Consider the following 72,089-nt stretch of genomic DNA (forward strand, 5'->3'; position numbering starts at 1 on the left):
ATACAGTTTGCGTAATCGATAAAAATATTATGCTGGACAAAAGACCGAAGCTTTAGTTCATAATTATACATTGTTGTAATTTATTTTATATCTAAGCATTTTAAATAAGATTTTTATAACCAAACAACAGATGCTGTATTATGTTAAAAATGAAGAATAAGAATTATAATTTAGAAATATATTATGATGCGTTATAATAATCTTAACATATATTTAGGCCCTTCCTTAAGCATTGCTCCTGTGATACTGATACCCTACGCAAGCAGCAGCTCCAGGAACAGTGGACGTGTTGTTATTCCATAAGATATTTAAACGTTCTTATACATACATACAAACACTGGGGATACGTAACAAGGTAATGACAAAGTGCCGAGTACGTAGGGATGTTATTTTTAAAATTAAACCCTAGTAGAAATTGCCGTCTTTTTAGGATAGGAATGTAAAGGTCAGATCGCAGTCGCCTGTTATGTAGGCTATACGCTGTCAGCCCTATGCCTTAGGGTGAGTGAGTACATAGTATCATAGGTACGTGGTAGTGGGTTATGACCGTTTCTTTCGGTACCCATACGTAACTTGATCTTTTGCCTGTAAGGCTGCTAACGTTTATATAGTTGAGATAGTTAAATAAGGTATAATTCCAAAATGGCGAGCTAAATTTTTAAACATATTTGGTTATATAAGCTTTGTCACCAAGAAGATTTTTAATTTATTTATAAGTCCTAAAATATGCTTAAAATAAACAAGACAATATGTCCTCATAAATTGTACACACATATACATAGTACATAAATATTTTAATCGAACGACAAAAAAATTAAGCACACGAAAACAGCAAATTATTATACTATATGAAGCTGGATCATCACGTTCCATTCATTCATTCAGAAGAGCGAAAATTCCATTGAGAATATTGAACTTTCACAGGTGTTGCAATCACGAACTAAGGTTTTCGTATATATTTATTTATAAAGCTTGCCACGCACAACAGACCAATTATGACTCTAAGTGCGGAACCGACTCCACCAAACTATAACCTATAAACGCTTGCCAACGCTCGGCACACTTATATATTGGTACAAGAAAAATAAAATATGTTATGAATATTACAACAGATGATAAAAAAATAACAAAACAATAATATAATTTATATAAAATTTAAACGAAAATCTATTTGAAAGTAAAAATCCAGCTATATAGACAGAATGCTCAATCTGGACATCCATGAGTTTTGGTCGAAAGGCGTTCGCCGGAAAGTTGGGGCAAATTGAATAATGGGATTCCTGGGATATCTGCAGGGTACAAGAAATGTATTTATGTAAAAAGGTTGCGGCAATCAAATTGACTGTTAAATATCTAAAGAAAACACTTTTTTACCGGATTGAAGCTATGTATTATTATAAACTTATAATAATTTTACATAATTTTAAATTTCTCTCGACGTTTCGCGTGCTATACAGCGTGCGTGGCCACGGTGACTGAAGACAAAAGATGTTGAATGTCAAAAAGTATTACAGCTGTAGAGAAAATGTATTAGTTTATTTACATAGCTTTAATCCGGTAAAAAAGTGTTTCTTTAAATGTGTAAAAGCTATATTAACAAAAGACAATACTATGTTAAATATCTTAAATGCAAACGATCAATTAATTTTCTTATCCAATGACAACATCTTAAAGTGCGCTAGCCTGTTAGTTATATCCAAATTCCCAGGTTAAACGAAACCCTTAATCCCCAAGCGTGATGTGTATCTGGCGGACACATCATTGCCACCGCGTAACCTTAAGCAAGTTCAAAAAACGATTGATTAAGATTTCGAAATCATATCAATATAGTTGTCAAACATACTGTCAAATGCTGTTCCGAATTCCTGCTGCTGTACGTTTCAAATTTTTGTTGCATCTGTATAGCTTGTCAATTTTAGATACTCCCTTAATGGGAATTATCTAAAAATAAAGCAAGACTGGGAACGATTTCACAGTAGGCAGTCAATAGGGTCAATCTGCTCACGCATGTAAACTTGAACGCTTCAACCTGTGTCTACTGAGAAGAAGGCATTGTAAGGGTGCTTTGTGCTGTTAAAATTTATTAGTCTGTACATTATGAATGGCGATTTTATATAAAGTGTATATAAGACTGTTCTCTTAACTTTAATTATTCATAAATAAGTGGCCCTACAACCTTTTTAGGTCTGGTCCTCAGGTTTATGTATCTGTTGTATGATGTGTCAATCGGCCTAATGTGCCAAACATACGCCGTCGACTTTTTGGGTCTAAGGCAAGCCGGTTTCCTCACGATGTTTTCTTTCACCTTTCGAGCTAATGTTAAATGCGCAGCCGGGAATCGAACCTACGACCTCAGGGATGAGAGTCGCACGCTAATTCCACTAGGCCAAGACTGCTCGATGATATTTAAATATATAAATAAATAATTTGTAATGAAAGCCTAGATAGACCCAAAAAAACTGATTGTCAGGAGTTGCCAAGTTATTCTTTGTTGTAGATTTTATATTCTGAAATAAATAAAAATTCCGTTTTTAATATTGAGTTGTTTAATTTTTTTTCTGGTACGTTAGTCACATTACGTCATTGGGGTAATTTATAATACCATCTATTATTTAGCTAATACAATGGCTGTTGATTATAGAGAGACTTGACCAAAATATCTATTGTTTAAAGGGTACTGCCGTGGTGTAATAGTACTGTCTTGAAACGTCATCATCAGCATCAATGCCCCTTATGGGCCTTATCCTCCGCAAGTATATTTCGCCAACACCATTGGCGACCAACCAACACTAATGCGAGCCTAATGACAACCCACTGAACTCCATCGCTTATTCATACCATGTCTTCCAATAAACGTGTCCTCATCTGTAATCAGATTTCGTTTATTTAATTTGTATGAAAATCCGTACCATAACCTCGTTCGTCACATTTTAATTGGAGATATCAAAAGCGTTTAAAAATATAAGTAACAATTTTTGTAGCCCATGAAAACTGCGTTCGGTCTTGCCATTCCAATACGTTTCAGTTTATCATGGAGGATCAGGAGGTAATGGTAGGAAAATGCGATTCAATTTAGGAATCCGAGCGTTCTACTGAATTTTCTCTTGCCACCTTTTGAGTTCAGTTATATGTAAAATCAAAATGTGTAAATAAGAGATGTGTCCTAATAAATAGTTCGTTAAAGTAACCTTTAATAAGCAAACCGGAGTAATTAAGCAAACCTCCTCCTATGACACTATTAAGATTGTGTAGAACCATTTGCCCACAATTTTCCGCTCGGGCTGCGTTCAAACGCTTTCCTCCGCATCCTACGTTCGTTCTAATGACCTGAATATTTTAGTTTTAGCGGTCCCTTGAACCTTCTTAACGCATTCCATGAACAAATCGAATCCACCCTTCGTACGCATGTATTCCTGGTATATTTAATTTTCAAATATTGTCATGTGTATGTAATTTTTATACAAGTATTTAAAATGTGTGTAATTCCCTTAAATTTAGATTAGGTCGATAATATAAAACTTGTGAGGTGACTAAACCATATAAATTCTTTTTTTGTTGAATAAGTTTATTTTTAATCATGTCAAATGTCAGATAAGTAGCCAACTGTCAAGTCAAATGTAAAATGAAAAGTATCAAGTGTCAAAAGCTTCGTCCTACGTCGCCATCGTAATAGAATCTTCAATGTCGATAATAGAACACGGGAACGCCGGGATATAGCCAGGCATCACTAACGCAGTAAAGTATTTAAGTGTACGTGATAAGTTTTTGTTATATCCATCTAATCAAATTTTTATTTTATTATAAATAAAAATGAAATTAGTCTTATGGTAAGCTGGAGAACCCTCCTAGTAACGGTATGTCTGTAAGGCTATACATTCCTATAGTGCTCAGGTAACCATTACTTGACACGCATTAGCCCTGCACAATATCAACCACTATACCATTAAAGTGTACATGAAATCTAAAAAAAAATTATACAATTTTGTTCATATAAAAACAATTATGGGCGTTTTCACTTATCGAGAAGACCCAGCGAATAACTTCCGGTTAATTTTAATGGCTGAGTTTTGCTTGACATTACGCCAATTGACTCATCATTTGAGTAGAAATATGTGAAAGGCCAAGAGGGAGTTTGTCTTGTATAGCAGGTGGTTTCGTAAGCTACGGCTAAACTGGTTATAACAAGTTAGGGAGGAGGGTGGGGCTAACTGGATTCCTCCAACTTTCCACGCCAGATAATGATCTTCGCTACGTGGGTGCTGCATCACCAAACGGGCGTTCGAAACGCTATATTATTCGTTTACGAACTAGGAACATGTAGATATGATACATACGATAATGGTCTTTGCTTATGAATTACACACATGATATAAGAAAACTATATGCAAGACGTGTTTCAGAGGAGGCAGAAAAGAATTATAAATGAAGTTTAAGACAAAATGTTTCCGCCCCAAGTCTTTTAGTAATGGGAATTCATACGTGTTTAGTACAACGTGTATTACCAATAATAATATAAGGAAATGAGAATATAATAAGAATAACATTATAATGATTCTTTCTTACTACGAGTTGTTTGGTAAGGTTAAGTTTTTATACTTTTTTAATACAACAAACGGTAAGTAATAGTGCCACCCATATACACTTATATTGCCACAGCACGAAAGTTTGTTGCCTTTGGCTAGTTTGGCCTTTAAGAATTAGTACGCTATTTTCTTAAAGGTCCTTTAGTCGAATTGGTTGTCAGTTACACTCGGCCTTTACATCTTGTTTTATTGTATATAATATTTATAATGAAATAATATGAACTATGAAAAACTAAGAATACAAAAGTCTTTGCCGTACAATTGTTTGTCATTAGTTTAATTGTAAATTTGTTCTTCGAATTAACACATGCTTTAATGTTACGTATACAACTTGACAGATTAGAGATTGTATAGTTTTCGTTGATTTTTTTTATGTTAGATTGATAGGACAACCAATAAACAACGCAATAATTTTATTTACCAATTTCTAAAAACTGGCAATGTTAAAAGTACTACGATAATTTCGAAAATTTACATAAGGGTGATTTGGAGAAGGGTGGCTGGGTGCTTCCCCCTGTAATTGGACGAAGACTGTCTTCATAGCATTTCTATGACATTCGTTGACGATAATGCGATTGCGAGGCGAGATAATCAAGTAAAGCATTATGTCGCAAAATGTCGCTTTGAATGTGATATGAAACTCCTTTTCCAACTAGCTAGTGGCTGGTATTTTTTTTAATGTAAAGATTATGTATTCTCTACGGTCTTAGTGTTCATTGATTTATCATTATATAAATAATAAATATAAATAAATATATATATTAATATATATATCTATTAATGTAATATATATACATATATATTAATATATATGTATTTTTTAAATTACAAATTTTGTGTTGGATTATAACGAATGTAGTAGTTACAAATTTAAAACGTTCTGGACGAGATTATAAGATTAGAAAAATACCGTTACTTTTTCGTTATCGATAAAATCATAAAAAGAGTAAATTTAATTAAAACAAGCGAAAAGTTAGGTAAAAATAAATTTTGAAGTGCTTTTATGACTTAATAAAAAGTATGACACTTTTAGCGCCATCTCTTATCGAGGAGTTGCAACATAATTTAAAGGTTTCAAAGTTTAATAAAAAACGAATGACGAAAATCACTTAATAATCAACTGAGTTTTTTTAACCAAGTGAGATTTATATTGCTCCAAATAATAACTATTATTATATTTATGAATTTATAGCTATGAATGAATAAAAACTGATACCCAAACAAAATCATTATTTCTCGCTTCATTTAAATACTTTAACAATATTTAAAAAATATTGAATAATAGTTATTAATATATTATAGACAAATATGTGTTATGCTACTCGACAAAAGATGGCGCGATATAAATTATATTACGATACAAACTTAAAAGTTAAAGTTACTTAAAATCCATGATTGTGATTTATAGAAATATTTTTTTGCACTTGCTTGTAAATAAATGAAAATATCATACTATCATTGGTTCTATGGGACTAATTAATTGTATTAAAAAAAAGTAACGCATCCCCCTCACATGCGATATATCGCAATACAACGTGTTTTGCAGATTATTTTCATGATAAGCAAGTAGGTAAATGGCTTCCATACTGCAAATGTTTACACCGACAATCGAACTCCAAAGGCTTCTCCTGCTTATAAACGTTCAACTCACTGTTTCTGACTTAATTTTTAAACTGGATATAATTAAATAAATCCAAAATTTAACAAGGAAAGTGGTTGCATCAAAACATTACAATAAGAAAAATATAACGTTAAGTTAAGACACAGTTACAGTTAGGAACTGCAAAGAACGTGTTGGTGAAGCGGTATCTAATCATTTATACGGTTCTAGGACTCCGTGTAAAAGAAGAAAGAAGAAAAAGGACTTCGTGTATATATATCCCGAAATCAATTCCACACATATGTATGTATGCATATATATATATATATATATATATATATATATATGTGTTTCAAATTTATACAGTTTGTTTACTTACTCGCCTACGACTTTAAAACTGTACTTATTCGCTATTGAATAATGAAACCAATCTCATGTTGCAAATGAAAGAATAAGCAACTCTTTAATCGTTAAGGCTTAGATGTGAATGAGGACGTAAGTTTTTTGCTTTACTATAATGAACAAGAAATTCATGTCTGATTTATTTTTCTTCAGTATGAAATGTTGTGTTTCGGCAAGAGCTGTGTGTGCTATACAAATATATTTATGCGATATCAAATTTTACCTGCTGTTTCAGATAGTATATGTTGTATAGGAGTTGTAGTACTAATAATAAAGTCGTTATAAAGAAACTAAGTTAGCTTTTAAAATGGCAAAATATAACTTTTGATTAAAAAAATTATAAACATACTAACTATAAGAAATTTAATTAATTACATAATTTGTAAAATTAATGAATTATTTAAGTTTATATTTTTGTATGTAACAAAAATTACGTGAGAAATAATTGTTTGATGAAAACTAGTGATTTTGTAATTATACATTTATTCAGTACCCATTGAACTATTGGCAAATGTGTAATTTTATATAATATTATAAAGAAATTAACAAATCTCTGTATAAAAAAGAAAGTCGAGTTAGTTATTTGTAACTGAATCCGGCTGACCGGTTGAACCTTTGAATGAAAATTGGTAGGGAAGTAGCCTAGAACCAGGAGACGGACATAATATTTTTTTTTTCCTGTTTACGTAGGATGTGACCTAAAACGTCGTATAACAAACACGAAGCACGAAAAATTTATCAGTCAAAACATCAGTCTAGCCGTTCATTTGTTAAAGTCGTATAACAAAACGCAACTGACAGATAAACATAATGTTATCTATGGTTAAGTACGTATGATTAAATTTGACAATAAAAAGTTTTAAAATTGATCGATTGATGTGTTTGTTTCGAGTTTCTATTCCATATTATATCCATACCGATATTATTATGAATAGTGCCAAGACGATTGAACCTTTCCAGACAATTTTAAGTTTGAAATTTTGTATTTCAGATGTGTGTATAGGACGTCTGTCAGGTCCGCTAGTTTAACATAGAATACTTACGGCATTATCACAAATCAATTTTTTTAATGAACATGCTTAATGTAAAATATTATCTGGACTCTTATTGAAAAGTAAAATAAATAAGCTTATGATATTTACCTCTTTCAATCTCTATTATAAATATATGTTATATGAGTTTTAGTGTACCTAGCCAGCAAATTAAGCGACACAAGTGGAACTGGATAGGCCATACAGTCCATCATATCTCCCAAGTAAACCTGGCGTCGTTGCAGATGAGGCGGAGAGAGCCGGAGCGAGGTGAAATCGAGGTGAACGCGATGGAGACTCTATGGACGCCCATATAGAGATTTCTTAATATTGAAATTTCTCAATATCCCGAAACTGTGGTGCGGGACCTTGTTTTATAGACATATTTTGTACAAATATATAACAAATTTCCTATATATTTGTATATATTACTATTTCTATTCTATATTCATAGGCGAGTGGGGGCTCGTCGTCTCGCCTCCGCTACGCTCTTGTTGTAGTGAGTGTCGCATTTCATAATTTTTTTGCAGAAATTTTCCAGTTGCGTTCTGAAGTTCCTAAACATTTCAGGTAAATTCTCTGTTGTTAGTGAGTACCTTTAAATTGATTTATTGCAGCTTTCACCTGGAGGCTCCAAATGCAGGACATAATGTAATGAGATGCGTAACTGACTTGTTTGTAGGTCGGACGTACATGACGGATCTGATTTCAAGCTAAATCTAGGAGTTATAGGACACTAAGTCAGTCACAGTGTTTACACATTTACTTATTTTTAAGTGAATTTATATGTAATCCACATTTCATTCCAACAGTCCAGTCCAGTTCTAGTCTTCTACAGTCCGTTACACAAGGCATTTTCTTTGGGACCTAGCGAACTGTAGAATCGACTCCTGGTAGGAGTCTTCCTTGAGAGATACGACTTCCAACTATTCAAAGTTAAAGCGTACTTCTCTCTCAAAGGCCGGAAATGCACCCACTAATTATGCGTCCCGTAGGCTCGTTTGCCCCCTTATTATATATATAGTTTTCTTAATATATATAGTTATAATACTATTATATATTAAGAAAACACATTATTATAAACTTATAAATATTTACATAATTTGCAATTTAAATTTTTCCGACGTTTCGCGTGCTTTACAGCGTGGTCACGGTGACTATTATATATATTTATAGCAGTGATGGCTTAGTGGCTTCAGCCTGCACTCTCATCCCTGAGGTCGTAGGATCGATCTACAGTTGTGCACCAATGGACTTCCTATGTGCGCATTTAACATTCGCTCGAACGGTGAAGGAAAAACATCGCGATGAAAAAGGCTTGCCTTAGACCCAACACCACCCACATGTCACTTAGATTGAGAACTATATAATATCATGAAACATATACAGAAATATGAGGTCCAGACCTAAAAAGGTTGAAGCGCCAGAGTTTTATTGAATTATATACCAGATATTTTCCGTATTTATTATAAATCTTTATTTTCTTACATATCTATATAGTATATTTGTGTTACGTAAATATATATGCAAAATACATATGTAACGTAAACCGAAGAAAATAGTTTAATTATTTTTCTCATTGTTGTTATAAATTGATAACTGTCCACTGTGTTCAGGTCGAAGCATAGTTTAATCAGGGATTTTTTTGTAAATTATTTTCGTTGTTCTATGACTTTTTGATGACGATGGATATATCGTAAACCAAAAATCTATTTCTTTGATTATATTTATAGGGAAACCTTGAAACGTAGAGATTTTTGGCCACTTCCTTCATTTCTTAGTCCAAATTACGCACAGATAATGGTGTACAAAATTTAAAAAGCACTGCTAGAAACTAATAAAGTAGTGGCAATTTGGTAAGATATATATGACATAGGATTTTATGACCTTCATATAGTATTAAAAATTAATAGTATACTTAAAAAATATTTTTGACGTGAAACTTCTTTATTGACGTTGGAAAAAATTTACCGTCATGTTTTTCCATTACCCGCCATCTTTATTCATCCAACAGTTGATTCGAAGCCATTACAATGATAGTAATAATACTATTATAATAATATATGTAAAATAATTATAAGTTTATATATAATACACAACTTCAATCCGGTGAAAAAGTGTTTTCTTTCAATAATACTATTACAATTAATGAAATTCTGTAATAATCTTAGTAGTAATAAGGTAAAATTAAATAATTGTTTTATTTGTCTATGATAATAAAAGCCTTTTGTAAAACTTTATCTCACGGTCAGTCACCGTGACCACGCACGCTGAAAAGTACGCGAAACGTCGGAAAAAAATTAAAATTTAGAATTATGTAAATAACTATAAGTTTTAATAATATTACATAGCTTTAATCCGTTCAAAAAGTGTTTTTCATAAACTTAATCTAATTTAACTTTATTTAACCAATTTCTGTAAAGTTGCATATTGTTATAGATCATTTTTCGAAAATTAAGGTTATAAAGAAGTTTCTCATATTATGTGTGTACACTAGTAAAAGTAACAGTTCTATTGTATTATTAATGTAGGAACATATTTATATAACACAGAGTATTAAAAAACTTAAAAGATTCATGATAGTATTAAAACTAGACGATTTATACGATATTTTTCTTTTACCAAAAATATAAATAATGCAACAATTTATTTCCATCCAATTAAGTTTTATTTTATAACTTAATTTAAAAGTGACAATTGATATAAGAAATCATTTTTAGATCTAAGCCTAATTCTAATTTTGAATTATCTTAAAAACGCATGTCTGAATTAAGTTGAAATTATAATCGGTCTTCATTTGCCGTCGGTAACATGGCTGCCAGTGATCACCCTACTCACCCTTGCAAATCTAACCCCCTACATAGATCGCTTTTTTGCGAGAGAGGGACTTCCATTGCCAAATGCTTTCGTTCTAAAATATTTTCTACGCATCATCCCAATTAAGCAAAACACTATTCTAATGTGATGAAAATAAAGTTGATTTGAGTATGCAATAATAGGTCGACATGCGACCGTATGCTTTTGTTGCTATTACATGAAAAGTGTGAAAAAGTGAAAGAGACGGATAGAGAGCGCCGTCTCGGGCGGGGCCGAAGTTTTCGTGAGTCGTTCAGTGCTTAGTCGTTGTACTCTTCGCACGGGTGAATTTTTCCTGCGTGCAAAAGAGACAGAAATGTTTTTCGCGTTTTCTTTTTTTATTTTGGTCTTTATCTTTCGGGAGAAATGGTAGAAAATGGTGCGTTTTGAACGGGAATGAGTTGGGAAGCGTTGCGTAGCGTGTAATTAGGGTTGTCAATTGTTTTAAACATAGAATGTTCATGAAACATAGAATAGTAATTATACCAAAGGAATTATTCGTGATTTTTCTCAAAACAACAAGTGTTTCAGGAAATAAAGATGAAACATTAGTGAAATTAAAATTTTGTCACTCATTAAATAGCGAGTTTTTTTTTTCACATTATTCGCATTTGATAATCGAATTACGTAATCGTACTCTTAAAATCATTTTACTGGCTAACATATGCATACTTGTTAATTCAACTTAGTTGTCAGCCCTGTTTAATGTTAGGGGGTTGTTTGAGCATATAGCATAATATAGATAATGAATAGAGTAGAATGTTTAATCACGGTTTTTGGAGTACTTAGTATTGGGCGCGGAAATATGAGATAATTATGGCCAAAAATGATTTTCGATTTTGATGAAAATTATATTGCAAAAGTTTTTAATGACACACTGATAGGTTTGCTAATGATTTCGGTACAGTTGTTCCATGTAAACGGTTCATTTGATATTCTCACTGTATTTTAAATTGCGCTTAAAATTATTCGATGTAAAATTATGCGACGTAAAGGTATGTTATGTATTATCAGTTTGATATTCTGAAAAATAAAATTGCCTTTTTTTTGCCGCTTTACGCTATGTGTAAATCGGTAGTCTAAATTTAGCCCTCCATTTTAATCACGTTCATAAGTATAAGCTACCAATAACATGAATTTTGCTAAAGGCACACTGATATACAACAACACAGAGAAAGTAAACTATAAAACACAGAACATGTATGCAGTAAAAATAACAAGCATGAATTTTTTTTTTAAATTTAATGATAAATTTAAAGACAAAATAATAATTTAATGATATAAATAAATGAACATATTGGTGCCAGAATTGGAACCTCACGCTTGAAGACTTTGAAAATAGGATCGGATGTCCTTGAAGTGTCATTTATAACAGATTAAAAACTCGGAGCGAATCATCGACTGCTCCACAGCACTTTATACTCAGCTTGTCTCAGTGCATTAGAGATGTTGAGACTCATAATTGTCTTTACCTGGTCAGACTAATGGGTAGGCGAACGACCCTGACTTCTCCTGCCATCACTCCTCCTTACCATTGACTACTTGTCGTGACCTTTCCGAGTATTTTACAACAGGAAAAGTTCCAATATTTTTTATGGAAGTCTTTTGAAGAAAAAAATTAAAACTCTCTGCCACGAACTATTTAATTATCAAATAAAACCTCGAAACAAGATGTATCGTACAAAAAAATAAGTTTGTTTGTTTAATTATTTGTATGTTTAAGCTTATTAAAATTCAGAAGGAATTTAAAAAGATTAACCCTCCAGCCCCGAGTCAACCGTGAGAATGAAGGGTTAGGGGTCAACTCGACCTGTTCACCAAAACCGAGTGATCTAAGAAGAGGTCAAGACTTATGACCCTAAAGATTAGCCAGCGGTGACCCCTTTGTGTACTTATTTGCATGAAGCTAATGCAAAGTTTCGACTCATCTTGATTTGAATAGGAATTTGGGATAAATTTTTAACTTTATTCTCTTCTATTACGTTATTCTTGTTACATTAGAAATTAGGTAATCAATTTATATTTTGTATCTTTTGTGCTCTGAAATGAAACAATGTTTAGGTACGTGTATCTTTGATTTTTCTATAGAACAGGGCTCACATGAGTTTAAGTTATAGTCACTCTCAATGCCGAAGGTCTCGCGAGTGCGTTGCCGGCCTTTGAAAAATATTTTTAAATTTACTTTTTGAGCTCGCGAGTTCGTTGCCGACCTTTTAAAATATATTTAAATTAATTACTTTTTTAAGTTTATAATTTTCATAAATAGTGTTAGCGAAAGCCTAAATATATAATCTAGCTAATTAATTTTTTTTGTTGTATATGTATCTTTCTAAAACCTTATAACATTTACAATTAAATTTCAAGTTTGAAAGTATTATTATAAATTCCCGTAATATTATTGTATAGTGGACAGTTGAGTCAGCCTCTTGTAATAATCTTTCCCATTTGGCCGCAAAAGTGTATCAAATCCAGTTACTTTAGAATTCGCTCTATGCAAATGAAGATCCATGAGAAAATAACGGACATCTGCAATTATAATTCAAGCCAAATGACCCTTTCCCGACCTCACCTGCTGGTTGAATTGTTAATTTCAAGTAATTTCTCAAGACACACATTTGCATGAGAAAGGATTTGCGCCGCGACATCGCGAACGCAGTTTTGGAGCAGTTAATATTATAAATAGTTGATTTGTTTTGTGTTTTTAAGCAGTTTGGGAAGCATTTTGTGATAGGGATTTTTAGAAACGTTATTATTACTAAGCCTTTATTTGTGATATCCAGTGTAATATATATAATTATTGTTACGTAACCTAAACAAATCTTATATATCCGTTGTGCGGGTTTTGGTGATCAGCGTGTCCTGTGACAGATAGGCCTCTTCCAGCTTCATTATTTTCTTCCCATCTCTTGTTCGGTCTTCCTCTTTTTCAGTTTTCGTCCATTTCAACCTGTTATTCCATTTCAATTGCTTTACTTTGGTCGTTAATCTGCCACCATGCTTCTTTCCCTGTCTCTTTGGCATGTTCTCAATTTTAAGAAATGCTATAAGATAATTTAAATGGAATATACTTTTCGTTCTGTTAGGATTGGAGTTGTTAATATGTGAATAATATGTATTTAATAAAAACTTATTCAATTTCTTTGAATGTGACGATTTTTGGGTCGGTTTGTCTTTATGAACTGAAGAAATATATTCTTCATATTTCAATATATATTATCGAGGTACTATGTAAAAATACTGTTTACTATTAATTATATACGAATCTTATATGTTAAAACGTTACGTTAACGTAGACGTTGCGCCTACTGAATGCTATCGAAATACTATCTACATACATCTTACGACAGAGTGAATTCACAGTAGCAATATTGTGTAAATTATCTGTTTAATATTATATTTTATTTCTTCTTGACATTATTGTATTGGCATATTTGGATAATATATGTATTGCAGAAGATCCAAATATGTCATATAACTATCAGCATGTCGTAAGTTTTTTATAAGTTTTATTCATGACAGAAATGTTGACAGCGTGTGAGCAAGAAGGCTTATCACCTACTTGCGTATTAGATTGACAAATGATCATACCGATACAGAAATCCTAACCTAAAAGGCTTAACAAGGTTGTAGCACCACTGTTTTTTTTTCATAACAAAAATATGGCTGTTACGAAATTCATCCAACTCTAGTCCTGTAGAAAAGCTCCTATGTTGTGAGTAATCAAATCACAATCACTCAGTGGTACATAGTGTATGTACACCTTATCAAACAAAGGTCGTGTAAGGTCTTGAGTACCTATGCGTGAATGTATGATTATGAGAATGGGCGTGTGCGTACTCTGTATTTGAGTGTGGCTGAGGTTTGTGCTAAGCGAACTCTGTCAGCACAATAACGATTTCAGAAATTAATAATACATAAACATTACACGACATTCATATTAGATATCTAACATAGATAGAAAGACCAAGCGGGCTAATGGTTTAAAACAGTCACGTTCTTTGAATTCCGATGCAATAATGTGTTTTTCTTTATATATATTTACTTACGAGGAAAACGCATCGTGAAGAAACCGTCATAGACAATACAAAGCGTACCCTCGTGAGTTGTATGCTGAGATATTTCGGGATACTCGTTTACGAAGATCTGGCTTGGATATGGTGTGGTATGGTGACTATGACAAATATTCATAAGTATCTAATTGTCCTTATAACATATGTGATGTTTGAGAGCAAAAATAAAATAAAAAACATGCACATTCTGAAATGTATACACAATCTTCAAGCTATATTTACTTAAGAAATATCAATTTCGTGTCAATTTGCGTAAATACAAATATTTCCATTGTGATTTTCGTTGTATTCTACACATTTCAGTTACAAATTTATACCATTTAATGTCACAATTATTGGATAATTGAAAACGACAAAACGATTAGTTAGCGTTCAACTCCTTCCCACACCGAACGGTCTAACTGACGGCCACTAATTTATTAGATAATTCACTTTTCAATTCAATTGCGTACTGACAAAGTTGATATGTATTTTCATATATATTATTAGGTGTGTAATATGTTATTGGGTCCTTCTTAAGTGCCTCGCGTGGTTTGCTATTAGAATCCATTTTAAATTTAACAATTATTTGTTGTCCAATATTTTTAATTATAAGTATATAGATGTTTTATTTATTTATTTAAGTTTTGTTACATCATATATAATACTATATCTACGGTATATATAACTATCTTTTCTAAAATATATGTTAATTTTGGTAAACAGAAATTTTACAAAATACAATGAAAGTTCTAGGATATTTTTGAACAAAAAAGGCGTTCAAGAATGTTTTCTTTAAAAATGGATAAGCCCACTACCGACTCAAATCGGCCCAAAACTACATACTAATAATTAATTAGTAAGTAAAAGTGTCCACGGTGTGTGCCAAATTGCATGGACAGCGTGATATTGCCTCGTCTGGATGTTATGTCTAGTCTTAGCTGAACCTGAAAACTTCAACCTTCACAAAGAAACGTATGCGTAAGTCGACACATTCGTAACCTATGATCTCCATTCAATATTCGATTTGGAAAAAAGAACCTGTAGTCCCGTGACCTTGCTTTTCTCGGTTCGTTTTTTGTTCAGCACGCAGGCGCGGTAAGGTCCGGATCAATGCCGAAAAACGGGGGTTTTGTCCCCCGTGGCGTCCCTCGCCGCAAAGTAAGCGCCTCGCGGCATCTGAAGGGTTAAGCTCGGTTGCTAGGAAACGCCTTCGTTTTTCGGCAACGGTCGATAATCCCTTGCGTTATAATTTTCTTTAGGCATAGGTGGGTCTATGGGAGCTTCTTTGGATATCATTTTTAGGTATATTATAACGGGATAGGACATAATGGTCGCAATTGCCGTCGGGTTTAAAATTAGCTTTGAAATTATGAAAATAAATATGTCCCTCAATCATCACGGGATTCATTAATCAGGTAATGTGCGTCAAACTACGACGTCACTACAAACAGTAATTATTAATATATTCCTTAAAAAGTGACGAATTCAAAATAAAACCGTTTTATAACTGACTTAATACGTTTTTATTTAATTATCAATTTTGTGTTATATGGAATTGATAGATTTTTCAAATATTAAAGACCTACCACAATTAGTTCGATTCACAATTTTCTACTACACATTCACAAAAGATGTGTGGTAAGTTATGTGGACGGCAAAATACTCAAAATGTCACCAATCAGTCCATATAAGTGAAGAAAACAACTATTTGTATGTTCATATCTCTTTGACCATTCCAATCCAGCCATATCTTAAAAGCCTGACAATGAGAGCGTAAAAAAGTTCCTGCGCGTTGTCTACCATTTCTATAAAAAAAAAAATACGCATGTTCATAATATGTTAAGTAAATTCCAGGTAATAATCTATACCAAGAGTCAACTTAAAACTCTAATTTAGTCATTACTATTAACACTACACAATGAAACGTTGCATGCTAGTGTGTTTCATTTTAAGCCTCTGGAATCTGGTCAAAGGGCACAGTAAGAAAGTTGTGTGAGAACATCAACAGCTACTGAATTATGCAGTGTATTTATTAATATGATCATGAGACAGATACAGAAATCTGAGGCCCAGACCTATGAAGCATTTTTTGTGGTTTCGTTGAACCAGTGGCGCTACAATATTTTTAGGTGTGGGCCTTACATCTGTTTCATCATTTGTCAATTTAATAGCCAACTAGATTAGCCTCAAAGGCAAGACGGCATGACCTCACGATGTTTTCCTTAACCCTTCGAGCGAATGTTATAAGCGCACATAGACATGTGTGACAAGTCTAATGGGGATTGAAACTACTACTGCTTAGTACTACACTAGGCGTAGCGCATATTTATTAATTTTTAGCTAAATAGATAACCTATATTTAAGGGTGGATATGATTGTTTATACGTTGTTGATGAAACTTCAAAGACAGGGAAAGGCGTTCTTGACCTAGTCTAAATACAAATAGCTATTGCGTAGGATGCCATTGGCGATAGTGAGAGTGCTATTTCAACCACGATAGACATAGCTAGCTTGAAACAGGGCCGGGCTTGCAAGCACCAAGAATTTTTGTATAACATTATTAATAATAATCCCGTAGCGTCAAAGAAGTCAGGTCTCAGATGCTTTTTGGTTAATAACATATACTATACTATAAAAAAATTGATGACCGCTGTAATCGTTGTAATACTAAAAAAAACATTCAGTACGAGGTAGCTTAGGTTTTTAAACGAAGTTCAAAGTTACATTTTTATTTATATACAGAAATAATAAAATAAAAAGCAAGGCAACTGATGGCTTTATAGATTTATTTCCAGCGATCAGCAGGAACTACTGTGAGAAAATACATGGAAGGAATAAATTACATTAGCTATTATTATTATTTAGGTGAGCGCAGGAATTGAAAACGACATATGACATCGTATTACTTGGACAAAATTAATGGAACAAAGCAAAGTTATTAAAAAATATATAAACAGTAAAAGTGACAATAATAAAAAAGATAATTGAAAAAAAAGGGTAAATTACGATAATTTCGGATCAGTGAGTACTAAAGGGATTTGGACAGTAGACATTTCAAGGATATTTAGCTACAAATTAAATTTGATGTTTTGAAAAATTTGTTCAAAAGCGAGATATCACTTAGATGTTTTACCTTATATTAGTCATAAAATGTTTTAAAAAGTAAATTTAAATCGTTAATTGCAAAGAAAGTCGTACATTCAGATTGATCAATTCTGAATGCGTAACAATTCGCACAATCCATATAAATATAGGCATGCCAATGTCAAATTATCATGCAGTCATAATAAGAACAGTAATTTATAATTGTTGTCAAAACTTATGGTATAAATACTTCCCAGCGCTATAAAGACTTTCCTTTTAAAAAACTTAACACCTTCCTCTTGAATGAACTACAGCAGTGATCTATTACTTCCAGGAAGGTGATTATTACACTTAAAGGAATATGTAATGGTAGTAAATTATACGAGTATATTTTTGACTTTAAAAACTCACCTACTATTAAAGATATGAATTAATAGAAATTCTAAAATGTAAATCCGGCGCTGTGTTCGTTTGTGAGGTTGTGTTAGCTAGGTAATAGAATGATTAGGGTAGGTGAATGGCCTATGTATTAGAGGTCGAATGTGACAAACAATATTGGAGCTAAATAGCGCGCATTCATAAGTATTTAGGTTAATATAATATGCGTCCTTCGTATACGGATTTGTTAATCAACATTATAGACGACGCAGGTTTAATGGAGATACTAGGGATTCTGAAGAGCAGTATTGGCCTAGTGGCACCAGCATGTAACTCTTATTCGGGGCTGTAGCTTTGAACCCCGGCTGTGCAAATTTGACATTCGTTCGTACGTTATAAGGCGACGGCCTGTGTCAGGCACTGAAGGCGGATCAACAAAAAAAAACAAAAGACATCAGAAAACTGATACAGAGGTGTGAGACCGTAATTGTTTGTAGGGGCATTGGATTTTTAATTAGGCTTAGTTGTTCTTGGTAGTCTAGTTAGTATACATATCAAAAATGATTGAAGAAATCTAATGAAACATGCACAAAAAAATATATTATTTCAAAAATATAATATTAAATTCAGTAAAAAAAAATAACAAAAGATAATTAATTCAATACATGGACCGCAGAGGCCACATGTTGGTAGGGACCTTCAGGAAGAGAAATTTAGATATACCACAAGCATAGCATAGCATCTTCCCTAGTCGCGTTCTTCAATACTGAAGGTCGTGCTGGTGTTGTGAAGCTAAATAGAGAACTATTTAACCCTGTCTTCCTCCCTGTCCATGTCCATGTGTTTGTATTTATTATTTAGTTCTAGAGTTCCGTAAACCCAGCGAGGTCCAAGACACAAACAATGCTTACCCAGATTAAGTATTTAATAACAAAACTAATACTCATGTCATTGATATTATCATTATAATAGTAATATATCCTTTACAATACATTACTAGCATAAATAGTTTATGTTTTCACAAAAATACATAAACTATCCTTACAGTACTAAACTGTAAACATCATAAACTCACTCCGCAAACATATTACTATTACTAGTAATGTAAAGCTTTATTAGAAAATGTATTACTAAACAACATTTATACAAGTACTACATTTTATCTAACTAACTTATTACTTAAAAGTTAGCCGAGATATTATAAATTTCACTTGATAAATTGAATAATCGAAAACTAGCTTCGTATATTGTACGGCCCTAGAATATCAATCTTGTGCAAATTGCATACTGCGGTATGAACAGCAAATTGTTACCTAGTAACGATTCAGACAACACAAAGCAACAGGTGTCCTACCAAGAAGCTATAGTCTAAGAGGATTGCCGCCGGATTGAATTGTGATGGGAACAATGGGAAGACGTAATGGATACCTAACGATTTAACTGGTAGCAATTAGTTCGCTGTTGGAGTTTCGGTTAGAAGATTGGTTTGGACTTGGATTTCATCATAATACTTTTGGGTTCTTACGATGACCGGATAATGTCAAAATTGGTTTATTTTTTGTAGCTCTATTATTTAATAAAATCAGTCAAGGTAATAAGTTAATTAAAAACAGAGTTTACATAAATTCCCCTTTCATAGTAGCGTTCTTCAATACTGAAGGACGTGCTGATGTTGTGTAGCTTCCACTATTAAGCCTGTCTAAGGCCGACCTTAAAATGGTACGTCGAGCGAGGAGGTCAGACTTGGTGTGTGTAGTCTTCTACTCTGCCGGTCACCACAAGCTTCTTCGAGTTATCAGGTCCCTTGCGTGCAATGAAGTTCAGGATCACTTGTTACCTCACTGAAGGAAGGTTGTCATTTGTAGTAAAATATAGTTTTATTTTTGCGTTTCCATGTTAATAAAAAGTGTTTAAGTGCTCAAATTTTTTTTTTAGTCTTACGATTTAACTATTAGTATTATTTATTATATACAGACGACGACCAATCTTATGTATTATCGCCTATAGAAACTCAGAAGTATTCATAACGAAACAACACTGACGAGTATTGTAAGTGTACCTTTTGTAATGGTCACGTCAATGCCAAAAACATGAAGTTATTGCCTTTTGATAATTCTTAAATACATTTCGTTAAAGGTTGTATTATTCCTGAAATAACTACATGTGAACTTTGATGATTAAACCAACCTGTGTGATTCCCCTATCAATCAAAGATAATGTACACTATAGTAATTATCGATCACGGCGCCTAAACATGGTATGTGACCGCAAACTAGGTAACGGGGAAAGTGACCAATATGTTGACGTCACTATTAACGTACGAGCATGAGACGTCATTCGTAGCGTCGGCAAATTAAGTAATAGAATTTAGCATTTAAAAAAAAGAAATAGGTTTTGGTATTTTTTTGTTAAATGAAAGTATATTAGTTTATTTATTATATTAAGGCTCTGGTGATAATAATAAAATGTTTCCGAGCGTATCTGTAGCGCTAAATATCATACGCACCTTTACATTCATATCCTCACTTACCTACACCCAAGAGAACACACAGATTTATTCAGTTAAACGTATTAAAAAAAATATTGATTTTTTCGTTAGTGTTTGATTATTCTTATATATTCCATTGTTGGCTATATCTTCAGTATAATCGTTTTTTGTTATATAAAATTTACGTATAATGTAACGTGAGTTTCTTTAAGTTATTTTATATAACCTGCACCGCCAGACAGATATAGATTTTCTATTATTTTTTGTTATGCATTGCTGATGATATAATGAATCTGGAAATGGAAAGTCGAGGAGGAGGCTAAGGCCCACTAGGGGTTCATACGACAAGACACAAAATAATAAAAATAACAAAGTAGTAACTGTGTTTTTTTAAGTAAAGACAAGTGCCTTTATTTAAAAAAACACAGTGGCGCCGTCCGTACAACCTTTTAAGGTCAGAGCTTCAGATTTCTGTATATGTTTCATGATCATTTGTCAATCTAATAAGTAGGTGTTCAGCATTTTGTACCTGACACACTTCACCGTCAACTTTTTTGGGTCTAAGGCAAGCCGGTTTCGGCACGATGTTTTCCTTCAACGTACAAGTGAGTCTTAAATACACACAAAAAAGAAAGTCCATTGGTCCACATCGATAACTTGATAACGTCAGGCAATCGTCAGTCATGCAAAGAAGATACAGACGGAGGAGTGTGTCTAACCCATGCTCACTAGTTAGGTGACAAATTAAATACAAAACAATTGGGTATATTTTTTGTTTATTTGCTAACACTACATTCTAACCTAGTCTAATACATATTGAAAATACCTAGGCAACCTAATCAGGTATTACAGTATCAAAACCTGTTACTTGCCCAAGCGATAGTTTAGGAATTAGATATACATTGCTGTTGTGATTGAATTTTCTTGACCACAGCAGGTAGTACATGTAATGTAGCACGCAATGAATCAGTATCAACCTATATTTACATAACGTTAGTAGTTTGTTTAGATACATAACAAAATTACGTGGTCCATTGAGCAGTTTTCCCATTAACTAAACATGATATTGATGGTACATGATATTGATTGATGTCTAGGTGTGCCTTTCGTTAAATAGGGTATTAGGATGTATTAATTTGAAAATAGAACTTGTATATTTTTGGTATTAGAAGAGTAATTTAAAGGCCGGGAACGCAATTGCGAGTTTTCTAGCAATGTGAGTGTGTATGGGCGGCGGTATCACTTATTATCAGATGAGCTTTCTGCCCGTTTGCCTCTTGTATTATAAAAAACTAAGTAAGTGAGCTCATAATGTTAGTCAATGTCATATGACAGATGATCTACAGTGAAGCTCCATCACGTTCGGTCTTGATCTTCGCATTTCTCCTCGCTCCAAGTCTTTGCCTCACTGTACGGTGCCAGGTTTGCTTGGGACGGTCACGATTCCGCTTTCCTTGTGAGTTGCACTCAAATGCTCTTAGTGATATGATTGGAATCTAATCAGACTGTATGGCTTAATAGTAGTAGAACTGCCACTTGCGTCGCTTGGTTTTCGGGCCAATCGGGGTTTCTCGGCAGCGCTCTCAGAGTTGCTCGCTGGACATCTTCTAGTTCCAGTAGATATCCAGATTGCGGTGGAGAAAGCGTTGGACGAAGACTTGGAGCCTGTGCTAGATGCCATTAGAGTCCACAGATTTCCACAATGAGATACGTATTCCTCTTTTCGTTTCTCTTATTAACATCGCATCTCTATAAAGTTTTTGTACTGCCCTTAAAAGTAATTTGGTTTAAATCGATACTTAAACCCGCTTGTAAAATTAATCTGTATTGAGATAATACGAAGTACTGTAATGTGTGATATTCGTTTAAATAAATAACAATTAATATACCTTTAAAAATGCTTTTTAATGTTTTAACAGTTAAAAATCCTTTATAAAAACATACTGTGTTAGTTACTATGTCAATTTTTACATAAACGTAACCACGGCAACCGACACAACCAACGCCTATGTTTTTTTAAGCCTGTATGAATTTAAAAGCCCTAATTCTATCCATCCATCCAGAATCCAGTCACTCCACTGTATGAGTAACCGGGTATAATAACACACCGTGTTTGTTCCGGCACCGTCACTATAGAACTATAGCACTATAGAATTCTTTACAGATACGTAACTATGGCAACCAACACAACGTACGACAATGTTTCATACGGTTGTATATTTTAAAACTTAATTCTGTAGATATCGCTATATATATAGCTTCCAGTGTCCCTAATACAATTTCCTGAAGCATCATCAATCACTCGGTGGGGAGTTAAGTCGACACATGTAAATTTCAGACACATTATGCGTAGCTCGACGGGTGCGTGAAAAGGGATCTTTGCGTAACGAAGTTATATTTAATATGACTAGCATCCGTCAGCGTGTCTGCTTGTTACGAGTAAAAGCGCTCCTGTTCATCACTTATAGATATTATTCTCTGTCGTATTCTTCATTGCTGAAAGATGTGAAAGATCCTGTTACTCGCTAGTGATATCTCTCCACTTTGTGGTCTGTAGCTTCCGTTAGCGCAGCTTCACCAGCGGGTTGGAAATCTGCTCCTTGGCCTTTTGCCAACGACAGCTTGTCCAGATTATCTGTTAGAATGTCTCACCAAAGTTAGAAAGAACTGTTCTGTAGCATATTGGTAAAAGTCTCGTATGAACTCGGAGTTGATCGAAGATTGATTGGTTTCTTCTAGCGGTCCATGGTATGCATCCTACACCAACACCACATATCGATCATAGTTTGAGACTTTCTTGCCAGACGCGTGTAACTACTCACGGCATTTTTGACCACTATTTGTAGAAATTTCTATTAAATTGGCTACTACAAAGACATAGCAACTGTCCGCCATCTTGAAACAGTAAAAACACATATCAGGAGTAAACATATATCTATATAGTCGAATATATATTCCTCCGTAAACAGTAATTTAATATAATCGATAAACCGAAACTGACACGAGGGGGAAAGGGTTGGAAAGGAAAGATATTTCACTCGGAAGAGGCCATTAAGTGTAGGTAAAAAGCGGGCCAGAATAAACGGCTGCCATCAATTAGTGAGTGGGTAAACAAAACGGGTTTGGGGCAAATAATCGCCACATTTTGCTTGTTTACTAGTAATTAAGCTTCAGATGTAATAGGCTTTTTTTTCAAAACAGCTGTGTTTATAAACCTAGCCTAAACTCGTTAGTTTTTTAACTAGGTCACAATTTAAAAAATACAGTTGAAATCCTTTACGCTTATAACGAATAACTCGCGAAAGAAACGTCTGGGAAGGCACGGCAAAGGAAGGTGATAATAATAATATAGTTTTGTTACATAATACAAATACAATATACTACACCAGAGACTAAACGTTTGTAATAGAATACAGAAAATATAATGACTTGACATTCCAGATTTTTCTATCATGCTATCGCCATCTTTCCCGGAAGAAAGTTGTCAAAAAACGCAACGAAATACTATTGCACAGTGCGATCTCGGATACCTATAAAACTATCTACGCATGTGTAGATGATTTTGAAAAATTTAAATTTCGAATGCCGAACAAAAAGTTCACACAAAATGTACGTAGGTCCCCCAATCATGCTCAATTTACCAACATTTTGTACGTGGAATTTTTCGCGCGCCATTTACCAGGCCTACATCATCTAGTGTTTTTCGTGACTGCGGGAAAAATATATACAAATCATATAAATTAATATTAATGAGTAGTGGGTGTATCCAAACAGAGTGATTTGCATTCTAACGGTTTAGTGGGATTTTAATTACACTCACTAAACTAAGAAATCTAGTTCTTTGGGGCGTTATTTGTAGGTATTTTAGTCATACTATTATTTTCACCTCCCACTGCTAGTTATAAAACGGCTTTAACATGTAAATGTTAAAAGAACATTTGATCTGTATTAATTAAACTGTCCATCATTAATTCGTAGTTTTTTTTTTACTTTCTTGTCCTGCACGGTTTGTGCGTCAGCCATAATTCGTAGTTATTATAAAAACATATTTTGTGTTCCATTTCAAATACTTTACGAGAACATTCTATTTAATTTATAGAACACGCAAATTCGAAATTCGAATAACTTTCGATTTGCGTTGCAAAATATATGAACAGGTGTATTCTTTGTTAAAATTATTTTATACAACACAAATAACGACTGTGTTCGATTTAGTTTATATACAGGTTCAATTAACAAGCAATATGCTATTTCATTAATATAAAAATATTTAGTATGCAGGTATTTATTTATTCAAATTTTGATTGATTTACATTTTAAACGGACAGATAAATACGGTTATTATAAATTCTATTCGTACATTTTGGAGTGAAGCAAAATTTTACGGAAATCTAATTTGTGTTATGGAATTCGGAATTTTATCAAACGCTGGTTTATCAAATAAGTGATTTTTAACTTAATAGCAGATACATTTCAGCGTCTATACTATGTATGAAAGAGAAAGAGTAGACCGCTGGTCTTTGTGAGAAAGTAAAAATATTTTTCCGTATTTATAATTTAAGATTCATTTGTTTTGTCATCGAGTGTATAATGTGGATTTTGGGTGTAACTTGGTTAGCGAGACGCCGAGCGATACATGTAATAAATTTATATCCAGGTAAACCTCTTTGTACCCAGGTTTGTACCCTGGCTGAGTTTAAAGGAGCCGCTTGCTATGAAGTTATCTAGTATATATTTATACATATTTCTTAATGTATATAAATTGTAGAATTATCGGTGTAGGTTTTTATTGTGTAATTTTATAGTATTAGTAATTAATGTGTAGATAGAATAATTATGTGGGAAAAAAAAATATTTCATAGATGTGAAAAGTGATGCTTCTTAGTGGATTTAGCGGTCATCTTTCAAAACTAAGGTCTTGGACTTGGACAGAAACACCTTTATTTACAAAAAAATAGCTCTTATTGTAAAGGAAAACATCGTAAAAGCTTGCTTTTGATCTATAAAATTGACGACGTGTATGTAATTGATTGAATAGATACAGAATTCTGGGATTAAGATCAGGGTATCATTACTGATTTTAACCTTTTAACATTTTAAAAGTGATGTTTTACTGTGCGTACTATATAGTATATACAACCGAACGAAAACCACATTAAATATTACAAGTTTCGTACGAAAAACAACTTTGTAAAAATCACGGCAAAAAGTCAGTAATCTAGAGCATTTTTCAGAGTTCTTTCCTAACCATTAACCGCGCAAGATTCCAGCAGATAAGGGACGCTTAATGGCGGCCGTTTAATATCCAGAATAGCGTCGTTACGCCTAAAATTAAAAATGATCGTGATGCAGCGATTTCTTTTTTGTTTAGAAGGGTTGGAGGTGAATTTTGTTGAAAGAATATTTCGTAGGGCCGTCCTTTATAAGCTCGCATGGGGGAGGGTTATTATATTACGTGGGGTGCTAAAGTATAATGAGACCCTTTTGAAATTTTCCTTCAAATTCGTATTTTCATTACGGAATAATAGAAGAATTTTGTATATGTAGGTACCTAATCCAGATTTTTCTTTGTTAGCGTTTAATTTAGCGGGACTTTTAAAGGGAAACAGCCTTTTTATCGACAATGTACCATTATAATTATAATAACGTGTGGCATATAGTAGAATTCTCTTTGTAAATTTATTTTTGTTCAATGTCCTCGTCCTCTTCTTGCTACGGTCCGGACATTCTTCTCTCGCTTCATCCACTTTCATGATCTTCGTCGGTTATGGATGCTTTTAACTGATCCCTTCTCTAGTATATCTGGATTTGGTCCATTCATGTACGACAAGGCTTACCCAACCCGATTTCACCATCCACGATTGTCTTGTCTATATCATACTTGTTAACCGCTTCTCATTCATCAGTTCTACATGGCCTAACCTCTTTCGTATCCTGGTCATTACGTTCTTTTAATCCACACTTTCCATGTATCTTACTATTACTTATCTTATCACCCAATGTTACACGTATACTTCTTAACGCTATCATTTCCACGGCAATTATTCTAGTGTCTTTTTGCCTCTGCGACACGGAAAATTCACTCCGATAATATGAGATGAGTTGGCCCTAGTATATTTTGAATCCTTACAGCCAAGGTTCGACTTTCAAATATGACGTTCCTATGTACATTTCTTTTGCGCTTTAGACCTGTGTTAGTTTACGTAAAATCAATCGTCAAAACATCTGTCAAACAGCACACATGTTCCGCCTAGAATAGTGGCTGCTTGGTCTGACGAAGTTTGTCTAAGATTGGTTAGATATATAGTATGTACTCGAATGTTTCGTATATATTTACAGGGAAAATAAACTCGTCATCATGAGCGTCAACTACGGTAGGTCGTTGTCCTATGGTGTTGTATAGTCAAAAGCTATATGAAGAAAACCTTTTATGGTATTTTTTTATTTATGTAACTACTTTAATAAAATGGGTTTTATAACTAATATTTTTTTGCGTGAATGCCTCAAATATCTATTGAATGTTCTGTTATTACGTTGTCATCGTGAGAAAACATTTTTCAACTTATTGTGCCTTAGTTCATAGATTTTTTTTAATAAAACATGGGGCAAACTGGCAGTAGGCTCACCTGATGATAAGTGATTCCGCCGCCCATGGACACTCTCAACGCCAGAGGGCTCGCAAGTGAGTTGCCGGGCCTTTCAAGTATTGGTACGCTCTTTTCTTGAAGGACCCTAAGTCGTATTTGTTCAGAAATACTTCAGTGGGCAACTAGTTCCATCCAGACATAGCGGTCTAGTCGGAGTCTATCACAAACTTTATTTAGACCAAATCTGTACCAAAAATACTATTCAGGACTAAAAATTACTCACCATTGGACGGTTTTCATAGAACATTTTTTAAGCGAGCTGCCTAATCTTTTAAATGGGATGCAAAGCGGACAATTTAGGGCGTCGCACTGCCGACGGGTAATTAGTATTTTAATCAAAATTAATAGCCGATTACGAAAACGAATTTAAGAAACCTCAGTTTATTTTATAATGACTGTATGTGTTTATTTGGGAGGTTCATATAAAGACTTACAAAGAAGATTTCAGAGAAGTGACTTAGATCTGCCACACTGTCGAATAACGGAATCAATAGGCCCAATTAGTGGTCAAACAAGGCGCTATCGTTTTCTTATTAACCCGTTAAAACACAAGCGGCATGAGGCCGCGCAAACGATGCCAAAAGGCCGAAATCCTCACGCGTGAAAGTGCCGTGTCTCTTTTACTTTTTTCCGTTGGCGATCGACGAACCGCCTTTCGATTTCATTACGAACATCCGAGGCTTTTTATTTTTAAATCACGCCGTGCTCCACGCGGATCGGTGTGCTTTTTTATTATTTTCCCCACAGGCTTGTTCCTGTTTTTTATGCAAGCGTCCCACAAACAATGCCACCGCGGCCACCGAATTAACTCCCAACTTTTCGCCTTTTCGCGCCAATAAAAATATTTTAATTCGCCACCGGCGAGTTAATTATTAATTAATATTTTTCGACGCCCGCAATATAATAGCGCCGCTTACACGTGTTTCGATGTGATTGTTTTTTCGCGATTCGTTTTCATGAATGGAATGATGACGTAATAGGATAATGTCAGTGTCGGAATTTTACGTTTTTATTGGGTAGCGTTGTTGATTTTTTTTGTACGAGTGCTCGTCGGTCAATGGGACGAATGCATTGAGCTTTAATTTTCAATGTCATTATCACTTTCACAATGAGTGCTCATGATTTTAAATATTTATTTACACATTGCTATTTTTGCTACACTTTTGATCAAAAGTTTATATCGCCTTTTCGAAGGGTGTTTCTTGACCTGAATGCCTTGAACCGGTTGGGTCGTTGGCACGCGTGTTGCGTGTTAGAGGGGTAGGTGAATAATTGAAATAAATAGATAATGCAGAAATACGTTACTTCGGGCTTAGAAACTTGCGAAGAATAAACGAGAAACGAGCGCTAAAACTCGTAAGGGGATTTGCATGTAAAAGACCTGTTTTTGAATATTATTTTTCTGTTCAGTTCTTAATAATAAAGATGAAGTTTATTTCAAATCTTTAGATATATTGAAGTTTAGATTGGTTATATAGGACATTGTTTTGTTACTTAATATCCTAAGTTGGAATAAGTGGTACCTTTTGTGCCATAATATACATTTTTTTAAAGTTCCTTCAGTACCATTGAACGGAATCCCTTCACAGGGCTTTCTCTAGCTTTATCCAAATATCTTTACAGCTTTCTTTCTGCATTCGCTTCCTGCTAACGCTACTATGTCTGACACACGCTGTAGACTTTTTGAGTGTAAGGCAAGCTGGTTTCCTCACGTTGTTTACCTTCACCGTTCGAGCGAATGTAAAACTCGCTCGTGGAGAGAAAGTCCAATAGTGCACAGCCGGGGTCGAACCTCAGGGATGAGAGTCGCACGCTGAAGCCACTAAGCCAACATGGCTCACTCTAAATAATACTATACTGCTAAATAATACTATACTGCTAAATAATACTTCGATATGAAGTTATGAATGTATATAGTTTTGAAGACGATGAGTCTTTCACTGGATCTGTCCATCTGGTTGGTGATCTCCGTGATCTTTGGCCTTCCGAGTTACAAACCACTATCAGTCATCTCCAAGTTCTTATCCCCTCTGCTCTTTGTATGGCCGAAATAAGATACATAACAGAACAGGTACATGGCTGCGATATTAAATGACACTACGCCCCCCCCCCCCTTAGGTACGTGCCGTACAAAAACTTAATATACAAGTCTAATTGCCATTTATACGTGGGTTACACTAATTATGTTTAGAACTAGCCACTAGGCCAATTTGAGAACTCTTGGTTAACCTAATGTTAGTATATTGCATTCATTTGTCATTTGTTTTTGTGAATTGGCGGCAAATATTAAACTCTTGTTGAACACGTGAAAATGAACCTAACGCGAGAAAATTTTCGGTCAATGATTTATTACGACTTTCGTTGTGGGCTTACTCAACAACAAAGCTATAATAGGCTTCGATTAGCATTTCTCAATGAAGCCCCATCTCGTGCCAATATTTACAATTGGTTTAACGAGTTTAAGCGTGGACGTAGCAATGTCAATCATGATCCGCGTGAGGGACGTCCTTTAACAGCGACTACTGAAGATAAATAAGAGAGTGACCTATCAGCAGATACGGGCAAGCCTAGGCATTGGTATGAGTCAAGTTCAAAAAATATTACACAAACCTTTAGGCGTCAGGAAGCTTTGTACCAAATGGTTTCCCCATACTTCAAGCAACGATCAGAAACATTCGCATTGATTGGTGTCACCAAATGTTAGATATGTCAAGTGCTGTATTTGACATCGTCACAGGTGATGAAAGCTGGATATATTGCTACGAACCCGAAACGAAAAGACAATCAGCTCAGTGGCTGTTTCTTTTCGAGGATCGGCCAACAAAGGTAAAGAAAGGAAGAAGTCAAGGAAAAAAGATGATTGCCTCATTCTTTAGTGAGGAAGGTAATTTCGCGACAGTTGTTCTAGAGGATAGAAGGCCAGTTACTGCACATTGGAATGTCAATCGCTGTTTGCCTGTTGTCTTGGAAAAGCATAACATTCGATAGCAGCGCCCTCGAAGCAGGATCTCTTTCACCACGACAATGCTTCAGCGCACTCCGTAAAACGGACTATTGAGTGTTGGACTATGGCAGGTGTCGAGGTAATGAGTCATCCGCAATGCAGTCCTGACATGGCGCCCTGCGACTTTCATTTATTCCCAAGAACTAAAGATAAAATTCGAGGTATTTGCTTTACGAGCCCTGAAGAAGCATACGAAAATTTCTTAGAGGGGTCTCTTCTAAGGTAGAATGGTCCCACTGCTTTTTTCAGTGGTTCCATCGAATGCGACGATGTGTAGAGAGGAACGGAAAACAATAAAAGTATGGGCAACTTTCTACATTAAGCCGTTTTTCATCTTCTAAACATTTTCAGTGTTACCTAGGTATCGCTATTTGGAGTTGCAGAATTAAGAGGACGAGCAATATAAGAAAAGAAGGAAGCCTGGATCAAGGTCGCAAATATTCTGGCAAATGTAGATTAGAACCCTTAAAGGGTTGTTACGCCACCATATCTGTGTAGGTATAATTCCGTACATCTGATCTCAAGTGATCTATTCAGGCCCATATGTTATAAATTTGGACCGTGGGGGCCCAAACCCCACGCTTAGCGGAATATGTATTGCGGGGAAGGGGGGAGGGCTTCTCCCTCAACCTTTTACGACGTAAACATGCGTACAGTGATTCCTAAAGTTCCAGTAATTATATAGCGGCCATTATATTTATATTTTTAACGATATTATTAACATAAACACATAGTTCTTTTTATTGAATCTGTGTCTATTTATTACAGTATGGACTGCGGTATGACAGGGTATGGAAGGGCATAATCCAATGTTTATTCCCTTTAATAGAGCATCTACCTGACAAGCATATCACATCGTAAACACAACACAAAAAGCGATCGAATACAAAATACTAAAGCATTTTAGTTTTACAGTACATTTAATAAATATAAAAATAAATCAATGGCGCTACAACCTTTAGGGCTGGGCCTCAGATTTCTGTATCTGTTTCATGATCGTTTGTGAATTGAATAGGCAAGTAGGTGATCAGGCTTCTGTGCCTGACACACACCGTCGACTTTTTGGGTCCAAGGCAAGCCGGTTTCCTCACGATGTTTTCCTTCACCGTTCGAGCTAATGTTAAATGCGCAGCCGGGAATCGAACCTACGACCTCAGGGATGATAGTCGCGCACTGAAGCCACTAGGCCAACACTGCTCTTAAGATATATTTAATAAATATATCTTTACAATATATAATGTCAAAAACAGTTTGCGAGCCACATTCTGGGGTGCGTTGGGACAAATCGCCTCCGCCCGCGGCCAGGCACGCAGAGTCGTTTGCAAGACGCACCCTTCTAATCCCTCCCCCCACCCACCCTCATTACATACAAAGGCCGAAATTACTCCCCTCGTATAAGGTTTTACGTCTTCTATAAAACGAGATTGTATGCCATTTTTTTGCATGCATTGCGCTAATTAATCATAGCAAGAAAACATGGCTATCGTGGTCAGAGCCTTTGGTCTGTTTTTGTTTGAAGTTTAGCACATCATACATAATGATTTTATGTACAATATGTACAGTATATGTTACAAATAATAAAATGTATCACAATTTTGGTAAATGTTACAAAAAATAAAATAATAAAACTAGATAGTAATTTTTTATATATGTTAAGAAAAAAAAATAGCAAAACAATGGATTAGGTATGAGATATCCAGTTAACAATGCTTTGCTTTAAATAGATCAGCCGATTACCGAATTGTTTTTGTACTAGACTGGAGAACCAGTGGTTTCAGTCCTAACATATCATTTTATTTACTAACTCCTTTTCATCCGCTTTAACTTAAGTCAAATAGTGACCATGATTTATTCGTGAAAAAGCTTTGTTCTTAACTTCTAGATATTAAATTGTAAGTAACTATAGTTTATAAATCGGCGTACTTCCTATTACTATACCTGTATCTTGTACGAGATATCAACGATTTGTAGGCCGTCATAGTTTAAATAATATACCCAAATGAATCTTTGTGCAAACAAATTTATTTTTAAACTGTACTCGACATCATCTTAAAACCAAATAGTATCTTAATATTATTAAGTGGTGGAATTCTAGAAAGATTAAAAATGTAATATAGACTTCAATATGAGTCAAACATGATTTATATTTTCAGGCTCCCAAAATGTAATTAGAAAGCCTTACCTACACAGAGACGTCAAGAATAATACGCAATTCCATACATTCATATTACACCTTTACAAATTACGAGCGTAATACAATTCCAAAAAACGTTGATTATCTCTCCGTAACTCCCAGCGGGGGTCCTTTTGTTATTGTCAAATTAGCCAATCCTCAAGATAACAAAAACAACCCTTTTGCAAGGGACAAAGGCTTTTTATTGACGAATTAAAATTCAGGACAGGCTTAACTATCTTCCGTGAATAATCCCAGGGTGGGGTGGTGATTGTGGTTAAAACCCCACAAATTTTACTACCGGGTTTGAAGGCTTTTGAACCGAAACCAGGGAGCGCAATGGGAGATCCGATGTAGAAATTAATTGTTCACGACATAATTTAATGTATAGTTTGTTAGTGTCTAAAGTAAAATTAATACAACGGTTTAAAAGTTTCCAGTGGTAATAGTTACCCCTTAATTCATTAAAGTTCTGCTTTACAATAGTTATTTTGTATGAAATGAAGTTTCTTTAATTTAAACTAAATTTACACAAATTTGCTGCAACTGCGGTGACTTTTACTTATACGTGAAACGTTTTCGTATTATTTATTTAGCTAAACGCAATGGGTTCGAGTCGGAATTCGATGGTGTTAACTTTTAACGATCCAGTAAATAAGCTAGCAGAAGTACATTGATGAAATTATTAATATGTTTTACAACAATGTTTCAACATACTGTAACATTGTACATTATGCTCTTAATGAGGCTCAAGTTTCCATATAGTTTTAGATATTATTACTTTTTTGAATTATCTTTTTTTATTTTGTGGTTGTTTGTTTAGTTTTTTTCCCAGTTTGCTTGCTCAATGCTTATGTTTTAATATAATTGATGTATGAGCACAATTTGTGATGTCATATTTTCTTGTCTAGTTTTATACATACACGTTGTTTAAGAACTTATAAATAAATAAATAAGTATATATTATACATTTATTAGTTAAGTGTCTTCTTGCAATTACATTTTCTTTTTTTATACTAACGTTGTTATACAATTGCAAATGTAAGCTCATAGACAAAGATGTAATGTAATAAATACAATGGTCACATCCGCGATGGCACATAAATAAATTTGTTTATTTCAAACTTATATCACATACAAAACAATAATGTAATAGATTAAAATACATACTATTTCTTACAGTATTGGAACCGACATGAAGTTGTCAGTCACAGATAATTAAAAACGTCTGTTTGTATAGGCAGTTAATTAATTATTCTATGTATATTTTTGTAGTTTTTATCTTTTTAAAAATAACAACCGCAAATGTTTCGAAGTTATTTAATATGTCTATTGAAGAGAATTATAACGGAAAAACTTCCACAATTTATCTCTAAGGTCTGTCTAAAAGCAACACGAGTGGGACGCAACGTGAATTGCGTAAATAAAAACAATCCTGAATGCAAGTGAAGTGCAAAGCTCACGGAAAGCGATACTTTGTGTCCATTTCAGTCCATAACACTCAGTTCGCGCGATATAAGTTTTTTAGGCCCTACAGTTTCTATTGCGGAAATTTAGTTTCAATTGCTAACTACATCGAATAAATTCATAAAGTAGTTGTCCCAATAAAATAGGGACACATGTCTGCGTATATTTGACATTGATAATTTACAGTCAAAATCAGTCTTTTTTTCGGACATAGTTTTGAATTTTTGGTCCAAAATGCCATTAGTACAGAATATTTTTTTTTATGTTGACTCATAACGAAGTTAAATTCGTTTCTTATAAATTTGAATATACCAAGGGTTTGGACGCGAATTAATTAACGCTTGTCAAGCTTTAGGGTCACTTGAGAAGGGTCGCTGCTGTTGGAGACACCTGACATCTTCGACTGCACTTACCTATAAAGGGAACGGGCCTTATAGCTGATATTCCATCGTTCTATGGTCACGGCTAAGGGTCAGTTGTCTCAAGTTACGTTACCCTATAATTTATGTCTTTTAATAGAAATAAAATAAACAATCAAGGCGTTTTACGTTAGGAAGTTAACAAATTGCGCCTGCAGAAAAGTTGCTGCGCTTGGCAACAGCACAAATTCATGAGGATCACGGTCAAGCTACAGTAATGAAGTGGCACCAAAAGAAGTAGGTATACGGAATAAAAAAGGAACACATTTATTAGCAGTTTTTTTTGTTTAAGGGAATAGACGATTACGATTGACGATTATTAAAATTCCTTTAAGCACAAATTTATTTAGGATTTGTATCCAGTATGCTTTTTAGTTACAAACAATATAAACAAAGTAAAAAAAAATCAATTCACATTGTCGATGCGAGTGATATTCTTAGTTACTGGTAACTATAAAATCACAGTCGTTGAAAAGTTCGTATGTCCTTTGAAGTACGTACAATGAATTAATCGAGGGAAAACATTTGAACTACGTTTTTAATTTAACATTAAATAACAAATTAAACCGTGCCTATTTTCTGGGTATTTTCCTCAAGGGTCGAAACTCGTAGGAGGGATATTATTCCGGGGGTTACAGCTAAGGGTGTAGGGTGGTGGCCTAATTTTTCAGGCGAGCACAAGAAGTAGGTAGGTATATCTAGATCAAACATTAACCTTTTCAGCAATTACCTATGAATCATGTGTATTTATGCATACAATTTCAAGGTATTTAGTAAGGTCGTTAAGGTAATTTACAGAAAATTAAAACTTATTTATTGATCTTTGTAGTCTTATTCCCATGACTTTATCATGACTCGAGGCTACGTGTGTGGTAATGCCTTGGGTAAACAAGACAAATATATGTATATATGAATAATTATAAATTAATTAGCCACACATGTTCCTGTTCCATCCCATATTCGATTTGGGACAGAATCATTCTCATTTGTTATTTTTTTTTTGTTAAAAAAAATCGAATTTCTTTAATCAATATATAATATATTGTTGTAGCAGATGTTGGAGCCCCTGAACTAAGCCTAGGGAGAACTGTACATCACGGTATTTCCGTACTACGGTAATAATGGATATCCAGGAAAGTTTTAATAATATCACGCATACCAACTTTCCGTGTTTGGATTTACGAAAATACTTAAATATAAAACACTGATCAATATATCATAGGTACCTGTACGCACATAATTTGCGAGACCACTTAATTCAGATTTAATACTTCGACCATAAATCAAATCGAGCACATGGCACGCAATCCTGCCCATAAATTACGAAGATTTAATTAATATAACGGAACGAAATCTTACCGACGCCATTTTGGATTCCCTTACCACTTCCACCCTAGGATCAGATGATTACGCCTCGACAAAATTATATATATCGACAACTCTATTAAATGTATGCTTAAAATCTATAGGCATAAGAGCCGGAATAGAATTGTATTTGGTGGTAAAATGGAAAAGGCAGGGTTGTCTCTTTAAAGCGTCCTTCTATTGGTATAATTAGGGACGCGCAGGGAATGAGACTTTCGACTCGAGTTTAAATGGATTCTATCGAAGTACAATTCTATTGATATTTTTGTTAGCAGCGTAAGTTAATTAGAGCATGTCAGTTTGTATGTGAATTGATACGTTCGATCCTTTAAGCGCATAATAGGATACGAAACGGGACTTTATATATACTTTGTTTAGTCTTATTTCACTAATATTGTTTTGTTTAAATATAAGAGCAGTGCTCTCAGCCCCGAAGTCGTACGTTCGATCCCCAGCTGTGTCGATGATCATGAAACATTACATTGTCACTTGACAACTTGATCGGATTTTATTGACTTAATTAATTTTTTTCCATATTCTTTAAGTACTATTTACAATATGTTAAAAAACTGCGGTATCTTTAACTTGTTGTAATACGATTTAAAAAAAATTAACTAAGTGAGCTCACAAAATTATATATTTCAAATAATATATTTTATGCATGTTCATTAATAAAAGCGTGTACCAAAACTCACTTAATAGAGATAATCTATACAAAATATCTAATTGAATTTAACACTATCGTAAAAAAACAATGAACCAAGGATGTAATAATTACATGGCCTTATAACTTGAACTCCAAACCGAAGTGATTAAACAGATTTAAGCCATACCTCCGCTGCCTCACAGTTAACTAAAGGCACTCAGATAAATTATTTAATACGAAACTCTCTGCTATTTCCCGCCGGAACAAAAGCTTGCTATAGAATTATATATGAGCTGAGCTTAAAGTTTAGAAGCTGCCCGTGCAAGTCTAAAAGCTCGGGCGTAGCGCCGTCAGAAGATTGAGCGCCTGTCATTATATATGTATGTTAGCTGTTGAGTTAGCGAGAACAAATATAAATAGCGATTTATGTTTTGGTATTTTTTGTATTAAACAAGCAGCTTTAAGCGTGGAATTTTCAACTCAAGCATCGACCCTTACATCAGGCATATAAGTCATATTACCTATATGTCTAAGAAAAAAATGCAAGGAATATAGGTGGCGCCACTGAATTATTATTACTCAGAATAAGTAAGAGTAAGTCGGATAGTGATTTAATCTCGTACCATAAAAAAGATCCTGTTTTATAACGTTTTATTACATTTGACTAGGCTTGAAAACTAGATTGGTGTTCTGAGAACTATATGTTTTTTTGCATTGGACTAATCCAAATTTAACGACAATATTCCACCTTGTAATTAAGCCACAGAGTATAACATAAACAATTGAGAATTAAAAGCAGCTCAAAACAACATAAGTTTTTATCAAATCCCTTAAAATAACGAGCGCAAAGGAAAGAATTGGATTAACGTCGGGTTTTAGTACAGAAATAAATTTATGCTTTCCCTCGCAAGAACATGTCTTACATTCTGATAAATGTGTTTGTTCTACACTTTCCGAACTGTAATCCTTTTAAAACCAAGATAAATGATACGAAAATTGCTAAGGATATTTTATGGTTTGTTCTAGGTTTACTCACGTCTGCTGTTATGAATTGTACGATAATTACAATGCTATTTAATCATCAGTGTTATTTATTTGACCACAGTCATGTACTCTGTAAGACTCTTTCAGTTGTGGTGGAAAAATGTCCCTTGACAATCACGAACTCTGTCTACATATAGACATCTCTTTGGCAGACAGTCATCCCCTTGAGCAGATGCTGTCTCATCACAGAGGAATCAGTCACGCCCGTAGTCCCATAATACGTGGCTTCCCAACGAACAAAAATCCTCGCTGCGAGCTTCTGGTAGGAATTAGGCTGGCTTAATTAGCCAGGACTCAACGCACAGCGGACCAAATGGGCGTCTACGTGCTGGAACTGACTTTACACCACATACATACAAATGTACCACCTTGTAAGGTATCAAAGACGAATCGCTATCAAATTTGGGGATGTATTGAGCACATCCAAACAGACCCTAGAACTCCACAACGTTGCAATCGGTGATCCGTAATGATAAAATCATCAAAGGGTAAGGCGTATGAACACATGTTCCGGAATGTAGCGTATATCCTACTATAGCTGAATTATGATAGATATAATTAGTAGACACACGGTGTAATGACCGACTCTTCTAGTACTACCGTAGTTATCAATAACATACTAGCTAAAAGTTTGTTTATGTCGTTGTGTATGAAATCACAGCACACAAATTGTTTAGAGAACATGTTTTCCGATTTATTCATACATTTTTCTAATAGGCCTGCATGTTATGTCATCAATTTAGATCGATTTTACCGTATATGGGTAGTGTTTGTGAACATAAAATTACTATTCGTGCTTATAAGTCTTGTAAATTGAGGTTCATGCATTCATCATTTTATCAAAGGAAAAGTTATTTTAAAACCTGATGAGTCTTCAAAAATAGTTCCTATTCATATTTAAAGTCCAGCATACGAGACATCGGAAACAGTCATTATTAATAATTAATTACCCATTCTGATGACATTCCGACAGTAGATTTGACGTCATGTGTGTTAAAAATTCATTATCTTAAATTGAAATTACTCAGCTGTATCAAGCTTTTATCATTGGAATATAGGAATAGCATTTTACCGGTAATTTTAGAAGGAACTTTGGGTTTTAAGAGTGTTTAGTATACAATGCCGTTTATTATAGAACAATTTGTATAATTTTGTACGACTTTTATTAAACACGTGCTTCCTTTTAATTCCAAATGCGTTCATAACGCTACCGAAGACTTCCATATACGTTGACTTTTACGATGATTATGTTTTAAATTGGATATTTAACTAACGTGTGGGATCTTGATGGAGTTAACAAATGTTGTGTTTATTCATGTCTATTGTGTGTTCACCGAAAGGCTAATATATGAAAATACCGAGACGGTGTGGCGAGGCGGAAACAAACTAATTTTTATGGCTTCTTCAAAAAAAATTTTAATTACACAATTTCCTAATTTGTGTTGTTTTTATAAATACAAAATCGAGACAGCGATAACATTTGACTAATATAATCATTTAATGCATTCAATTGGGAATGGCAAAATCCGATTGAATGCACAATTGATCAAACATGCAACATTGATCACTTACTAGTAGTCTATAAAAATTATGACGTAAGTATTTGATAAAAATTATTTTCAAATGTTGAAACGTGTTAATAGTATAGGATTACAATTCTATTTTTATTTGCCTACGCCGCAGAAACGTAGCAAACGTGGAGCTGCGAACTCAGAAGGTCTCATGAGTGATAATTTAATTGGAGTCTGGTCTATAAATAAGTAATAATTATGTTCTCTGAGAAGGGAAGATTCTGATTTATTTATATACTTATTGACTTATTCTTGTAGTAGTATTGTACGAGCCAAGGCTTTACATTTTGCTCACGCAGGCTTTCTTAGTTTTATAAGCGTGGCGATTTTCTAAATCGACGGAGTTACGCCCCGAGAGTATAGCCAGACGTAGGCACTCTCTTCGACTGTTACATTGCATTAATTCGTTACATAGCAATTCAAATTTAATTATTTCGCTTCTATTGTTGTACGTGAGTGGTTTATACAGAGTAAAAATAAAATCCTCTATTATTTAAAACTCCCTAATGACCCAGGAACCGTATAAGTATAATACTAATTATACTACTAAGTATACAAGTATTTACTTAGTCTATGGTCGTACAGTAGTAGTAGTATACTTTTGTAAAGTTAAGTTATAAAAATTCTTGAAAATAAAGTTGGGTTTTTGGGAAGTGCTTCCACTGACTTCAGGCGGTAAAAATAGTTTGCTTTCTTTTTGTCGGTTTTGCTGAAACTAAACTTGTTTATGGTATAAATACCCTGGCATTATTATACCACTTATTTTATTAACCTTTCGTTGAACATAATTTCACTCTTGATATAGAAATTAATCTCATTTCGACAATACTATAGACGTAAATATTTTAGGTCTTACGAACAAGAATTTATAATTTTTATGTCAGAAGTTTTATTTAATATAAATTGTTACTCTACAATGATAATCAAATATTACGATCTAGACTAACTTTAAACTAACCTAATTTTCTAAAAAAGATTATAAGGAAAGTGTTCAATGTATTATACTTACAATCTTTATTAAAAAGACACTCTGTACGTGTGTACTATCCCAACTTTTGCGGTTTTTGTTATAAACCATTGTTCTGGAATGTAACTTGATCCAATAAAGAGTATTCATTATTTTACATCTTCCAATTGAATACTAGATGTCGATCAGAGTAAAAAGCAGCTGCGCGAAATTGAAACTGCACGAACTCATTAGAAGCCTTCGTTCAAGACAGGGACAAATAGATTGGCTTGTGGTCATGTTCTGGCGTAAAAGGTTCCATTTCCCGTTTGTGGTGCCTAATTCAGTTAATTCTGATTGTGCATTTCAATTAAAATTTCTTAATTTCAACGTTCCTAATTTGTCTATGGCTTGCTTTGACACGAAGCTTCTTTCTTTCTTTTAAGCCTAATCAATTTTACAAATTGTTTCATTTTAATTCGGTATATTATTTTGATATCTACAGAGTGATATCTCTAAATTTTTTTATGTTATAACCCTTACTTCTTTGGATTTGTAATATATATAGAGATAAAGCCTAAATTGTATTTTTTTTTTGTTCATTATTACACATACTTATCCATGCTCTGGCCACGGTATTTATATATATATAGTTTAAACGCCATGTTACGTCTCTCGATTTAACCACGAACTCCCTAAAGCGTTGAAATGAATTGGCTTTGGTTGGTTTAGTTTGTCTTCCATACACATAGCATTACACCCATTCTCAATAACGACAACAATTGAGTAATAAACTTTTAAGTTGCTAAAATTAATAAAACTGCTCAGCTGTATACGTTCTTATGGTGTTTTATTATACTAGCCCGCAATAAACTCGACTGGCGGCATCATGCATACGAACTTTCTAAGAAATTCGTTTATTTGTTTACAAATTGGGATTGCTTGCACGTGTAGACAGTTGTTGACCATGACTAATAAGTAGGGGTCATGGATTATCTATACGTTTTTCATCTCTCGACAACTCACGACAACTTACTTCAGTCTCGTTATATAAAGTTTACACTGTATATACAATATATGTATGTATGTAATATGGACTTCGACGACGCTCATTTAGTCCGTTGTGCGATAAGTCCATGCTAACTTAGCCAGCCAGGATAAAGAATCGCCACGGTATAGCGTTTTATAGTATTTTAATTCAAATAATTTTCTATATTATATTCCAATTTGAACCTTGTGTTTTTTTATTATTATATGTATTAAATGGTGGCTGGAAAGAAAGAGATATAAATAAAAATAAATGTATTTAATAAAGTCTAATTATTAGATTTTGTTTAGACAAAAAACCAAATACAAATCAATATATTTAATAACATAATAATTAATGCCTTTATTGCTGTAAGATGCATATCCTAGTAAATAACAATGTAAGTATAATAATCAATTGGCAAGCTGGTTAATTTCTGTTATACAGCTTGTCCTTGGACATTGGCCTCGTCATGGAGCTTCCACTCTTCTCGGTACCTAGTAGCCACATAGGGAATAACAGAATATAAAAGATTAAATCCAGATGCACATTCTTATTAAAGGAAACAATATTGCGAAAAAGAACAAGATAATAATAAATAGATAATGGACATATAGCGCCAAAATAATTATTTAAAAAGTATCAAATAATCTTGCGGACCTTGAAGGTATTCGAAACAATTACTTTTTCAAATAAATGTCATCAATATTACAGCTACGTAAGATCTTTCCTACAAATTTGCTGTTTGTCGAAAAGTCAAAATTTTTGCATGTAGATAAGTTATTTTATCAAACTTCCTGCTAACAGATAAGTTGTAGGTTAATAAGTTACATTCAATTTTAAAATTGTAAATAAAATGTATATCAAGAACAAAGGTTTGTGCAGACATAAATATACCTTCATAATATTAGTGACTCCGGATTTTCCTAGAATTTAGAAACTGCTAATTAAAACAAAATCATAAAATATTACACAGCAACAAACATTGCTATTGAAATTTAAACTTTATTATAGTGAAATAAGGTGTAGTTTTAAAAGTAATAGAGTCTATAAATTAGAACTCAGCTCGACTACAATTTGCCGCCTGAGTTATAACGTTCGCTTTAGTCTTTCAGTAAACGTTATTCAATATATATTTATTTATTTTCATAACATTTTTTTTTGTTTATGGCAGATTTTTACGGTGTCCACGGTGTCAAATTGGCGTAATGGGACTCTTTATCAAGTTACTTAGAATTGTCAGATATTATCTAGACTAAATATCGATATAAGATTTGGATTACGCCGATGACCTCTGTCTGCTGAGTCACACGCACCGCGACATGCAATCTAAGTTGGACGACCTGGAACGCGAGGCGGGATTTGCGGGACTCAAAATCAACACCCGGAAAACGAAAGAAATGCGTGTTGGAGTTGAGAATCGCACCCCAATGCGGGTGGGTGCAGAGGACATAGAAAGCGTTCAACAATTTGTTTACCTCGGAAGCGTCGTGTCTGAAACTGGAGGTACAGAAGAGGACATCACTTCGCGCATTGCCAAGGCCAGAGCAACCTTTGCACAACTTCGGCCTATATGGCAGTCACGGATGTTGACGCGTCGAATCAAGGTTAAAATATTCGGATCCAACGTCAAATCTGTGCTGCTCTATGGGTGTGAAACGTGGAAGGTCACCAAACACATCTCGCACCGACTCCAAGTCTTCGTTAACCGCTGTCTTCGCCGTATTCTGAACATCTACTGGCCTGAAAAGATCTCTAACGAGCAACTTTGGGAGCGCTGTCGAGAAACCCCGATCAGCCAGCAGATCAAGCGACGCAAATGGAATTGGATAGGCCATACACTCCGAAGGGATCTCAATCATATTCCCAAGCAGGCGCTTGATTGGAATCCGCAAGGAAAGCGGAAGCGTGGCCGTCCCAAACAAACCTGGCGCCGAACAGTTGCGGACGAGGCAAAGAGAGCCGGAAAGACTTGGAGCGAGGTGAAACACGAGGCTCAAGACCGAACGCGATGGAGACTCACTGTGGACGCCCTCTGCCCCACCTAGGGGTTATAGGACATTAAGTCAAGTAAGTCATCTAGACTAAAGCAAGCGTTTTTTTTTACGCCTGGCAGAAATGTATTAGACCATGCGTTTATATCATTTGACTTCCTTTTTTGTGTTTACTTCTTTTAGGGAATGGGGAGGCACCCTATCAGTGGAGTTTTACCGTCGGTCTCTTGAAGCTTATTCTTGTCCTGTGCCTGATCCCGGAACTCTTCCGCAGTTGGAACACCCGTCAGCGTCGGTAAGAGGCTGTTTGTGTTATTGAGATGTAATACAGTGTTATTATTATTACACTAAAGGTGCTCAGAGTCGAGACTTATCACTAAGTAATTCCGTAAGTCAAATCCAATCCTTTTTGACCGACGTAAGTCGCATGAACTTCATCAGATCAACACACTCTTAGTGTACGCAAAATGAAACAGCTTCGGTCACTAGTTTGGCAGTTGGATTTTTTCGAAAAAAATGTAACATTTTTTATATCAGCTCGACACTTGGTGCTTGTTCAATATTATTTAAGTAAGGTTCGCTATCAGCATGAGCACGCAATGGTATCTTCACATAAATTCACGCTATAATCGTTCGTCGACCTGTCGTTTATTGAGGGATTGTGCCGCGTCACGGACTTGTATGGTCTAACTTATAGGCTCTAGCAGTAATACATACGTTATTTACTACTAACAATATATTGAAGTTACTTTCAGCATAAGCTTTAAAGATAACTTATAAATCTTAAAAAACAGCTTGCAACTACCACCTCATATCATAAATTAAACGAGGAATTGCTGATAAATGATTGTGAAAATATATTAAGAACACATATAAAATAATACAGGCTAGATAGCCATGTAAATGCTGAGGCAATCTAACTTCTTGACACGACGCCAAAGACATCTAAAGAGAACTAAACCTTTGGAGTTAATAAACCTAGTGTAAGGAATATAAGTGCAAGTGCGGTATCTCGGACACATAAAAATAGTCATAGCAATAGGACACATAGAAATGTCATAACATTACAGACAACTAAGACTGTTAATCAACATTACCTTAGTATAAGCTATTCACTAGTATTGTAGAAAACTAAGTCAACATAATATTACTTAGTAGCCATAATTATTCTATAGGCTAGATTGTAATTCATGTAAATTCGCACTCTTTTTTGTGAAATTTATTGTAATAAAACAATTTATTATAACATATAGGTATTTTCTTGTATATCTCTTTATGGAATAGTTTCAAAATAAGCGGTCAATTTATATAAGATCTTCTTCTTAATTTATCTTGTCTCGAAGTCAAGGATAATCTTTTATACTATTTTCTTAATGGAATCTCATCACCAGCTAAGATATAGATACTTCTTTAAGTTAGTAATATAATATTGTGTTACAACATCCTGTTGCAATATTTTTTTATATAGGGCTTTTTGATTAATTTAATACAAAATATTATTTAAATATATTTCTTCAAGTCTTGTAATATGTTAACCTTTATGTACTAGAAATATACATACCGTATAAGCGAAAATATTATAAGTTATTATCAAATAAAGTTAAATGATTATGTCCATCAAAACTAATTACTTGAGTGATTTTTTTCACTATCAATCGAATTAGGAACCTCTGAGTTATTCACGGAAGTGCTAAACAAATTCTACATGGAATAGTTTCGAATTAAACGCTTAGTTAATCGATACAGTTTATGCCTTGTGGTAAAATAAATTTCACAGAAATACGGCTCGTCAGTGCGTGCGTTACGTGAATGGGCTTACGATGAGTTTTTTTAACGTTCAAAGGTGTTAAATGTATGAAATTGTTAAAGATGAGTCACGCCTCGTCGGAAATCCGTAAAACGACTTTCATATCTTTTATCTACTACACACATAGACTTATATAGGTTTTGGCCTTGGCATTATATAATATATTATATAGTATAAGTGGGCGCCTGATAGATGTATCTACTGGTGACCCCAAAGCTAGTGGTCTCGAGCGAGAAATTTCTGCCAGCGTTCAAAGTACCCACAGGAACCTAACTTTTAAAATTCATTCATATTATTAATTTATATTATTATAACTATGTAGGGCTATGTAAATTGTAAGTAATTTAAATTATTAAACGTACATTCAATTTTCTATTATATATTTAAATAATATTATATATTTTTTTATAATTTCTAAATATATAGTAACTAACGCGATTTAATAAATTATATAATCTAATATATATATAGGTAACGCAATGGGCAGTTAAAGTGTTAGCGTAAATCACGTAAAACTGACAATTAAATAAATTAAAATTATATAGAGGCCGTTTTCATACAGTGTATTTTCTAATAAGTAGCTAAAGTTACAATAGTTAATTTATCCTGAAATTTATGTGATCTAAGAATGATTTTAAAATGTAGTCTTATTTTACATTTAAAACTCCATAGGATTTATATTCTGCGGGCACTCCAGAGTACCCGAGAGGGCCATAAATAACCACAGCCTCCCTCCTTCCCTCTGTAAGGTTGGAGGGGAAGATAAAAGAACCCTCATATATCTTTTCAAAGTGCGGATGGTTTGAGAATTTTAATTTTGTCGGAAAAAGGCTGGTATGTTTTATGTATGGTAGGAATTCGTATTATTAATTGTCTTACGGAATTCACTTTAAATTAAAACGAATTAATACAATACATTTCGAGACACTTAAGTCGCAGATGTTTTGCTCAAAATTTTGTTTATGTCAACAATTAGTGGCGCTATAACCCTTTTAGATCTTTATTTCTGGATCTGTTTCATGATCATTGACAATCTCATAGACAAGTGTGTCTATGGCAAGCCGAATCTCACGACCGTTCGAATTTTTCGAATTTTAAATGCGCATTTCTATGCATATTCAATATTTCATATTCTATTCTTTCTAGAAAGTCCATTGGTGCAAAGCCGGGGATCGAACCTACGAATATAGGGAAGAGAGTCGCACGCTATGGCCACTAGGCCAACACTGCTCAGTCAGTCAGTCTATAGTCATACACCTAGTTACTAATATTAAAACGGCAGGCAATAATTTTTTCTATGGATATTCGGTGTTAGCCATATTCACGACATGTTGTTTTGGCGAGCGTAATGAGCATTTTCTCGCGACTAGCACAAGCGCGTCTTCTGCGAGACTCAGACCTTTGCTTGGGTTGTCGCGGAGTGGTCAATCGCCTGAAGGGCAGGCCGGAAGCTTACTGGAGTAAGCGAAGTACGAAGCGCGGGCTTTTAATTTGTCATTAGCTACTAGCTAGGTGATTGGATCATCCGGATGCGTTAGAACATATCAGGGAGGCACATAACCTTGCTTATTCAAATGAACTGATTGTATTTTAGGCCAAGTACAGTTAACGATTATTAATTGTTATACCGTTATGGTTTTACATATGAAATGCGTATATGATTATTAAAACAGCCTGTAAGTACGACGAACAACCCCCTCTCTTAAAGAACAGACAGGCATACAGGTATTACTTGTTACATTTTGTATTTGCAAAGGCCGTCGCCTGAGGGAGCTTTAGTAAATACAGCCCTCTTTATTTGCTTTAATCAAACACATTTTAATGAAGTGCACTTCTAGAACCTTCTTTTAATTACGTAATTTATGACTACAGTTACTTAACATATATTAAATGTCACTATGTACCTTTACGTATTTCACTGTTAATGCTTAATGTTGTTAATAATTAATTTTATTTTTCTTGTAATTTAAGAATACATTATTTTAATTTTGAATATCGAAATAACCGAAAAAAGATTTGACATGTATTGTTGGAGGCGAATGTCGCGAATACCGTGGACTACAAAAAGAAAAAAAAAGTCCATTCTCAACCATCACAAGACTGTCGGTCGGTGTTTACAAACGGGTGCTTAGCGACTTTGGCCATGGTCTTGTCCAGATAATGGGTGGGGAGGAGTGATGGCAGCAAAGAGTCGAGGTCGATTGCCTACCCGTTGGTATGACCAAATAAAGACAATTATGGGTCTCAACTTCCTTAATGCAAGCATGAGGCTGACTGAGGCAAGCCGAGGCCAGAGTGGTGTGGAGGCAGCAGATCGACGTATCGCTTAGGACTTTTCAAGACAGGCACCACCTTCAGTAATGAGGATTACGAAGAAGTATCAATTTTCCTGCTACGTAATCATCTACGAAGGCTTCATAGTATTCGCGTTGCTAGGTGAAACTCTGACTGACTGACGAAATTTGAAAATGTACTAGTGTGTACATAGATTCGGGTTCTATGAAGATGTGATTTACAGTCTCTGGGTACAACTTTACTTAGAGCTTATGTTGTTATAGTTGCTAAAGATACCTACTGTAATTGTTACAATGGAAACACGAAGTGTGAACTAAGTAAACTTATTACTGTTAGCGGTAGTTGATTTAGTTCTTAGGGTAGGAAATTAAACACTTCAATGATGACTTAATTCACTATAATTTACTTCACTGATTTTACGTGAACTGTATAACCTCAAACTTGTACGAAGAAAAGGCCCGTGCGCATGTGTCACAACCTCTTTTATATTCACAACTCCCTCCTCCGACTCGACCATCCCACTTCGGGAAAATGATCGAGTCAATTCGTAACAACTCGTAAACAACCGAACGAGTCAAATGAGTAACTATTGCACATGCGCACTTGTAGAAAGATTCTTAAGAATATGTTTCATAAAAATGTTTAGAATTTAATTAAATTAATATTAGAATAATATTAGTAATGTTAGCTACATTACTTAACTCTATATACTAATTGTAATTTCCATAAAAATATTGTAATACAGTAATTAGACATGAAAATATTAGTTATTTTAATGAAACGTACTAAAAGGTATTTATGATTCATCTCCTGATAGGAGTGTGTCTACAGCGAGTCGAGATTACTTCCTGTACTTCCTGTGAAGCCAATTTCCATATAAAATACACACGAATATAAGAAAGAAGAAGAATTTTTATTATCATTACTCATCATGAGCGTATCGTCAATGCTACAGAATTGAAAATGTGTGTTTATTTCTTGTATTCGCGTGTATTTTATATGTCAATTACAATCATAATTTATATATTACATTTAATACAATCCTATATATAAAAATTAAACGTTCAACATGCTACTTGTGTGGCCACGTTAGCCCCATCTCACCTCGGACGAGCAAAAAAGCGGGAGCGGCCGCAGAGCAGGCAGAAGATAAACGGTTTAATTGTAAGAGTCTTTCCTCCAACTTTGATTTTGTTTCCTTAGGAGAAGAGACTTTTAGGCCCTGGGGATCCAGTGCACAGGTGGTTATTAAAGATTTAAGTTGACACTGGTAGATAGTAACGGTGACCTCAGACCTTCCGCTCAACGAATAAGTATTGCAATACAGCGAAGAAATGCTGCCAGCGTTAAAGGTACACTGCCACAGGGCTCAAATTTTTTTAAATTTGTTTTGATTTTCTTTTATTAATTTTTAATTATTTTAAATACTGCATATTTTATAATGGTCTGAATGAAATGATTTTAATTTTATTTTAATTTAATTTTTGTCCTTTCAATCAATTTCCATGTTTCTTAGTAGTGTCTTTTGATGAATAAATAAATACTTGTGGGATATAAAAATCGTTAAAATCAATCAAATTGATATTACTTTTTTTAAGTCTTTGCAATAGTATCCGTAGAGCAGATAGATAGATGTTTTAGAGCTTTTTTTATATTTATTTAATTTATGTGTCTTGAATAAAACATGGAGTACCTAACCTAATTTAATAATAACATAAGAAAGTGTCCAATAACACTACTTCTTCTTCTTTACAGTCTCTAATGAATGGAAGACACTCTGTTCTTGTGTTCTATTATTTGTTTTCACTTATCACTGTTTAGCACTTAGGACTAACGTGTACTAACACCAATTCACTGGTTTAAATGGTTTTCTCAGTCTTATCACTAGGTCAGTGGTGTCATTGGAGTTGAGTTGAATAGCCTCGACATTCAAGTGATGGTGGAGCCTTTGTTCGTAGGCTCCAGCAGCCTTTTTTATTATAGTGGCGACGTCCTCTACATTAAGGTAAAGCTTTTAATGGGCCCGTTTGAAAATGTTGTGATATATATATATTTAGACCATTAACAATAAAATAAAACAAAGCGCTAACCAAATAATTAGAACACGCAATTGTCCTAAGCAATGGTCCTTGAAATAATAAAAACAATCCACTCTAAAAACAGGACGACAGAAAAGGTTAAAAAGTTGTCCTTATTTGAATTTTCATTAAAACTTTCTCCCGTCATGAACAAAGAACATTTATATTAAAAAAGTCCAGCGGCGGCCAGATAAATATCAGTAGTCTCGAGAGTGGTCCCGAAAATTTTACTTTGCCTTTTGGCAAAGATTATGTCTCTCAGTAGATATTATTAGTCAAAAATGTCGAACCAATTCGTCTTTGGGTCCTTTAAGAAAAGAGCGTACCAATTGTTAAAAGGCCGGCAAGGCGCTTGCGAGCTTTCTGGCAATGTGAGTATCAATGGGCATGTATCACTTAACAACAGATGAGCCTTCTGCCTGTTTGCCTTTTATTACATATATAAATTAAAATTATCTCACGACGATTATAAAAATATAGTAAATTATTTTAAGGCAACACTTTTTGTCAGATAATAATGTAACATTTTTAATTTATATACACTTAATCAGCTTTTACATTTTTAACAATATATATATTTTTTAATGTTTTTTTGTTAAGTTTGTATGCACTTTCCTCCCACACCCTCAGTTGGTTTTTTTTACACTTTCATAGAGTTACCTGGAAGAATTCGCTTGTTAGCGATAAGGCCGCCCATTGCCTGATAACTTATGTAAACTGTTCTTGTATGTAACTGTATGTTTAAGGTAATAAAGTGTAAATATATTTTTGATATTTATGAAGTTCGTAACGTAGTAGAAGGAAAACATTGGTTGATTGGGTTTTGCATTTATATAAAAGTTCGAGCAGAAATCTATAAATAAATTACATTGCCACCCAAGAGATATAGGTACCTGTTATATAACTGTACCCCTTTTATGTAATTGACAGTGCGCGTACGTCTATTACAAATAATATTTTCTACGTATTTATTTTATTTAGAGCCCTGGGCATGTCTACTACAATTTATCTTTGACGAACTCAATACCGAGAACCCGCAAGACCCATACGGTCGGTCAACTTTCAAGCCTCCTTTATATTCCTATTTACTTTGTATAAAAAGTAGGTATATTATTTTTAAAAATATATAGGATTTTTTGTTTTAATTGATTTTTAATCTCTGCTATGATGAAGTCCCAACCACAGTAGAGCGTATATGTATTAAGTATGGATATTTTCTGTGCCAAACACGAATTCTGAGACCACTAATGATTCGTGCGGATTTTGAACTCAGGGTTGAGAATTGCATGCTGCTACCTTTAGACTAGCAAGTTACAGTCAAAAGCCCTGGATTGGCAATCGCAATCTTTATAATTAGATTCCGGGTCATCATCGCCCTTCCGGCTAATGTCATATCAGTTCCATCTTCTTTTGATTTATTAAAATATTTTACGTTATTTGATTTTAGAACATATTAGTTAACAAACTTAATAATATGTTGTGTAGAGTACAGTCTATTTATAGAGTACATAAATTAATAACAGCCACTTCAATCGACAAGATAAACTTTTTTTGTTACAACAGTGGGCATCAGATGTTAAGTGATACCGCCGCCGATGGGTACTCTCAATGCCAGAGGCAACTTTGCGAGTGTGTTGCCGGCCTTTTAAGAATTGATACGCTCTTTTCTTGAAGGACCCTAAATTCAAATTGGTTCGGAAATACTACAATGGGCTGCCTTAAAAAACGCTTAGTTAACGACGACATCGAGGTTATACGGGTGGAATTTTATTTGAGTATTACTGTTACTTTTGTTTGAGTAATATTTAACTTTCCTTAATTTATATATTTTCTAAAGACGCATCTTTGCTATAAAGTAGACTTATAAATAAATAAACACTTAAGTTATATTAATTATAAAATTATTACCAATGAAATTTTAATTATTACTAATTTATGTTCGGTTTTATGTTAAAAGAGTCTTAGTATTATTATTATTCATCTAGTTAGAGTTTTTCTAAAACAGCACTCTTGATGCGCGTAATTTACCTAAGTAACCGTAAACTAAATTCAGTGTTGCTGAGGATCGGAACTTTTGTACAATTACTGCGCCTCGCTACCTCTCTATAGTAGCGATGGCAAAAATGTATTTAAAATATACGAATTATTGAGTTGAAACTTCTATATCGACGTTGGAAAAAAAATTTACGTCACATTTTCGGTTACGCGTCACTTTTTTCTATAACAAACATATAAAAACGATAACAATGATAGGAATAATTAAAGAAAATCTGTAATAATTTTAATAGAAATAAGTTAAAATGAAATAATTGTATTATTTGTATTCATGTCTATGATAATAAAAGCCTTTTATTGAACTTTATTTAACCAATCTAATTTAACTTTATTTAACCAATTTCTGTAAAGTTGCATTAAGTAGATCATTTTTCGAAAAATAAGGTCATAAAGAAGTTTCACTTCTTACGTGTGTACACTAGTACACATACACATTTTTAGATATTGTATATTAAAAATATTTAAACAGTAATATGTATACTGTATATTTGTTTGTTGGAAGTTAATATAATTATTATTTTTCAAAAAAATATCAAAATGTAATTAAAAATTGTTAAATGGTATAGATAAGTTTAGGTAATACAGGGAGGAAATACTGTCAGCGCACTTCATGATTTGTTTCATTTGTTTTAATTTTATATTTATCAATTTTTATACAAGACGTTTTGATTAAATTATATTATTAAGTCCAGCTGCGTATGTCTGTATGAACGTGATAAACTACATATTAATAATGAAGACTTTAATTACATAACAAATTATATCACAAAACAGAATGTAAATAATTTGCTTCCCAACAACTTAACACTAAACTCGATATTAATATGCGTAGTGTATAAAAACTTTATTGATACAAACTTCTTAGTTTAATCATAAAATATTGTAATAACTGCAAGGTCAACACTGCTCTAGCAATGCCAACCATTCCGAATGGCAATTCCCGAGGAAGGTTTATAATAATTTCATGCAAATTGCCTGAAATGTAATGATCCTTGAAGAGGTCACAAAAGCAAAATCCACGAAAGCTGCCGCAAAAGACTTGTTATGTTATAATGTCTTCATAACATTCCTAATTAAACATTTTTGTAAACGCTACAGACGACTAAAATATAGTCACTAAAGGATAGTGCTGTCTAACTTTGCACTTTGCTCATATTTTCTACGTAATGGATATATATGAGTGGTTTTAACTTCCAGACTCCAGTGGACGCAACTTGTTAATTGTGAGTGCGTTACGTCTGGAACTCCAGAATTCACCACTTTGAGTTTGCTAGTTTCGAACTCGTAGAGCCAAATTGGATTTGTTATTTGTTGCGATGTACTTTTTGAGTTTAGAATTATAATTTAAACTTTGAACTCCATTTACAATAAGTTTGAGTGTGATCAATAAAATTATTGATTTTGTAAAATCTGATTAATGCGTTTAAGTTTTTTTTGTAACTGTGTAATTCGTAAGCAGAATTATATGTTATATTAATAATTAGTTAAGCAATTCTGTTGTATACTAATTAATAATAAATAAACCACAATCCACGCACTTAAAATTCTATACAAAAAAATTGCTGATTTTTTATACGCTGTATCATAAAAAAATAAAACCAAAAAATTGTCTAAAAGATAAATAAAAAAATTTCAGGACTTCTTATCACTTAGGGGTTTGAAAGATAGATAGTAGCCGATTCTCAGACTTACTGATTATGTATTAAAATTCATAAGCATCGGTCGAGCCGTTTCGAAAGAGTATGGGAACGAACATTGTCACACGAGAATTTTAAATCTATATAGAGATATATTTTCAAGGACCTCTTATAAGGCCTTCTCCAACTGGCTCTATCTCTTTCTATCTTCTTCTTTTCGTCTTTAATCTCGTCATTATGTAGGCTATAACAGTATGTAACACATTATTTTGTATAAAAATACTTTTTGAAGGTTTTATACCTTTCTCTTCCTGGAAATAACGTATTTGAAGTCTGTTTCATAAATCAGTGACATACGAGGCTCCAAAACAAGTAGGATTAATTTTAATTGGGTAAATTTTTTTGAGTTTAACTGTTAAACTTTCCCTTTTCTGACCTCTACCAAAAGCATTAATTAATAACGAATATGTTGAGAATTCGTAATTAAAATTACCACAGACTTAGTATATATGACGAATGACTCATGTTAGGCTAAATAGGAAATAGAAATTTATAACTATGTTTTAATAATGACGAATGATTTAAAATTTTAGTGATCGGGAATCGTATGTGATATTCCACCTTTCGATCATTTAAATATTGAGAAAAAAACATTTTTTTATTGTATTTGACATTATACACACACACGTATACAAAATGAGCTAGGAAATTGATGCTGAAATTAGAGGTATGTGTATAGGAATGTATTCAAATGGATCTCAGAGATCCAAAAAGTATAGAAAAACATCGTGAGTGGCACCAGACCGATCAAGAAAAACCCCTACCGGGTCTTACTCTCACTAACTCGACTCAGAAATTAAGAGTGCGACTGAAGAGAAGATAGGAATGTATAAGATCAAAATTGGGTTAAATTTTGAACAGAAATCTAACCCAACTAACATCTCGTGATGATGCGAATCTTTAACGAATATTTGTGATTTTGAGCACGGTAACCTTCAGACATTTTATAAGCTTTTTGAATCATAGTGTAGATGTCTAAAAAGTAACTGAACTGAACTGTCATCGCATGTCTCTGTTCATCAAGGCAATTCAGATAGAGATGAATAATTTTATTGAAATAGTACACATATACTGATTTAGTAGTCATGAATAGATAACAATTTTATATTACATATGTCCAATAATTTTAATCGAAATAATTATTCTGCTATTCTAAAAAAGCTTTCTAGACATTTTATAATAAGTAAGAACATTGCATATAAAGAGAATTATTAATTTCAGAGCTCATGTGACGCCATCTAGTGGAATGGGCGTGTACTTAACGACCGCACTCGGGAAGGGCTCAACAAACTCCACGATTAATTTCCTAAGGGAACTCTATACCCACCTCGTACCACGTAATCTATTTTTTTGTTTTCGTATCGTTTATAAGGCGTTCATTTATACAGACAAAAATAGAAGGCTTTCATATTTGTGAAATTTATGAGTTTAAACATGTGATTAATAAAAATGAAGTTTGAATTTATATTATGTTCTGTTTGTAACTTAAGCATTTTTCTTCTTCTTTGTTTTAAGCAATTATATAAAACAATTATTTACGCGTTCACTTTTTTTTATTTTCATATGTTAGTTTGGTTTATACAATAGTATAATAATAGTGTTTCTATGCACTTCTTGCACTTACCAAGAATTCCTTTGTTTATTTTCGATATTCTTCTTCTTCCCAAACTTCATTACTGTAGGTGGTGCTTGTCCGCACGCCTCTACACCACTCTATTCTCAGCTTGTCCCAGTGCATTAGGGATGTTGAGACCCATAATTGTCTTTACCTGATCAGACTAACGGGTAGGCAATCGACCCCGACTTTTGCTATGACTCCTCCCTGCTATTACCAACTTGTCCTTCCTTGTTTTCCTTATTAGGGTTGCCTAAAAACCTTGCATTTTACGGCCACCAGATTGTATATGTACGTTTATGGTAACGAAGTGTAAATAAATTTATATTCTTCTTAATTGTAATTGATAAAGGGGTTGCAGCAAGTGCAGGAAGCTAGTGCACTTGTAACTAGTGTCTAGATGGGTAAAGGCGGCAATAATTTATTATTAATAATTCTGCCTATTTTTAATATTTTTTTCTGACAAAATAGGTGATTATTATTTGTTCCTAAGAATTAGTTTTATGTTTTATGTCTATATAATATAACATTGAAAGTGAGTGTTTTAAAGAGTATCTAACATTTAAAACTAGCTTATGTACAATAATATCACATAACGTATAATTACAGTTATATAAATATTCCGGTGTGTCACGTTTCAAATTCAAGTCTTAACTCTGAACCTTTTATGTCATTGCAGAGCAGGAGTGTTACTAGCGCCATAAATATATCGTGAAAGATATCCGAGTTAATTAAAATTTGGTTTACATACGTTCCTGCTATATTTTATAAAAATGAACTTAAAGACTGAAATGAACTTATAAAAATTACTCATTAAAGCGTTTATTCATATAATTTATAAATTCTATTAATTAGATGTTTAATCGTTACATAGCATTAAACAAAGTTTCTACTTGCTATTGGGTATTGTGTATGTACGAAATCTAGGTTTGTTCTTTTTTACTTAAAAAAATAATATGATCAAATTCTTTACCAAATCTGAGTTATAGTACCTACGATATTTAGAAATAATACACAAAAGTCATATATGTATTTAAAATATTAATAGTATCACTGTCAGCTGTCAATTATATTACTTTCTATATATATAAATTATAATTTTTGACTTTTAATTAGTTACTAGATTATAATCAAAACGAACTAAAATAATGAAGATAATTCAGTTTTTCAGTGTTTAATGATATTAAAATAAAAAAATAAATAAATCAGTAGCGCTATAACCTTTTTAGGCCTGGGCCATATGTTTCTGTATGTTTCATGATCATTTATCAATCTTATAGGCAAGAAGGCGATCAGTCCCCTGGCAGACACACGCGGTCGTATTGGGTCTAAGGTTAGCCGGTTTCCTCACGATATTTTCCTTCATAGCAAAAAACCTCAAATAACGCCATCTAGCGACAAAATCCATTCGATGTAGTTCTTTCAATATCCGTAGCGTGTCAGAAATTTCGTAAAAACCCAGTAATGGCTACTGGATGTGGTAGCCTTGATAAACCTCTAAAATTCAACTATTTATTTCATCTCAAAGGTAAAATACACGTATAACTTATTTGCATAAAACAATGCTACGAACGACAATATAACGACAGTTATATCGCTGCTTATCGTGGTACGGAGACCGGCTCACGCTTATCTTCACGCTCGCATGACTATCCTATGGTAATGTAATGAAAAATTACGTTCATCTGATACGTTCTCGGAGCTTTTTGTTCCTAACGTGCTTAATACACCCTGTATTATGTCCTGTTAATCCTATTTCATAATTTAATTGACGCTGAATTTTTTATCTATCTCTATCGGATAAATGTTATTACGTGTGAGTCGTAATTAATATCAACTTGTAATAAGAAAGAAGTGACTGTAGTTACTCTTGCGGTGATTATTACGACTCACCACCACTATGTGAAACCTACTGAAAGCTGCCTGAAGAAAATCCGAACCACTTGAGGTCCGTCGAGACTAGAGCTTGCCAATTCTTAAAAGGCTGACAACGCACTCGCGAGCCCTGTGGCAATGAGAGTGTCAATGGGTGGTGATATCACTTATAATCAAGTGAGTATTCTGCCACAAAAAAAACATTTATTTACAGTATAAAATTCAAATTTCCTCAAATTTTCTCTAGCTTCTCTGGGTGTCATTATCAAGGTATGTTAAGACACCTTGACGGTATGTAGATTTACGAACTTATTTAATCCGTAATAAATAAATCGTATCGTGAACTACAGTTTAGATATCGATAAACATGTGCATACCGTTTTGGAGACAAGAAGAGGCCATAAAAAGTATTTCTTTCAAGTTGTAACAGAAGTAAAAATGTCCAAAGAATGTAGACGCAGACCCACTTAAGTCATAATATTAAAACTATAATCAAAATATTATACTTTGCTAAACTATTACTCAAACTTAAACTTATTATAAAAAGTAAACTATTAAAAATAAAGTTAAAATATTCAGAGAAGTCATGATTTCCACGTGTTCCATTAAAAAATGCCCAATAACTTTTAAACGAATTATTTTTTTAAAATATTTTAACGACTTTACATCTTATTCTTAAAGTTCCTTAAACAATAATTGCTACCACATGTCTTAATGGTTAAGCGTACATCTGTACTTTGTGTCTACGTGTTCAAATCCCGTAAAATTTATCTTTCTATACGCCTATAGTGATTGCATCTTTGTTCCACGTAATGCTCAGAAGGCTGATCACCTAATTTGTAAAACAGTGTTGAAATGCCACTGCATTATTAGTGTTTACAAAAATATACCATGAAAGAATCTTATCTAATCTATCAGTCTGCTGTAACCCTAACGAAACTCGTTATCAACTAACGTTATTTCACAACCGGCGTCCTTAGCCTAATGCGTTTCAACCCTTCGAGATCGTGGACTACTTTCATCCCCACCCCACCCTATGAAAGGGTGGTTTTTAATACCGTATTCTCCCCGTACCATTAAAATACGGCTTCACCTCTAATTATTCAATGCAAAGTGAACCTTATTTATTCATATTAAATATCAATTTGATGAAAATCTGTTTGTGTAATACAAATACTGAACGTTCTTTGGAGAACTTCGACAATAGTATTGATGCTAATGAATTAGGCTTTATATTGATTGTGATAAGATTGAATTTAGTGATTGAACAGATTTGTCCAATTCTCTTTCGCAGAATGGAGGTGCAATAATTTAAACTAAGGGTGGTATGGGGTGTTCTTTTTGGAGTTTGTGCGAGTGAGACGTGCGTAGGATGGGTGCTGGTAAAACGCGTTGCAGGGGCGGATTCATATCGTTGTTATTATTTAAAATATTAATTAATAACTTCTGAATAGATGTTGAAGGACTAGAGCATAGGTTTCGTTACGTAGGTTTTACATAGTAAAATTACTTATGTTTAAATCTTTATCGAACAGTGGGCAAATGGACCCGTCTAATGTTGAGTCTACCAGACGCTTATGTACTCAGCTACGCTCACTACGGTATCATAGTTTTATGTTGAATTTACCTTTAATAAATTACTGCAATTGTTAATATTGATGCGACCTGAAATAAAGGAAAGATAAATCAGTAAGAAATTAAATCGTCAAGCAAACGAAAACGAAAGCATTCGGCTAACACTATTACAGTGGCTTAAAACTCAGACGATCATTAGATTAATAAAAATACGTGGACTAACGTGTCTGTTGCCCTGGTCAGCAGTTTAATAAAAGCTCAACTCCCACTAAAGTAAAGCGTTTGCATGCATTTCTGAAGGAGGGTTGTAAAACTCGATTAAAGATGATGGTTCAAATCCGGTCGTCACGTGTATATTTTTTGCAATGTTTAATTCTTAAATTAAAATGAAAAAGTGAATATACTAAATTCGCCCCTGTTCCCATCAACAGTAGAATAGGCCGACTCTGCGAACGCTAAAAACATTCCCCTCACCTCTCACTCCGATTTTTAAGCCTACTCCCTCCACCCTCTAACTCCCGGGTTAGCCAGAGGTACATTTATGCGCAATAAATTTTGACCGCCAACATCAGAACAAAATGGCCACACAACACGCAATGCGTGCAATGAAATATCAACCCTAAAACTACGCAGTCACCGATTACATTTCCATGCAAATAAGTCGCGCTATGTAAAAGAATTGTTTTTGCGATAGCGACTCGGCAAAAGTTATCCTTCCATAGTTTACAATACGAGTGATTATTGCGTATCTTCTATTCATGCATAAAAGAAGGCAGCAGTTGCGGACAAGCAGAGGTAAATAGGCTATTGTCTGGTTCTCATTTATCTTGATAGTGTGGTCGAAGACGGGATCATTGCCTTTGAGTCGCGGAAAGGTTATTATCGGTATTGAAGTTTCACAAATTATATGTTTGACGGTAATGATATATTTGCAGTCTGTACAGTAGGTACGTTCTTATTATGACATTTTCAGTTTCAATACCCAAAGTTTAAACTAAAAATTCCCCATTGCGACATATTAAAATCAATCGATTTCATTATTATTATTATTTATTTTGTATAGGGCAAATTCATTTTAGTTGGTGACGCAGATTTAATTCTTTAAACAATTGAGATATCGTATTTGAATTCGCGTCCACAGTTCGTTAATTCGCACAAGAAAATGTCTCGTGAAGCGGACCGTTGGAGACTGCCAGCTATCAAGGTAATGCTGATGAAATCTTGAATTAATAAGGCTCGTGCGGTGGTGAAACGAGGCAGAAGGGATCCACCCAACTCTTCAAAACACTCTCCATAATACACATAGAGACGTAATGATCAACAGTAAGTTGGAGATTGACAATTCGACAAGCCTTTCGCTGAATTTAGGAGCACCGGCCCAGAGGTGTACGCATTCCATATGGGATCGTACTTGAGCCTTGTAGAGCTGCATACGTTGTACCTCAGTAAAATACTGCTTAGCCCAAAACAGCATTTTGGCTTTTGAAAGCCACTTTGCCACACACACTTATTGGATTTTCAATATTTCTTAAACTCTAATATACGCAAACATTTCTGTATATTACAGTACAAAAGAACCGGTGCCAATCTAACATACTGGTTAATTCGTTATAATATAAAAAAAACATATACATAACCCTCGATGGGCGCTATTAAAGAATGTTAGTTGAATAATTACGGATAATAACCAATATTTCCTGCAGTGGAATAAATAGTTAAACATTATCTACGTTCCCAAGAGTGAAACCGAAAATGTGTTTTGAATCGATTTTATTTGAGCTATAATGTTACTATCCGTATTTGTTCGTCCAGTTTAGGACCCTGTCTATTTATTTATTCAATTCGATTCGAGAGGTAACAAGTTTACACTTTTTACTGAAGTGTGTGTCCAGCAAACAGCGGTGTACTTTGACAACCTACGCTAGATATATTTAGGCCGAAATAGAATTTTAATTACTAACTTTTTAATACCTTTTTGGACACATATCCTTTGTTGTTAGTTAGTTAAATCCAACTTATAATAAGGGTTAGGTGCCTGCGTACTAATACAAAAATACGATTTATAGGAGTTCAATTAAAAACTCATAACCAAAAACTACACGATATCAAAGATCGGTTGCATCTGCAAATAAATGTATCTAAATATTAGTATTACATACGCTTTACAAATATGTTGATAAATAAACGGGAATTTTCACAAACAAAGCAAAAAGCTATTGGAGGAACAGGGAGAGGAGCTCATCACGATAAATAGAAATGTCATGATGATGGATTACAGCTCGAGGCAGCCAGCGACCAATTTAATTTCATCGGATTATACCCCTTGGTAACTGGTATGGTAACTCGTTAGTGCTCAAAATTGGTCGGGTTATACTACATTATATAGAGTTTTGTATTTTGACTAGTACAGTCCTGTGCAACTTTGAGAAGATAATAGGAAATTGTGCTTTAAATTATAAATTTCCAATGAATTCATTTATTGGGACTCTCGCAACAACAAACGCTTGATCCCTGTAATAGAATTACAATGTATTGTACGTATTTTTTTCATTTAATTAAAATCTTTTATAGTCAGAAAATCATCAATGTTTCTCGTAGAAACTTATTAAAGGTATAAGCTTGAAAATGCTTATACAACCTTAATTAAGTTTCTCCGGGATTCGATTTATTAAGGCTACGTGAAAATAATATTACAATATTCTCTTATTTATTACCTAAACTTTAAAGTTGCTATATGTTCAGTGCCTAAACCTCCCACACCGAACAACTCAGTATTCAAACAAAATGTATGGCTAATGAAGTTTCTTAAATATAGACCTACGGTCAATGCTAAATTTTAGCAGTATTGCAATTATATACCTACATATATATAGTATTTGTTATCCCTTTTCTAAAATATATGACAACTACATTATACCTGAATGTTACAAAAAATTAAAATTACAGCAAAACCAGCTAATATGCTTTTCTTAAAATTGATAAGCCCAATACCGAATGTATCCAGCTCCGGATAATTATTGTTTATAACGTTATATTCGCGAATACTTATAAGTCCTTTTTTATTATAGTATTTAATAGAAAAGACATGATATGAGAATACCTATTAATCTAAACAAAGCGAGGGCCATACAGCATAACATTAAACAATTTAGCAAACTACGAAAAAGAGAAAAAAGTAATGACTGCGCAAAAAACAAAATGGAAGGCTGGCTTAGGTATTTGGTTGCCTCAAATACGCATGTGCGTTTCCCGCCCGCGTAGGGAGGTGGAGTACGCATAGGTATAATTTCTTGTCTTCCCTTTGATATAAATAATTTTGGTTTTTCAACCTTATCACGGTTACGCAGGGAGGGGTCTGTTTGAGGAATTAATTAGGGATGCTTTAATTTCCCCGCCGCATTAGGCGTTCGTTATAAAAACATAGAAATTTGCTTTTTGTTTAGGGTTCGCTTGGAAACGAATTCTTAATGAGAGCGGAGCGCGTGTGGAATTGAAAATGCTTTCTTTGTTGGCTTGATTAAAATTTTGGGAATTAGGCTCTCTACACTGAAAATATGAAATTGAATCTACATAATACTATTATGAATTATGTTTATCCTACACGACCCATCTTAAAGTAATAATCATAGAAAAAAATATTTTTATATACTACTGGTTTCCGTGGTTAACTGCATTACGATGTAATCTGAAAAAACGCATAGCTTTTGCAATATTAATTAATCAAAAATGACGGAAATTAGACATTGAATAAAAGTTACCCTCAGTCATTTATTAATTCAAAACTTGAGGTACAAGTTTCTAAGTAGTTATGTCATTAGATCACATTAAATAGTTACTCTCCGTCATTTATTAATGTAAATGTTTAAGTGCAAGAAGTGTATTATGAAGTCAACTTGGCAAAAGCAAAGCTTTAAACAAATTTTGCGGGGCTTTCATTAATCAAATTTTTCAATGTCCTAGTGTATATTTTAGATGAAACTTAAGGTTTTTCCACGCATAAAACTTTTCAAATAAATACAAAGATAATATTCTATTACAATATTAAGGGATAGAGCTTGCAAAGGCTTTGAGGCCTACAAAAAAGAATTCGTTATCAAAATATTCCGTGAAGCTCTAAAGCCCAATTATTCACTTTGACGTTGGTCGTAGATAATCATCTGTCATATGGACCTGGCCAGATTACGCGTCCAATTTACCACGACCTGCCTGATGTCTTTTCCCTTCGATTTCGAGTTTATTTCAAGTGGAGATCGAAACGGTAACAGGCCAACGTACACTGGCTACAATGGAACGAAAGACTACAAAATATTTGAGCTGGGTTCTGTTTGTTCTGCGTAACATAAGATTGTTTGAGTGACACTTTTATGATCCTGGAGATAAAACGGATCACGCGAGACAGGTGGTATTTTAAGGACAATTATAATCATGACGTCAATTCATTATAACCAGTATATTTGTCACAGACTCTGAAAACGTAATGTACCGTCAGAACTTGCGAAAAGATAAATAAAAAAAGAAGCGAGGTCTTGGCCTCAGATATTCTGGATTCTTTACAGGCAAGACGCGCGTCGACTCTTTATGTATGCTGTCATGACAGAACCGCTAAATTGTATTTATGATTGTATAAGAGATATAGATGACGATACCTGCTCAGACTTTCAATAGCGGTAATAATTGCGACTTCAATATCGAGTTTTGTACCGCCCCATTTATCAGCGTATTCAGGGCACTACATAGATGTATACAAACACTTTGTTAAGGCCGGCAACGCTGGGTGCGTACTAAAATGCGTGTATATGGGCTCCCTTAGGCTCGTTTGCTATGCTATAAAATAAAAACAACTTCAGGATCCATATCGCCATCGCATTGGAAGTTAAGAGTATGGACATTGGACACTTTGCGTCACCATGAAAACACAGGAAGTGAGGAAAGGAACAAAGGAAGGAGTATTTTAAAATCTCATTCGGTGTTTTTGTAGTAGGCTGACGCAAAAAGTGTCTTTGTTTTACGCTGCGCCTTCCAATAAAATCTCTATTTTTTTAAATACATTGTCATCGACTTTACGTCATAGAACTTTACGAGCTTTTTTTATTGTTGGGGAATCAACTAACATACCCGCGTGGGCAACTTTTAAAAGTGACGCGGGGAGTGAGTTTGTCGGTTCGCGGTAAGACCCAATAGCCCCATCTGCTCGCTGTGGACGGTAACAATTTCCCTTAATCCGTGTACGCTTCAAGTGTGTCTGCTGCACTACTGCGAACCCAACTTCCGAGTTGCCCATTCCGACGTGAAGGTCACACTGGAGTAAGTGCGCAATCGCGTTGTCGTGTCCCAGGCCTTTTAGCGTCCAGGGTCGGCATCTAGGAGAACATTATGACCTAGCTTAACTTAACTATAAAGGATATTTGACATAAGAAACTGTATTATTGATACTACTTACTGCCTTTATTAAGCCACTCTGTTCTTGTGTTCTAAATAGAAAAGAAAGAAAATTCTTTCTTTACTTCCGATTGTTTCGCACTTATGACCAATTCAAATGGAAGACTTAAAAAAAACGCAAAATTTAACTCATCCACAGTAAAAGTTGAATACAAAAATCAAAGGTGAAAATGTGCCGTAAATAGCAATATCCTTGAGTAAACTGGAAACGATCCAACCCCGCCTTAATCTATATAAAGGGATACTTACACATTTGTTGAAGCAATATTTTTAATTAATATTTTAAATACAATAAAAAAATTAATATTTCATACTAGCTATGAAGATACAGATAGCTGTAGTTCATTTAAAATAAAATAAAAACTGTTAATTTTTTTATTGTAAACTAAGAATTCAAAACTTCGGTCTGGACCTCAGATTTCTAATTCCATATCGTAAGTTTTCTAATAGGCAAGTCAAGGTACTCAAGGGCAAGGTGATCAGTCTTCTGTGCCTTACACACGCCGTCGACTTCTAAGGCATGCCGGTTTCCTCACGATGTTTCCTTTGTGCGTTAGATGAGCTCATAAACAGAAAGTCTACTTGTGCACAGCCAGGGTTTGTACGTCAGAGATGAGAGTCGCACGCTGAAGCAACTACTAGTACAGATCTAAAATAAATGTATATTATTTTTATTTCAAGTAACTACTTAGACTAAAAATGTAACTATAGTTGGGAGTTCCCAAATACCAAGTTAGTATCTCTCTTTTGGTGTCTGGACAGGATCTTCACTGGATTACTTATAAGAATAAGGAAGAGAAGTAATCTTGTATTTAGGCTAGGTTTCTGAGCTAGAACGAATACTCCTTAATTAAAGCAAGATTAAACTGTAACCTATGTTTTCCTTGTAAAATAATAATGAAAAGTAAATAAATGCAATTTAATTAAGATTAGCAGTACTTGTTAACTGTTGTCACCATATGGGTTTGAAGAAGTTACCCAAAACGGGTTTGTTAGTAGAGAAGAGAGGGGAGTAGACGGATAAAAAAAAGTCTATATTAGTTCTAAATTATCAAATGGTTCACGTTTACTTCACGAAGTAACAAGTAGTTAGAGTTCACCACTGCATCTAACATTCATAAGTTAAAATATGAAGAATCGTAATTGTCTGTGGTTAGTGGAAGTAGACCTTAACGTTTGTCAATTGTCTTTATTACATTCCCGCCTTATATCAATAAGGGCTTGAATGCGAAGGCTTTTGTTAATATTGAATATCGCGTTTATTAATATCTCGACATTTGTTCCTATCAATAGTATTAATAAACTTACAGTTAAAAGCAGTATCGGTGTAATGATATACTCGTCGCAGCGTCGAATCTTTTTAGGTCTGAGCCTCAGGTTTCTATATCTGCTTCATCATCATATCCATCTAATAGTAAGCGTTCATCCTCCTGTACCTAACACACGCCGTCGACTATTGGGTCAAAGAAAGCCCGTCTCCTCGCGATGTTAACCTGCACGAGCGAATGTTTAATGTGCATAAACAGAAACCTCAGGAATGACAGTCGCACGTTGAAGTCACTAGGCCAACACTGCGTTTGTTGTAGTCAAGTCGCAGAGTTACTTCTAAGAAAATTTTCGATATATTGAGGTGTTTTGGATTGAATGACTCTTCTAGTGCCTTTACGTTCATTTCTCAGCTAACGATGTTTTGCGTTTATATGTATTGAAGCAAACGTGTCTGTGGTAATTTGGAATGTATACCCGGGAATCAAACCATGAACCATCGTCTTGGTAAAAAACTATACCATCAAAACCATTGTCAAAATAAATGAAAAATCTACATACTACGTAAATGTATATAAACGCAATAAAATTCAGGGTCGCTGTGTTCAAAAGAGATTATGTAAAAGCATTTGTATGGAAAATGTAAATAAGCATATTTTTCAAGGGTTTTAGGGCCTTTATTTAATCCGGAAAGTTGGAATAAAATTTTAGCACGTCGCCTAAAACCTTCAAAACAACCCTTACGCCGGAAAAAGGGAATATTTCTTTTTGATTACAACAATATAAACTGTGCCTTTTGTATGGTCTAAAGTATAATGTTATATCAAATATAATATTGAACGATGTCCGACATTTGCTAATGCTAAAATGTTATACGTTTTTTTATAGTACTGGGGTCAAACGATGTTAATTGATACCGAATATACATAGACAGACTCGATTTCTTTACCTACTTCGGATTTACATCGTAGTCTTACAACATCTTTTCCACAGTCTTTAGTATGACCAATATTCAACATGTTTATCTCAGAAAATAGCAGTAAACAGCTTTGCATAAACAATAAAAAAATAACTACGCTATGGCAGTAACACTTTTAATCACCATCACAGGTAACAGAATACTACCGTATTGCATTCAAAATGATGAGTGCTTCTTCATTGCGTGGGAGTTATAAGATTTAAAGGGACACTATATACAGACATTCGTATGTAAGTTTGGTATCTATCATAATATGTACAGCTTTCAAGGCAAATAAAAGATTAATAAACAAAAAAATACAAAAATATTTTGCTCACAACTTATTGGACGAAGACTGTTATCTGCAACTACTATTATAATGCATAGATATATTAATTTTTCTCTATTTACCTACTTAAGCCGCTGCCGCCTCCACCTTTAGCTTAAACTGACATGTAAAACCTTTTCGAGTATGGCAAATTAAGCAGGGACGCCCTTTGCGGCTTCAGGCAAAATTCAATTACAAACTTTGGGACCATCCCAGGAGCACGCCTAAAGGGTGAACGCTTTTTGCCTCTAAATTTTTATGTGGCCCTTTACAAGGTCGTAAATGGTGTTCTATGAATATTTCATTTATTTCTATTCTCTTGGGTGTGGTAATATGTCTTTCCCTTATATACCCGGATTGGTAGGTTATGTACTATTTCCCTACACAACGCAATGTTTGATTAAAAAAATAAATATAAATCAATGGCGCTACAATCTAGTAATTTCTGTGCCTGTTTCATGAACATTTGTTAATATAATAGGCTTATAGGTGATCAGCCTTCTGTGCTTGACGCACCCCGTGACTTTTTGGGTGTAAGGCAAGCAGGTTTTTTTACGATGTTTTCCTTCACCATTCGAGCGAATATTAAATACGCATATATAATGAAAGTCTGTTGGTGCACAGCCGGGGGTTGAACCTACGATCTCAGGATGAGAGTCGCACGCTAAAGCCATTCCAGGCCAACACTACTCAATGTTTGATTCCTTATAACAAAAATAATTTAATGAGAAACAAATAACCAGTGGCGCTACAACTCTTCTTGTTAGCGTCACAGTTATCAACCAGCCAGGCGTATGCCGTCAATGTTAAGGTTTAAGCTATACCCTTATCCATCACCATACACAGACACCGTACCCGTTGGAGCACAGCGGTGATTCGAACGCTGGCTAGGTCATGCGTTCGAATCGCAGCTGTATTTTAATAAACTAAATAACCTACGTTTTCGTGATGTCAAATTTGAACTCATATTGTTTTGGTGACATTTAGGAAGATGACAGTTTAATTATTTTGACATTGATTATTTTGAATGAAGAATATTTTTTCATAGGCCCATAATTACGTTTATATTCACAATGTAAAAGTTCTACTAAACACGGCGTTATGGAGTTGAAAATCTAATTTGTAGGGAATTTTACGTATTCTTAGTTTCATATAATCACGTTTATTGTCTTTTATTAACTGTTTTATATGTTTAGTACAATAAAACCTCTTTACACGAAAAATTTAGTGTATTTTTTTAATTTTAAGAAAATGCAGCCGCTATTTTTGCGTATTTCACGTAGTAACCACAATAGTCACATTTGTATGTTATGTGCGATACAAAAAGGCCACATTAAAATTCTGCCGGCGCTTCTGTGTATAATATAAAGTCATTATGTAAATGCGCTCGGCTTTTTGCGCCCAGTTTAGGTGATTTGCGGAAAGGCGGAGTTTTATAATTAGCTCGCTGTGTAGGTATGGTCCCATTAACGGAGGGAATCGTAATTGTATGCGTGGTAGGTATACAAATTTGTACAATGCCATCCCATGGAAGAAAATTTACATTGTACTGATAACTTTGTATCGTGTGCAGTGGATGGACACTGAAGTGCGTTCGAACAGCTAAAAACCTAATATATTTTTTATAAGATTTGCGCAACATATTTCTTTTTTTAGTTATTTTCCTAACTGGGGTTGGGCGGATGAGATCGCTTGTTAGGGATAAGACCATTGCATCCCTTATAATTTTTATGTATTATGTTATTTGTTTTTCTATAAATGTAACGAAGTGCAAATAAATTTATAAATAATAAAAACCGTTGTAGTTTTCTTTAGGTATAGTGTTATAGAAATCTGTCTTCATAAATTGTGGAAGCACTGGATGATTCCAATTTTATTTTGTATCTATTATACTGTAACATTTTCTACTTTAGGTACGTATATTGTGTATCGCATAATTTCGAGTGCTGGGAGTATTTTTTTCTAATTACTCCTAAAAGCGAAAGACGTCTAAACACTCAAGCCTCTAGCCTATTTTTCCTTTAGAAACAATATTTCACTAGGAATCTAACCAAGTTCAAAAGCTGTGAATAAACCAACCACTTTACTAAACAACTCGTTCCTGTTCACGCAGTAAATTGAGAGAGAATTTTTATTTTTATTCTTGTTCGACAAAAAATATTTAAGAGCGGGCCATCAGGAAACTTTTAAAATTTATATTAATGCGGATGTCCTGGTATCGAACTAAAAGCTTTTAAAATACATCAGTGGCGCTACAACCTTTTTACGTCTGGTCAGATTTTTGGATCTGTTTTATTATCATTTTTCTATCGTATAGACAAGTATATGATCAGCCTCCTCACTGACACACCCCGTCGTGTTGGGTAGACCCAACAACCGGTTTGCCTCAGAAGGCAAGCCGGTTTCCTCACGATGGTTTTCTTTACCGTTCGAGTGAATTACAAATTCGCACATATAAAGACTATTGATGCAGCAAGGGATGGAACGACGATGGTCGCACGCTAAAGCCACTAAGCCAACACTGCTCTAAGAGGCTTTAAACTTCTATAATATAATATTCCAATATATATTATTTTTATATTGTCTGTCTCCTCGTGTCAGAGTTGAGGTTTCAAACTTACATCTATTTTGAATATTGACTGCAAAAATCTTGAATATCCCTTTCTCACACTTTAAAATCGATTATTGTTTAGTTTTTTGTAATTTTTTTTTTTTAATTTAATGTTTGTTTTGTTTAATATTTGTATGATCTTTACGTGTATGTCATGTATGCCTTTAAGTGCTTGTCACATTAAAAATTGTATTTTGTGGTTCTTTTACCAATGTATGCCGAGAGTGCCGAGCGTTGGCAAGCTTTTATCAATAAAATGAAATAACATACTTTTATACATCTTCGAATTCTTCCTCGTATATACATTTGTATAAAGTAAGTTGAAATACTACTTTTACTTGTCGCGCTCCTAAACAAGACTGCTATGGTTACATTAATATAAATCACAGTGGTTTTCGAATGTGTTACATTCATGATTGATCATGATAATCTTATTCTGTAAAAAATTTATTAGTAATCCTAACAATCAAATATTATAGTATTTACATAAATAGTAATAATAACAATATTTAAAAATCAATAAAAAGAAAATGAAAACAAATTTAAAAAGTTCGGTTCCTGTGTACCTTTAACGCTGGCAGCATTTCCTAGCTCTGAGATCAGGTACTGTCTACTAATCTTTAATCAGCGCTAGTGAACTTGAACCACACGGCCCAAGAGTCTCTACTCCAAAGGGAACAAAATCGAAGTTGGAGGAAAGAGCTTCTATATGAGCCGTTTATTATGTTTCGCCTGCTCTGTGGCTGCTCCAACTTTTTGGTTCTCCTAAGGAGATGAAACGGGGCAAACGTAAAATAAATAAATAAAATTAATATATACTAAGCTGTATAACAGTTATTTAAAAGCAAAAGGTTTAATAGAAAAAATATGTATTTTTTTTTCATTTAAATTCTCGTAAATCAGAGATAATAAGCAACAGTTCTTATTTTAAATTTCACGAAAAAGGTTTTGCTGTGCTTCGTGGCTTAGCTAGAATATAAATAACACAATCTCAATTAACAATTTGAAACTGCACTGAAGGTAACTTTTCGCCCAATAAGTCTAAAACGAATATGCTTGTCTCGTAAAAAAGGTCTTTTAATTTTCTCCATGACTACGAGAGCTAGAAGCAGTCCCCTTCAAGTAAAACCACAGATAAATTGCGCCTTTGTTCAGTGCGACAATGTAACTGCTGTATGTCTGCGATACTCGAAGAATGTATGATAACCGGCAAATTAAAAGGTCAATTTTAAATTTATTGTACACATTTAAATTAAGAGATGATTGAAAAATACTTGTTTTATATACTAACAGAATGTTAGACTATTTTTAAATTTATAAGACGTAGGTAACTAGCGGACACGGCAGATATATTTTTTTTGTCCTATTTAAGATGAAATGTGATGATGATGAAAGATTGATGTCTGAGCTCAGATTTTTTAAGCTGATTAAAATATTTTTAAAACAAAAATTGTTACTACACCTAAATAACGTCAGTCTTCCCGCTTCCTAAAATTTCGTCATACCCTCATTGGTAAGGTGGAAAATGGCAATGATTTTCTCATCGTAATAAAGTGCGCCAAAATAAGTTTTCATAAAGATTTTGCAAATACATAGCATAGCATAAAAACTCTTTGGAATTCACTAAACTCAAATTAAAGTAAAGTACGGTATCTCACCTATAGAGCTACTTGCTTACGAAAGATAAATAATTATAGTACACATAAGTTCTAAAACAACGTGCATTAAATTATACAAGAAAATATAACATCACACATTTTACACACATACACATAAATTATATTAGAATATAAGCAAGCTAGTACGGGAAAAAATTCAACAAAGCTACTACAAAATAAATAAATAATAAATAAAACAAAATAGACTTAAACCTCATTAAGTTACGGTAAGTTGGAAGATTGTTGTAAAATATATCAATTTTAGTAATGTCACAAGATCGAGATATTCACTGGACTATTGAAAGTAAAAGATAAGCGAGCCGTAGGTACGTATAGAAGACTTTTAATTCTAAAAAATTAAAATTGAACTGGCTCTTGGTATTTTAGATAATTTTCATTCTATAAATGCTTCAGGTATAGCAAAAACGAATGTAGGACACGAATTTACTTACAGTGAAAATATGAAGAACAAAAATAAAATGGAAAATAAACGTAAGGTATTATATGTTTTGGATAAGGATAAATCCCTACGATTTACGTCACGTCGTTAGTCATTACGCATTCCCGCGAAGGCTATGTAGGTAAAATTAAGGCCCTTGTGGGGTGAAAAGGGTCCGATAATAAATGACCCCCACCTAAGGGGCGAAGTTGCTAACTTTTTGTGACAAATTGCTTTGAGAGTGCCTAATTTTATATATATTATTACAGCAATGCTCTTGTTATGCTTAAAGAGAAATGAAGTATGTGAAAGAAGAGACTGGAATGAAGTAAAACGAGACTGGACTACATGGGAGGTATAAGAACATTAGTTAATTCATATATGTGTATATATATAGCATATGGAAAGCTTATATCTGTGGAATGGATAAATTTTAATACAATAAATGATACAAGTAAGTTAAGATTTATACATGGAATGTAATAGAAGTCGAACGGGCAGGAGGCTGACTTGATCTCATTTCCAGAAGACTCGCAAGTGCGTTGCCGCCTATATTATCTAATGACACAAAGGCCCTTTCTAGCTATCGCCTTTAGCTTACAAGTGTAGGTATACATTCGATGCTCTCCAGGTCACCCATTTTTGTGGGTTATATCCGCGTCCTAATAAATGAGGAAATCCATTTGATTTGTATGTATGTGTTATAACCAATATTTGAGAATCATATTAAGACTATGTGTTCCTAATTTCGTAAGTGTGTTCGCACATATATGACATTTCTGGATGATAAGTTAATATTAAGACTTAAATTCAACAAATTGGTATTTGAATTTCGTAGCAATTATACGTTAAATAAAAACTTTAACTAAGTTTTATTGTCGGACGTCGAGGCAGAATACGAAATTGCAACCGTATCATCTTGATGATCATCGTTCGACAACTGAGCGTTTTACTGCGACGACGACGTTTGAATACGACTAAGTATTTCATAATCAAATCCACTTAGCGGAAACATTTTCCTTCAAGAAAAGATAATACCAATCCTTTAAAAACCGGCAACGCACTTCCACACCCTCCAGCATTAAGAGTTCGATGTTAATATCACTTAACAGGTGAGCTTTCTGTCCGTTTGTCGCCTGTGCACGTAACAAAAATTAAACAATTTTATCTCAACAGTCCAAACAAATACAAAGTACGAAAAAAAAACGCATTTCTAACAAAAATCTGTGTAAACAATTGGCCGTTAATAGGAAATGAGAAAATTAATTAAATGGGGGACAAACATAGAAGCCAACGTAGGTTTTTGTTTGCTTTGGAGTGGAACGGCCGGCTGTGTTTTTACAAGATTTTTCGATTCTCTTTGTTTGTATACCAAATTGCCATGTAAGGTATATTTCCGATGTGATTCTAAACATGCTTGTTACTATATATTCACACGGACGTAAGTGAAATAGACATTTTAAGTTCTTATTACTTGTAATTTGTGGCACGACTGAGCGTTTACTAAGGCAGTTATTTCACGCACCACCACTATTTGGAACCAGCTACCCACTGAAGTATTTCCAGAAAAGAGCGTACCAATTAAAAGGCTGGCAACGCATGTGCGAGCCTTCTGG

The sequence above is a fragment of the Pieris brassicae genome, chromosome 11 (assembly GCF_905147105.1).
Source record: "Pieris brassicae chromosome 11, ilPieBrab1.1, whole genome shotgun sequence".
Taxonomy (NCBI): domain Eukaryota; kingdom Metazoa; phylum Arthropoda; class Insecta; order Lepidoptera; family Pieridae; genus Pieris; species Pieris brassicae.